Source organism: Pseudophryne corroboree, chromosome 11 (assembly GCF_028390025.1).
Source record: "Pseudophryne corroboree isolate aPseCor3 chromosome 11, aPseCor3.hap2, whole genome shotgun sequence".
NCBI classification, from domain to species: domain Eukaryota; kingdom Metazoa; phylum Chordata; class Amphibia; order Anura; family Myobatrachidae; genus Pseudophryne; species Pseudophryne corroboree.
Window position 1 is genome coordinate 264,187,754 of NC_086454.1, and position 72,089 is coordinate 264,259,842.

At 46.5% G+C, this 72,089-nt stretch overlaps 1 protein-coding gene across 1 annotated transcript; it reads left to right on the top strand.

Moving 5' to 3' along the window:
- Positions 1-5,272: 5,272 nt before the first annotated feature.
- On the top strand, positions 5,273-55,618 carry LOC134970152 (speedy protein A-like). The gene is made up of 6 exons (XM_063946191.1): positions 5,273-5,479; positions 41,350-41,442; positions 51,953-52,011; positions 52,817-52,902; positions 53,257-53,383; positions 55,356-55,618. The coding sequence occupies exons 3-6, from the start codon at positions 51,994-51,996 to the stop codon at positions 55,467-55,469; spliced, it is 345 nt and encodes a 114-aa protein (XP_063802261.1). The 5' UTR covers positions 5,273-5,479; positions 41,350-41,442; positions 51,953-51,993; the 3' UTR covers positions 55,470-55,618.
- Positions 55,619-72,089: the final 16,471 nt, after the last annotated feature.

The window sequence follows — 72,089 nt, forward strand, 5'->3', positions numbered from 1 at the left end:
TATGATTGACTTTCTGCAGAAGTCACAAGTAGAATGAGTTATTATTTTATATGTTTGAAAAAGTATTCTCTTCTGTATTAAAGAAAGGCCCTATTCTATATACATGGGTAATAGGTATATTAATATACAACAGGTGCTACTGTGGCATTTTTAACAAATATTTGGATGATTAATGTCACCACTTGCTTTTGCAGAGATGCAGCTTTTACCACATCCAAAAATTATGATCAGGGCTCTTACACAGACATTGAAAAACAACACTAGTTAAACGTGATGAATAACTGTTGAATTAAGATCCCATCCTTAAGACAGGAGGGGGACCATTTTCAGCCTTGATGTGCACCCCTGCACCTCTCCCCCTTGCCGTGCAGTTGCAGAATACAGTCTACTGCACATGCAAGGGTCTCTAGGAACATGTGGGGTCATTCCGAGTTGATCGCTCGCTGCCGATTTTTGCAGCGCAGCGATCAGGTAAAAAAAACGGCAAAACTGTGCATGCGTAAGCACCGCAATGCGCATGCGTGTCGTATGGGTACAAAGAGCATCGTTCCTGTGCAATGCTTCTAGCGACGAATCTATTCACACAGCCGATCGCAAGGAGATTGACAGGATAAGGGCGTTTATGGGTGTCAACTGACCGTTTTCTGGGAGTGGTTGGGCAAACGCAGGCGTGTCCAGGCGTTTGCAGGGCGGGTATCTGAAGTCAATTCCGGGACCTCTGTCGCTAGAATCATCGCACAGGATAAGTAACTACAGGGCTGGTCTTGTTTTGCACAAAATGTGTTTGTGTCGCTCGGCTGCACATGCGATCGCACACTTGCAAAGCGAAAATACACTCCCCCATGGGCAGCGACAATGCGTTTGCACGGCTGCTAAAAGTAGCTAGCGAGCGATCAACTCGGAAAGAGGGCTCTGGTGATTTCTCTACTGTTCAATCACAAATCTTCAGACTGTGCACAGACATAAGGCCAGATTCAGACCTGATCGCTGCTCTGGGTTTCGCATAGACTGCGCAATGCATATGCACCACAGTGGGCACGCACATCGCCAAACAACAACAGGCATCGCTGGACAGTGACAGGCTGGTGCAAAAATTACAATCGCACTGCCATTCGCATGCTGAGTGACAGGAAGAGGCTGTTTGTGGGTAGTAACCGTCTGTTTTCTGGGAGTGTCAGGGAAAACTCAGGCGTTCCCAAGCGTTTTCAGGGAGGGTGTGTGACATTAGCTCTGGACCCAATCAACCTGTTCTCATCGCGCTGTAGGAGTAAGTCCTGGGCTGCGCACAGACTGCACACACTGGTAAAAAATATTCCATGGTGAATGAGGTGCGAACGGATTTGCAGCTGTCCACTGACTGAGGAATATTTTTAGCGTGGCATACACATGTGATCGCACACTTGCACGGACGAATTTAGGCTCCCCTTGGGCGGCGACTATCTGAATGCAGGATAGCAAAATTAGCAGCCCAGCGATCAGGTCTGAATCACCCCCCATAGCTTGTGACTCAGCAGCCCTTCTGAGCATGTGTCATGTGATGAACATTGCACAGGGGACACTGGGAGGGATCCCTCTCAGTGCAAAATGTGAAGAGAAGCCCATAGGCTTATATGAATTATTACCTCATACTTTTATTTTGCTAGATATATACAGATTTGCAATGTTAAGGACAACTGTTGTTTTGTTAGCAATCTTTATTTCTATATGCACATTTTAAAGTGCAATTCTGTTTGCGTGATGCTAGTCCCATATGTGATATATCAGTAGTGTGGGTGAAGTGTATTAGTACCTGGAGCTCGGTCGTGCCCGTTGACAGCTGAATCCACTTCTCAACAATGTCGAAGTCGATAATGGTTCTTCACGTCACCTGTATACCCCAAACCACTGTATATTTAAGGATCACGACACATAAGAACGGTGACAACCATTTATTGAACGGGAAAATACTAGTCACCGCTGTAAATCAATTCTTGTTAGAATCAATTGCATATAATACTCAGCAGTACTCCAGTTCAATTAATATCTAAAACAGCAATCACAGGTTGCTAACTTGTAAGGCACAGAAATGGTTAAGTCAGTCAATCACATGAATCACGTGCAACATCAAACAGTAAGGTATAATTACCAAATTCAAGTAGTTTAAGGCTAGAAATGTTCCAGCACTAAATTTGCACAATGTCTAGACTGTCCATGGGGTGGCGCTATGTGCCAAGAAATAACATTCAGTTCCTGCGCTGTGGTTTCCGTTTAGTATCAGTGTCTCAGATTAGTAAAGCCTGCACGGCAATGGTGAACTCCTGAGGTAATGTCACAGGCACCAGGTAAGTATTTGTAAGAAGGCGTGCAGGGTGGGTAACTTTAAATATAACACAGCAACAATGAATAACGGTGTTAAAGGTATTTGTATCCATGGGAAAAAAGTAAGTCAGAGGAAATAAAGCTACTCCGGGTACGGTGATGTATGGATAATTGTCACTGCATGGAGCAATGGTAAGGCACTTTTAGGTATAGGGAAGATTTGGACTGAAGTATTTCTGGGCAGAGGCATCCCCTTTTTTACCCAGGGTACACCATTACTGACAGACACCACTATGTGTAACCCGCTGAAGTGGAGGGTTGACCGGGTACCTGTTGCAGGAGTGGGTGCTCCTGCAGATTGCCTCCTTGTCTGTGGCTGCTGTGGCTTCTTGTGGCTGCAATGCTTCAGGGGTGCCGACTGCCAGGATCCCTCCTCTCCTGTCCCCTTGATATACTTGCAGTGCAGCAGCGTCTCTCTCTCTTACTGAGCCCACACGGCGGTGCTTTCTTCCTGCACATGCTGCGGCTCCCCCGTGTGCTGCAATAGCCGGCAGTGCTCGACTCGGCTAGCCGCGTCCTCACCCGCTCCCCTAGTGCAGCCTCTGGCTGCCCTGCACTCTGGCTAGCCACGGCTCTAAGTGTACATCCAGCCGTGTCTCTTCCCTGCTCCTCTCTGTCAACGCGGCACTCCTCCTCCTCCTCTTTTGGCGCTTTCTCCCCTCCAGTCGCCATGGTTCCAGGGCTTCCCGATCTCTGGAAGACCACTCAACTCCCCTGGGTCTTAGTGCCCTCCGGATCCCCCTCTCTGGCTGTTGGTGTTGCCTAGCAACCAGGGAGGGAGCCTTAGCCCTGACAGTGCCAGTTATAACAAAGTCTTTCTGGCAGCATTGGCTGCCATTAGGGCTGCAATAGTATGCAGCAGGGGTACCCCAAACGTGGGTATCAAACATAGAGGAAAGTGCTTAGCATGAAAATGGGCTCCCTGAAGCAAGGTAATAAGAGGCAATAGCTGGGAAACCTGCTTTTGTTACTTATTACTCTTGTTACTAAGAGTAGATTTAAATACAGTAGCTAACAAATATCAGCTGACAAGTTCTGTATAATGTACAGATTGTTGTTGGAGGGCAGTTTGCATTTCCAGATCAGGATAGTGTTATACCCCTTTCACAACGAGTCAATGAACTTCATCCTGGATTATGTGACCACAGACCCGTGTCACATTTCTTGAGAAGAATCATTCATACCAACACACCAACACATGACCAGACCTGGGTTTTTCCTGGGTCCCTGCCTTGTTTGTGAAAGGCATTGATGCAACATTGATTGATCCTGTGTTCATTGAGGAGGCCATAGCATCAAGTCCGCAACCCGCCCGCCCCATCCCCCTATAACAGGAAGCTATGCGCACATAGGCCAGGGAGAGAAAGCATACGGCTGCTTTGCATCACTGCAAATACTATTTTGAATATATTTTTTGTAAGGAGGCATAGCCACGCTTTTGCCATGCCCCACCCCAGCAAAGTACCAGGTCCCGGACAGGATCTCTATGCCCCTGTGCCTTTTACCCAGAATTTGTGTGTGAAAGGGGTGATAGTGAGACAGGTTGCACAAAGATTCTGTACTACTCAGGGTGAAAGTGACACCATCAAATCGGCATGATTTCCTGTATTTTCATTATATTTATATTAAATCCATTTCAGATACTTACTGTTTCACTGCATGTCTATATGAATTTCAGTATTCACATCACCCTGTCTTACTGCCTTCAAGAATACAAGTTCAGTGTAGGGAATGTACTGTGGGTGCTTGTCTGTGGTGAAATACTTCTCATTCTTTCCTTTCCCTGGTGTTTAATTGTGTATCAGCACCAAGCTTTTATTCCAAAAGCAGGAGACCCTAGAATTGAGGCCCTCATTCCGAGTTGTTCGCTCGCAAGCTGTTTTTAGCAGATTTACTCACGCTAAGCCGCCGCCTACTGGGAGTGAATCTTAGCATCATAAAATTGCGAACGACGTATTCGCAATATTGCGATTACACCTCTCTTAGCAGTTTCTGAGTAGCTCCAGACTTACTCGGCATCTGCGATCAGTTCAGTGCTTGTCGTTCCTGGTTTGACGTCACAAACACACCCAGCGTTCGCCCAGACACTCCTCCGTTTCTCCAGCCACTCCCGCGTTTTTCCCAGAAACGGTAGCGTTTTTTCACACACACCCATAAAACGGCCAGTTTCCGCCCAGAAACACCCACTTCCTGTCAATCACATTACGATCGCCTGAACGATGAAAAAGCCGTGAGTAAAATTCCTAACTTCATAGCAAATTTACTTGGCGCAGTCGCAGTGCGAACATTGCGCATGCGCACTAAGCGGAAAATCGCTGCGATGCGAAGAAATTTACAGAGCGAACAACTCGGAATGACCCCCGTGTTCAGTGATACATTTCTAGCACTTGGGAGAGAAACAGCTCTTCAGTACTTGGACATAAAGTGTGTGAAATCCCAGCATATGTTGGTAATAGAATCTGGGAGTTCACTGCTCCAGGCTTTTCATTTTTGAAGGAAACTTTAAGCTTGGGTTGGAAAACATGTGATTAGCTGCAACATAAAAATGGGGTTTGTATGTAACAGAGGAAGTGGAAAATATGAGAAGACATTAACACGGATGCTCAGTTTAGATTTATGACGGAACATAATTTTACTGTTGTGCAGTAGCAGTTTACACTATTTGCAATATAACTGTACATCTATAATACATAGGGGTCTATTTACTAAGGCCATACTTGCCTACCCTCCCGCATCCCGCGGGAGACTCCTGGTTATATGCAGAGTCTCACGCTGCCCCGGGAAGTTACAGAAACCTCACGGATTCCCCACTGCCCCGGAACTAATGTGGAGTCAACAGGTCACAAGGGGCGTTATGGGTAGCAGTGGCTATGGCCGGAACAGCCATACTAAGCACTGATTACACTAGCTTCTCGTCCTCCTCCCAGCAGCTATGCTGCAGCAACAGCGAGAGGAGGAGATCAGCTGGGTCAGCAGCAGCTGCTCATCGGGGTGATGGTGCTGCTGGGGGTGACAGTGGAAGTGGTGCACGGGGAATCTGGCACAGCAGCAATAGTGCCCAGCTGTGAAAGGGAGAGTTAGCATATCGGGGAAGCATAGAAACCGGGTCAGGAAGGAGAAGGTAAGAGGTGTGTGTGTGTGTGTGTGTGTGTGTGTGTGTGTGTGTGTGTGTGGTGTAGTGCTCCTGGGTGGTCTGGGTGTGTGATTAGGAAAGTGACCTCGTTATTTATGGGGACACATGGGAGTCCAGGGACCTTGTCTGGGGACTCTGCAGAGCTGCGGACTTCCCTCCTCCTCTCCTACCTCACGCTGCTGTTGTTGCTGTCAGCCATCCTGTCTCTGTCTGAGACAGAGTTTCACAGTTTCAAGTTCAACTCCTCCCTGCACTGTGCTCCGAGTCCATGGTGATCTCACTGACTGGGCCCGCCCAATTGAAGCCCCTCCTCCCCTCACTGCACAGTCGACAGAGTGAGGCTCTAGCTTTCACTAACAATAGGCAGAGCAGGCTTAGGGAGGGGAGCTCATGGGCATGTGCCACGGAACCATAGGTGTGCGCAGGGGGGCGCACAGGCACCCCCTAATGTCTGGCACCCCAATCTCACATGCCTGATGCAGGGATCGCCGAGCAGGCTGATTACTGTCTCCTCTGCGCTGCACCCTGCAGGACTGCATTACTGACCGGATGCCTGGGTTAATCAAAGGTGCCACTGCCACCGGCTTTCAAACTCCCGGGTCCACCTCCATGTACAAAAACAGCATGATGTGATGTGATTACGTCATGCTGCTCACACACCCACCCATCACACCCGCCACATGCCCACCTCTCTCCTTCTATGCTATGCCAACGCCAGCCACTGATGAGGATCAGCATGCAGCCAGCGTTCCTCTTAGGAAGACAAATTCAATACTGGCAGGTGGTCGGCAGCAGCATTGACACGTCACTCATTTTTCCAGCAGCAGCAGTACTAGTCTGCAACTGTCAGTGTCAGTGAGTGACTGACTTGTAAGTAAACTGCTGCAGCTTGCAGGGGAAAGAGAGGGGGAGCCAGACCAGGCTGAGGAGGAGCAATGTAATTGCAGTGAGTGCCATCTGGGGTGTTTGTTTGGTGCACACCACAACATCTGACAATGTATCTGCTTTATTAGGATTGGTACAAGTATGGATATTTTATATGCGTTGACCATCAGTAGGTGCTAGACATGCCCAAAAGGCGGTGCTAGACACACCCCAGGCTCAGACGGTGCACCCCCTAATAAAATGTGCTGCGCACGCCAGTGCACGGAACCCCTCACTGAAGGACCTCCCACCTGTTGCTGCTATTTAACTAGCTGCTGGCAGCTTGTTTTAATTGTTATTAAGTTCTAGAAAATATTGACAGGAGCAGAATACATAGAAGTACACAGCACAGGCATACTGGAAACTCCCTGGTTATTGGTGTGTGCAGGATCATTGACAGCCTTCCAGTGGTGCGGGCATCTTAGTGCATAGCATACAGCAGCTGTTTCCATTCCTCCCTGCCCCTCTCTGTGAGTCTGTGTCTTTGGTCCCTGCACCCTGGCAGCTACATACACTCTTTCCTCCTCCCGTCTCCCCCACACTCCATCTCAATCTCTCTCTCCTCCCTCCTCTTAATTGAAAAACTGGAAACTCGATAGATATGTTTGTGTCCTTTTGGTTATATGGGTTCAAATAGAATGGTTGGGCAGCACGTTTGGTTATCATTACTGCCAGACAGTCCTCAATATGTGTGGAGTTTGCATGTTATCCCCATATTTGCCTGGGTTTCCTCCAGGTGTTTCAGATTCCTCCCACACGCCAAAAACATACTGGGACATGTCCCCTCAATGTAGAGTATGAAGTGTTAAGGTGGGTACACACTAGGTGATACGCTGCATGAGCGATATCGCATCCTGTTTCCCCTCCCCTCCCGGGTCGCCGACCTAGCGCATACACACTATGCGATATCGCACAGTGTGCCATGGTACAGCGTCACAGCAGACAGCGGGGATCGTTAACGACCCACGGGAGAGCACATCGGGCATCGTAGCATACACATTGGGTGATATTGTAAACGTTATCACTCTGGAGGGTAAAAATTGGCAATATTGTTTACAATATCGCCTAGTGTGTATGCACCTTTCAAGTCATTCCTCATTAGACAGAAACTACTCCATTTCTATTCATGTACACAGATATTGCACACTGCCTGTCATTCTCTAGTCAAATGCCTGTCATTCTCTAGTCAAATGATATAGGGCCTAATTCAGACCTGATCATAGCAGCAAATTTGTTAGCAGTTGGGCAAAGCCATGTGCACTGCAGGGGGGACAGATATAACATGTGCAGAGAGAGTTAGATTTGGGTGGGCTGTATTCAAACTGAAATCTAAATTGCAGTGTAAAAATAAAGCAGACGGTATTTACCCTGCACAGAAACAATACAACCCACCCAAATCCAACTCTCTCTGCAGATTTTAAATCTGTCCCCCCCCCCCCCTGCAGTGCACATGGTTTTGCCCATCTGTAAACAAATTTGCGGCTACGATCAGGTCTGAATTAGGCCCATAGTTAAAACCACAATGGTGTCTGAGAATTCAAACTGGCCAACTATGGTATCACTACAGCATTGCATATATATGTGTTACCATTATGATGGTCACAGCAAGCTGCCTGTGGTATCAGACACATCCGCTTCCACTGGGTCCATGTTAACACGGAGATACTGCACCTGACAAAAATGGACGCTATGGTGCGCTGCTGGTGGACTGTCTAGAACCACTGGATGGGGTGACAGCATGCAGGGGTGCAGAAATTGGCCATTTCAGAGCTTGCACATTGAGGCGGACACTAGTACACAAGGGGAAAGCTGAAACTAACATTTACATATTATCATTCCAGCAACAAGTACTAGAGTGAATGTAGCAACGTCCACCTCTGTTTCAAGCTCAGAGTGCTATTGGGCTCTGCCAGAGATATTTCCGGATAAAGCACAGGTTGTCTGATCGATGTGGATGAGATGTGGAATCTCATGTCTGGAGAGACACCCCTACACAAACGCCCTTTGGCAGCATGCGGCACTTACAGTAGTACTTAATTATCACTTGCCACTGCAGGACACACCCCTTAGTGACAATAGACATGCCCATAGGTGGAGTAAGACACACCCTTTGGGCGTAGCATGACACACCCTCTCAGCAGTGCGGCACATTCTACTACCAGCTAAAATCTCCCTGAAACTGGTTTTCAAAAGTAGGCAAGTATGACTAAGGCATACCTACCAACTGCATTAAGCCATGCCCCCGTTTCTCTGAAGCCATGTCCCCTTTTCCGACAGGAGTCCCTCTTCATTCATCATCAAAGTTGGGATGTATGACTAAGGTATGAGTTTTTTAGAAGTGGATATAGCACCCAAGTCCACTTAACATTTATCTAGCTGCTTCTAGAAAATAACAGCCAAATAGCAACTCTGATTCTAAAAGAATCAGATTCTGATTCTTCTAGACTCTTCTGATTCTTCTAGCAACTCTGCTTCTAGAAGATAATAGCCAAATAGCAAATATGATTGGTTGCTATGGGCAACATCTCCACTTCTAAAAAAAACTCACACCTTAATATATACCTTAAAAACTCACACCTTAATATACCTTAAAAATATACCCCCTAAAGTGGACCAGGATTTATTTTCTGCAGACTTGTTTTGTTTTTTAAATGAACAATTCAGGATGTTACTATATACTAGAGGTGTGCGCAGGCTCCCATGTTTTGGTCTTGGTTTAAAATCATCATTGTGTTTTGGTTTTTGTCTTAGATCTGGGTTTCTTTAAAAATCAATAAAAATTTATTAAAACAGCTAAAATCATGTAACTTGGACCTGTTTATGTTCCCATTAAATTCCAATCAATTTTACCCACCTCACCGAGTCACCATACTTTTCCTTGTAAAATCAGAAGGGAGGGACTTACATGCAATGCAAATACATTTTTAAAACTGAGTTCCGAACTCAAGGGAAGACCAGACTGAGGACTCTATCCACTCGGATCCCCAAAATTGATCTGAGCCGGGACTTGGTTCTACTCGGATCCACAAAGTCCGGGTGTGTTTTAAACCAAACTGCACATCTCTACTAAATACAGTATGTATACACCTGAAAGCTGTCTTTCTCTTTTGGGTCCAGATCCACCTGGTCAATTTTACCTAATTAATGCATATACAACCATGCAATACAGTAAGTTATCACTTGGCTGTCAAATATGTATGTCCCCTATAACTTGTATAATATGTAGCAATGACGGCACAGAGGTCCGTAACCAATTGTCCCTAAAAAGGGGCTGAGGCATTGCCTAGCAAGAAGTTTCTCACAGATATCACTACGGGGTGTGGCCTGGTGGGAAGTTCCCAAGTTCCCTGCTTACATCACTCTAGGGTTGGGCCCAGAATCTATAGATATATATATATATATATATATATATATATATATATAGAATGTTTGACACTCCCATTCAAATCTGCAGCTTACCCCGGTGCCTTTCACATGTGTACTGTAGAAGAAAAATTGCTGACGACAATTAGGGTCTCTCTATGCATAAAAAATATAGATGCAGTCTAATGTATAGTCCATGTCCAGAGATATAGGGAGAAATACAATAGGGTATGAGAATCAGAAAATGAGAGATTTGGGTAAAATTCTCCTGTTTATTAAAAGTGGCAATCATTTACATGGCAAAACCATATTGATTTTCCCATGTAAATGATTGGCACTTTAAAAAAAAAACAGGAGCGTTTTACCCAAATCTCTCACTTTCTGATTCTCACACCCTGTTACATTTCCCCCCTAATCTTCATAGAAAGGATTATATCTCTGGAACGTTGACTACAGATATAGATAGATAGATAGATAGATAGATAGATAGATAGATAGATAGATAGATAGATAGATAGATAGATAGAGATAGAGATATACTGTAGATATATATATATATATATATATATATATATATACATACCGTATATACTCGAGTATAAGTCGACCCGAATATAAGCTGAGGCACCTACTTTCCCCACAAAAAAACTGGGAAAACTTATTGACTCGAGTATAAGCCTAGGGTGGGAAATGCAGCTCTAGCCGTACACAGCTCTCATACTGCCAGATATGCCCCCACAGTGCCAGATATGCACCCACAGTGCTAGATATGCCCCCATGGTGCCAGATATTTGCCCTCATAGTGCCAGATATGCCCCCACATTGCCAGATACACATATTCCCCCACGGTGCCAGATATGCTCCCACAGTGCCAGATATGCCCTCATAGTGCCAGATATGCCCCCACAGTGCTACATATGCCCCCACAGTGCCAGATATGCCCTCATAGTGCCAGATATGCCCCCACAGTGCCACATATGCCCTCATACTGCCAGATAATCCCCCACAGTGCCACATATGCCCTCATAGTGCCAGATATGCCCCCACAGTGCTACATATGCCTCCACAGTGCCAGATATGCCCTCATAGTGCCAGATATGCCCCCACAGTGCTACATATGCCCCCACAGTGCCAGATACCGTATGCCCTCATAGTGCCAGATATGCCCTCATAGTGCCAGATATGCCCCCACAGTGCTACATATGCCCCCCACAGTGCCAGATACCGTATGCCCTCATAGTGCCAGATATGCCCAGACCCAACTACCCCCCCCCTCCGACACACCCGCGCCCCCCCCCCCCGCAGCCTGTCTCTACTCACCATCAATGACGGGGAACGGGAGTGCGGCCAGAAGCAAGCGGTGCGGGGACCAGTGGCCGGCCTTGGAACAGAACTCCCAGCGGCTGAGGAGGCGGGCGGTGCTTCAGCGAGCATGGAGAGGGATGGCTGCAGCAGCGTCACTGGTTAATGTACCAATTTCAGTGCGCTGCCTCCTCCTTCCCTCATGGCTGCTCCCTGCGCTCTGCTCCTGCACAGGACTCCGGGAGCATCACTCGAGTATAAGCCGAGGGGGGGCTTTTTCAGCAAAAAAAATGTGCTGAAAAACTCGGCTTATACTCGAGTATATACGGTATATATATATGTGTATATATATATATATATATATATATATATATAGCAAACACATATGCCCCGGCACTTCAATTACCTATCTAGGTCATGCTGTGCTCCGGTGCCCTCCTTAAGGGGATTGCATCCCTAAATATACATTGTATATGTATATATATATATATATATATATATATTTAAAATTAAGTAAGAAAGCAGGGGGCGCACAACAGTGATATATGTCTTTATAATGACAAACTTTAATAATGACAAAATGCTCTCACATATGGTGCTGTGATATAAAAATATATCACAAAGAATGCTCACACATAAATGAACCCTCTGCTTCTATCGCATAAGCAGGCACCACTAGTGTCCTTCTGTGTTGCAAGCCTCAATTTCTGTAACTGTGACATCACCGCGTCAGTGTCTCAGCCAGTCCCACCCAAACGTGTTTCATCAGATGGACTTCGTCAGTGGGTGTCAAAAGAATGTCTTCTGGACAGCTACTGTCTGCATAATGATCCTTGTGCAAAATGGGACTTTACTGACTGTGGTACATATGCTGACTGGGGTATATACATATATATACTGTACATACCCTCCAGCTGTACTTTTTTAGCAGGTACAGTACCTTTTTTTATGGTCTGTACTGATTTTTGGCTCCAAACTTCCATTGAAAGTATAGGAAAAGCCCTTTACCCATGGCTACGCCCTCTTTTCTAATTTGTACTGATTTTTATGTGTAAAATGTTGGAGGGTATGTATATACTGTTGGTCTACAGTGGTAAAACACCACTGGATGCATACATACAGTATTCCCTGTTTGCACTGAAGTGATTCCCTGCCATGTACAACCTATGCTATGTACATGATCCTGCATCAATAGAAAATAAATCTCAGAATGTTACAGCAGAGGCAGAACTCTGGGAGGCAACGGAGTCAGTTGCCGCCGGGCTCCTGCTTTGAAGGGGGGCACCTCTCCTCCTGTTCCGTATGTTCAGTGACATTAATCAATTAAGTTAATTGACAGCAGCCGGTATCTCTTCCGTAGCCGACTTCCCCACTAGTCACTGCACCTTACAAATCACACCCTCTTTATTATAGATACACTGGAAGCAGACACCTTACTGATGAAGCTATTTGCTCCCATAAAGGAAGCATGAGAATTCTAACTATATGAAGTTATTTCTCTGACAATTACACATAACTTCATATAGTTAGAAATAATTCTCATACTTCCTATGCAAGAGCAGATATCTCCATCAGTAAGGTGCATGCTTCCAGTGTAATAGGTTGTGGGTTCTAATCCTGGATATGACAGTTGCAAATGAATTTCAGAGAAATAATCAGCATTGTGAGTGACTGAGCAGATCTATGTAGTGTGTGGCCGGACACCTGCATAGATCTGCCTAGTTGCAACGGTTTTGTAGTAGCTTCATATAGTTAGAATTAGAGATGAGTGGGTTCGGTGTCACTCGGATCTCAAAACGGCATCTTATTGGCTTACGGATGATATATGGGGGGGGGGGGGCGACCAATATTTTTCTTGCCTCCGGGCAACTGGGATAAACTTACGCCACTGTGTTACAGCATATGTAACTGTGATCTTATCCACAGAGCTTTATTGAAATGCTGTGGACGTATTGCAGTGTACTAGTTTTTACAAGGAAAACAACCACAAACAGTAGCAAACCATCTCTTACAGTATATTAACCACTTGCCTGGCATGGTCACATCAGATGCGACGATGCCTGCAAGTGCTCTATCTGACCTGGTCGCACAGGATGCAGCCAGTCAGATAGAGAGTGTTAGCAGCGGCTGGGAAAATAAACTTCCCTTCGCTGCTGTTATCAGAGGGACCGGAAGGTCCCTCTGCCTCCCCGCACTCTCCCCCTGTGTGATCGGCCGCACTCTCCCCCGGGTGGTCTTCAGGTTGCCGACTGTCGGGATCCTGGCGCCCAGTATACCGGCGCAGGAATCCCGAGAGACGGCATACCGACACTTTTTCTCTCTTGTGGGGGTCCATGACCCCCCTGGAGGGAAAATAATTAGCGTGCAACCGAGCCCGCAAGGGTCTCATTTGCGCTCGCCACACTGTCGGTATGCCGGCGCCTGTATGCTGGTCGCCAGGAGCCCGGCCGCCGGCATACAATATCACACCCCTCTCCCCCTGTGTGATCAGCAGCACTCTCCCCCTGTGTGATCGCCAGCACGGCAGGATCCCTCCCTCCAGCGGCTGCAGACAATGGTAGCCGCTGGGGAGTGTAAATGAACCCTCCCAAGCCACCCCCAGACCCCCCCTGTATACCTGCAGGCTGTCCCAACTTTCATAATGAAAGCCGCAATGTTCCCGATGGTCGCGATGTCCCCAATCGATGTTTCGATGTTTTTTTTTTTTTTTTTTTTTCGTTTTTTCACTAAAAAAATCTTTTGAGATAGGGTTAAATTCATGTTCTTCACCTAATTCACTCAGAACCCCCCCCCCCCGAAAATTTCGGAGCGGTTTTCGGCGAAATAAATAATCAGTTAAATGGTTAAGGGACCTAGGTGGCTCTGGGGGGGGGGGGGGGGCACCTTCTATTTGTTATATGTTTGGGGGGCAGGATTAGTTAAAAAGCTTATCAGTTCCAAAACAAAATTTTAGCAGTGTCGAAAACGATACTATTTGAAGTTATGGGCTTGTGTAGTTGTTCTCCTTGCTTTTCATAAAAGGTTTGTCAGGATTCGGACAGTAAGGAGTGCTCCATTCCCTCCCATATGTCATCACATCCTAGCTTCCCTGGCTAAAGTTCTTCAAATCCCTGCCCGCGAGCATTAAAGTTTCTGCCAGGTACCTGGAGTTAGACGCTCGTTGAAATCCTTTGCACGCTTTCCTTTAATAAATTTCCATTACGCTTCACTTCAGCAGTTTGTGGCAAGTTTGTTTTTTTCATTTCATTTCTCTTTTGTAGTTTTACACTGATCCTCCTGGTAAATAGGTGCATCACAGTAAGTACCGCACAGTGCGACATTGCACAGTCATTATGTGACACATCATATAGATTGATAAATAGAATCTGTAAACTCACAATAACTTTCTTTCTCAACAAAAGAATAAAAATACTGATGTACGACTTTCCAAGGGACGTCTAAATGAGGACTGGCGCTTTGTTCTCTGTTTACATTACTCTGGTGCCGCCTACTAATTGAACTGATGAATTACCTTAAAGAACATGTCTATGGGCTAACCTTTCAGTTGCTCTTTCCATGCTGTGGGGGGAAGTATTTCGTTACACCAGATAATAAGCAGAGTTTAGTATTTTTGGGATTCTTCCCAAAAACAGTAAGTTCTGTACAACCCTTGTTCACAAACCTTTCCATACTTTTAGTAGGGAGCTTGGGAACTCCTCTCATATAAAATATAAATCTATTGCCAACTTGTATTAAATGATAGAGCAAGAAAAAAAAAAAAGAAGCCCTCTGAAGAATCAGTGCTTAATTACAACTTAATTAGCATAATTATGCATGCTAATAGCATCTCAAATGAATAGCAGTTGTCAGGAGGTTGGGACCATCTGTAAGAGTGTCGGATTAATACATCATTTTTTATATCTAACAACGCTGTAACTCTTTCCCTGAAAGTGATTTTCATTAATCAAGTTCATTTTTATTATATAGAAAATTTGGCATTTTTCATTATGGGCTATTATCCCTTTCCCCATGCAGTCCTAATACAATACTAATGAGACCCCATGTGGCTGCTCCGCATTGACAATGGCAGTACAGGTGTATTATTATAATTGTTACAAACAGTACATTGTATCTCTGGAATAGTAGAGTTCTAACCTGCAAAGATCACAGTCCCCCAGGGTCCCCATGCAATTTCCACAGCTTTATGAGAAAACATACATGTTTGCGGCTGGCTGACAAATGCTGTAACTCTTTGCTCCCACAATGCTTTGGAGGGCGTTATAGGACTACAGCTTGGAGATGCGCGTTTTAGAAAAACGACCCCTCCCGACTGCTCTTGGAAGACATCATCCACACTTTAGTGTCCAGTGCACGGTATATCTTATTGCTCCACTGACATATTGTCATCAATATTAATTAAATGCATCACAAGAGTAAAGTAAGCTGCATTTTGTGTGACAGTTAAAGTGCGCCCATTACATACACGTAGCAGAGACAGTTTGAAGTTTATAAATTCAAGTAGTTTTTGTGCAAAACATTTATAATATTGATTTATGCGTTTTCCCAGAAAAATCTAAGCCTGCTTACCACTGTAAGGCAGACATTTTGTTTGTTAAACTAATTTTAATGAGAACACACTATATCCAATCAGTAGGACGCATGCTATTAGCTTGATGTATCAAGCAGTGAAAAGAGCAAAGTGGCCAATCGGCTACTACCTATCACATTATAGAATGCATGTAATACATGCTAGATGGGCAAAGTGGTTCTTATCTGCCGTCAAGTTCTTTATTTATATGTTTCTATGTTTTACATCATTTTAGCTGTTTTATCGATTTTTATCCATTTTAAAGGAATCCAAAACCGTAAACTGAATCTAAACCAAAACACTTGAGGGTGGTTTTGCCAAAACCAAGGCACGAAGATGAATCAGAAACATAAACAAACATGGGGGTCTGCGCACATCTCTATTGCATACTAAGAGGACCAAAGGCAGCATCACTCCTCCTTGGTGGTGGCCACTCAACTCTCAGTTCCCAAAAGAGAGCCAGGTAGTTTGTAAATCCTCCCCCCACCACTCCTGTTGCCCTTACCACTCACTGCTGTTGCCCCTTCCTCTCACTGCTATAGATTAGGATGACATATTAGAGTAGAGATGTTCCTCTAACACAGTGTTTTTCAACCACTGTGCCGTGGCACACTAGTGTGCCCTGAGCAACCTCCAGGTGTGCCGCCATAGAAGCAGAGCCAGGCCCGTCAGTGTTTTGCCGCTACTGAGGCCCTAGAACAATCAATACTGGTGGGTTTAGTGGTTGCAGAGCTAGTTCTAATTTTGGCCCGGGCAGTGTTGGGCTCTTCTGGCTTTCGCAGATGTGGCTCAGGCGTTACCTATGGAGAAGCTGTGACATGACATCCTAGGACCCGCAACTGCACCATGCATCACCATTATATTTGAGTGTGCCTTGGCAATATTTATATCTTGTTCAGTGTGCCGCGAGTTTAAAAGGTTGAAAATCTCTTCTCTAACACATCAGATAGATAGTGACTGGCGCTACCTTTAGACAATTTATGGTGGTCGTGCACTCGAAATTTATTTATGACAGTGTGCCTCTCTACCCATCACATTGCAGAACTATCTTTCACTATTCATTTAGCAGTTAATTTGTCCTACATAAATATAACAAAGTGCTTGGAACTTTGATGTACTGTAAATTTTAACTTTTATCTTTCTGCAGTTCTTTTTCAGAATTATTATTATTATTTTTATGACAAATCTTTAAAAGCCTAATAGCACAAAGTGATCACCTGATTCTGTCATGCCTACATAGAGGGGTGATTTTTACAGTTGAATGAGTATTGTATACAGGAGCCAGAACTATCTGGCCTGATACAGTACTATTTTGCCATAGATGCAATAAGGAAGGTAGCAAATCCTCTGTACTATACGTCTTTAGTAAACTATCATTGAATGTAAGATAGACATGTATATCAGATTCAACAAATACAAGCAACTTTCATAACTTTCAGTAAGCATTTTACTATTTTATCCTATATTTGGGGGAGATTTATCAAAGCTTGGAGAGAGATAACGTACCAACCAAACAACTTCCAACTGTCACTTTATAGGCTGTGTTGAAAAATGACTGGTAGGAATATATTGACTGGTACTTTATATCTCTCAAATCTTTGAAAAATCTCTTCCATGAGGGGAAAGAGGAGGGGGAGCTTTATGAATGCTATGGGGTGATGAGTAGTTAAAATGATCTTTCCCCTATTATATTTCTGAATTTACTGATGGGTATATAGTTTTATTGTACATCTATTGTGTCTAATTTTTGCATGAACTTTTCCCACTTTCCCATAAAACAAGTTTCGAAGAAATGCCAGTAGTGAACATGCTCTCTGACATAGCCTGTCTCTGGTGCAATAGTTCATGCAAAGGAATGTTGCAGTCAGATTGAACATGTAATTGGACCACTGTGGCAAAGACTGTCATAAAACTATACAAGGTGTAGTCTATATCAGGCCACCAAACAAACACCAAGCCTTCAAATTATCGCCCATAAAGGCTGCAATGGAAAATTATTGCTGCAAACACACTTAACAAGGCCAAGGGTGTGACCTGAAGAGAAACTAGAATTTGATGAAGGTGTTGTTTTTATGATACCTGTTTATAAATTCAGATTATCCACCTGGGGTGGCTGAAAGTATAATGGTGCAATTAGTAAAACATTGTACATTTCTCCTATTTACAGTAGAGATGAGCGGGTTCGGTTCCTCTGAATCCGAACCCGCCCGAACTTAATGTTTTTTTTCACGGGTCCGAGCGACTCGGATCTTCCCGCCTTGCTCGGTTAACCCGAGCGCGCCCGAACGTCATCATCCCGCTGTCGGATTCTCGCGAGGCTCGGATTCTATCGCGAGACTCGGATTCTATATAAGGAGCCGCGCGTCGCCGTCATTTTTTCACACGTGCATTGAGAGTCATAGGGAGAGGACGTGGCTGGCGTCCTCTCCATTTAGAGAAGAGAGAGACACAGTAGAGACGAGAGAGACACAGTAGTAGTAATTTTGGGGAGCATTATTAGGAGGAGTACTACTATACTACTATACTACTTGCTGAAGTGATATAGATTAGATAGTGTGACTGTAAGTGTATTGTATTATATGACTTGTGCGGGAGACACTGACAGTGGGGAGCAGTTAGAGTCTGAGAGCAGGACTCAGGAGTACATATAACGTACAGTGCACACTTTTGCTGCCAGAGTCAGTGCCACACTGCCATTGTTGTGACCACACTGACCACCAGTATAATAATATATTTTGTGATTGTCTGCTTAGGACTCGGAGTACTAGTTGCAAGTTGCAACGTGAGTGACCTGACCACCAGTTTAATAATCAATCACCACCAGTTTAATATATATATATATATATATATATAATTGTATATAATATATATATATATATATATAATATTGTATACCACCTACCCGTGTTTTTTTTTTTTTTCATTCTTCTTTATACATACTACTATAGTAGCTTACTGTAGCAGTCTGCGGTGCTGCTGACCTGACAGTGTCCAGCAGGTCCGTCATCAGTCATTACATAATAAATATATATAGTACCTGTCCGGCTGCAGTACTAATGATATTATATTGATTTCATCTCATTATCAATAATTTATCATCCAGTCTAGACTCTATATTAGCAGCAGACACAGTACGTTAGTCCACGGCTGTAGCTACCTCTGTGTCGGCACTCGGCAGTCCATCCATAATTGTATACCACCTACCCGTGGTTTTTTTTTTCTTTCTTCTTTGTACATACTACTATAGTATAGTAGCTTACTGTAGCAGTCTGCGGTGCTGCTGAGCTGACAGTGTCCAGCAGGTCCGTCATCAGTCATCATTACCTAATAAATATATTATCTACCTGTCCGGCTGCAGTACTAGTGATATTATATATACATACATATATATATTGATTTCATATCATTATCATCCAGTCTATATTAGCAGCAGACACAGTACGTTAGTCCACGGCTGTAGCTACCTCTGTGTCGGCACTCGGCAGTCCATCCATAATTGTATACCACCTACCCGTGGTTTTTTTTTTTCTTTCTTCTTTGTACATACTACTATAGTATAGTAGCTTACTGTAGCAGTCTGCGGTGCTGCTGAGCTGACAGTGTCCAGCAGGTCCGTCATCAGTCATCATTACCTAATAAATATATTATCTACCCTTCCGGCTGCAGTACTAGTGATATTATATATACATACATATATATATTGATTTCATATCATTATCATCCAGTCTATATTAGCAGCAGACACAGTACGTTAGTCCACGGCTGTAGCTACCTCTGTGTCGGCACTCGGCAGTCCATCCATAATTGTATACCACCTACCCGTGGTTTTTTTCTTTTTCTGTCTTCTTTGTACATACTACTATAGTATAGTAGCTTACTGTAGCAGTCTGCGGTGCTGCTGAGCTGACAGTGTCCAGCAGGTCCGTCATCAGTCATCATTACCTAATAAATATATTATCTACCTGTCCGGCTGCAGTACTAGTGATATTATATATACATACATATATATATTGATTTCATATCATTATCATCCAGTCTATATTAGCAGCAGACACAGTACGTTAGTCCACGGCTGTAGCTACCTCTGTGTCGGCACTCGGCAGTCCATCCATAAGTATACTAGTATCCATCCATCTCCATTGTTTACCTGAGGTGCCTTTTAGTTGTGCCTATTAAAATACGGAGAACAAAAATGTTGAGGTTCCAAAATTAGGGAAAGATCAAGATCCACTTCCACCTCGTGCTGAAGCTGCTGCCACTAGTCATGGCCGAGACGATGAAATGCCAGCAACGTCGTCTGCCAAGGCCGATGCCCAATGTCATAGTACAGAGCATGTCAAATCCAAAACACCAAATATCAGTAAAAAAAGGACTACAAAACCTAAAATAAAATTGTCGGAGGAGAAGCGTAAATTTGCCAATATGCCATTTACCACACGGAGTGGCAAGGAACGGCTGAGGCCCTGGCCTATGTTCATGGCTAGTGGTTCAGCTTCACATGAGGATGGAAGCACTCAGCCTCTCGCTAGAAAAATGAAAAGACTCAAGCTGGCAAAAGCAGTAGCACCGCAAAGAACTGTGCGTTCTTCGAAATCCCAAATCCACAAGGAGAGTCCGACTCCAATTGTGTCGGTTGCGATGCCTGACCTTCCCAACACTGGACGTGAAGAGCATGCGCCTTCCACCATTTGCACGCCCCCTGCAAGTGCTGGAAGGAGCACCCGCAGTCCAGTTCCTGATAGTCAGATTGAAGATGTCAGTGTTGAAGTACACCAGGATGAGGAGGATATGGGTGTTGCTGGCGCTGGGGAGGAAATTGACCAGGAGGATTCTGATGGTGAGGTGGTTTGTTTAAGTCAGGCACCCGGGGAGACACCTGTTGTCCGTGGGAGGAATATGGCCACTGACATGCCTGGTGAAAATACCAAAAAAATCAGCTCTTCGGTGTGGAAGTATTTCAACAGAAATGCGGACAACAGGTGTCAAGCCGTGTGTTGCCTTTGTCAAGCTGTAATAAGTAGGGGTAAGGACGTTAACCACCTCGGAACATCCTCCCTTATACGTCACCTGCAGCGCATTCATAATAAGTCAGTGACAAGTTCAAAAACTTTGGGTGACAGCGGAAGCAGTCCACTGACCAGTAAATACCTTCCTCTTGTAACCAAGCTCACGCAAACCACCCCACCAACTCCCTCAGTGTCAATTTCCTCCTTCCCCAGGAATGCCAATAGTCCTGCAGGCCATGTCACTGGCAATTCTGACGATTCCTCTCCTGCCTGGGATTCCTCCGATGCATCCTTGCGTGTAACGCCTACTGCTGCTGGCGCTGCTGTTGTTGCTGCTGGGAGTCGATGGTCATCCCAGAGGGGAAGTCGTAAGACCACTTTTACTACTTCCACCAAGCAATTGACTGTCCAACAGTCCTTTGCGAGGAAGATGAAATATCACAGCAGTCATCCTACTGCAAAGCAGATAACTGAGGCCTTGGCATCCTGGGTGGTGAGAAACGTGGTTCCGGTATCCATCATTACTGCAGAGCCAACTAGAGACTTGTTGGAGGTACTGTGTCCCCGGTACCAAATACCATCTAGGTTCCATTTCTCTAGGCAGGCGATACCAAAAATGTACACAGACCTCAGAAAAAGAGTCACCAGTGTCCTAAAAAATGCAGCTGTACCCAATGTCCACTTAACCACGGACATGTGGACAAGTGGAGCAGGGCAGGGTCAGGACTATATGACTGTGACAGCCCACTGGGTAGATGTATGGACTCCCGCCGCAAGAACAGCAGCGGCGGCACCAGTAGCAGCATCTCGCAAACGCCAACTCTTTCCTAGGCAGGCTACGCTTTGTATCACCGGTTTCCAGAATACGCACACAGCTGAAAACCTCTTACGGCAACTGAGGAAGATCATCGCGGAATGGCTTACCCCAATTGGACTTTCCTGTGGATTTGTGGCATCGGACAACGCCAGCAATATTGTGTGTGCATTAAATATGGGCAAATTCCAGCACGTCCCATGTTTTGCACATACCTTGAATTTGGTGGTGCAGAATTATTTAAAAAACGACAGGGGCGTGCAAGAGATGCTGTCGGTGGCCAGAAGAATTGCGGGACACTTTCGGCGTACAGGCACCACGTACAGAAGACTGGAGCACCACCAAAAACTACTGAACCTGCCCTGCCATCATCTGAAGCAAGAAGTGGTAACGAGGTGGAATTCAACCCTCTATATGCTTCAGAGGTTGGAGGAGCAGCAAAAGGCCATTCAAGCCTATACAATTGAGCACGATATAGGAGGTGGAATGCACCTGTCTCAAGCGCAGTGGAGAATGATTTCAACGTTGTGCAAGGTTCTGATGCCCTTTGAACTTGCCACACGTGAAGTCAGTTCAGACACTGCCAGCCTGAGTCAGGTCATTCCCCTCATCAGGCTTTTGCAGAAGAAGCTGGAGACATTGAAGGAGGAGCTAACACGGAGCGATTCCGCTAGGCATGTGGGACTTGTGGATGGAGCCCTTAATTCGCTTAACAAGGATTCACGGGTGGTCAATCTGTTGAAATCAGAGCACTACATTTTGGCCACCGTGCTCGATCCTAGATTTATAGCCTACCTTGGATCTCTCTTTCCGGCAGACACAAGTCTGCTGGGGTTGAAAGACCTGCTGGTGAGAAAATTGTCAAGTCAAGCGGAACGCGACCTGTCAACATCTCCTCCTTCACATTCTCCCGCAACTGGGGGTGCGAGGAAAAGGCTCAGAATTCCGAGCCCACCCGCTGGCGGTGATGCAGGGCAGTCTGGAGCGACTGCTGATGCTGACATCTGGTCCGGACTGAAGGACCTGACAACGATTACGGACATGTCGTCTACTGTCACTGCATATGATTCTCTCAACATTGAAAGAATGGTGGAGGATTATATGAGTGACCGCATCCAAGTAGGCACGTCACACAGTCCGTACTTATACTGACAGGAAAAAGAGGCAATTTGGAGGCCCTTGCACAAACTGGCTTTATTCTACCTAAGTTGCCCTCCCACAAGTGTGTACTCCGAAAGAGTGTTTAGTGCCGCCGCTCACCTTGTCAGCAATCGGCGTACGAGGTTACATCCAGAAAATGTGGAGAAGATGATGTTCATTAAATGAATTATAATCAATTCCTCCGTGGAGACATTGACCAGCAGCAATTGCCTCCACAAAGTACACAGGGAGCTGAGATGGTGGATTCCAGTGGGGACGAATTGATAATCTGTGAGGAGGGGGATGTACACGGTGATATATCGGAGGATGATGATGAGGTGGACATCTTGCCTCTGTAGAGCCAGTTTGTGCAAGGAGAGATTAATTGCTTCTTTTTTAGTGGGGGTCCAAACCAACCCGTCATTTCAGTCACAGTCGTGTGGCAGACCCTGTCACTGAAATGATGGGTTGGTTAAAGTGTGCATGTCCTGTTTATACAACATAAGGGTGGGTGGGAGGGCCCAAGGACAATTCCATCTTGCACCTCTTTTTTCTTTAATTTTTCTTTGCGTCATGTGCTGTTTGTGGAATGTTTTTTGGAAGGGCCATCCTGCGTGACACTGCAGTGCCACTCCTAGATGGGCCCGGTGTTTGTGTCGGCCACTAGGGTCGCTTATCTTACTCACACAGCTACCTCATTGCGCCTCTTTTTTTCTTTGCGTCATGTGCTGTTTGGGGAGGGTTTTTTGGAAGGGCCATCCTGCGTGACACTGCAGTGCCACTCCTAGATGGGCCCGGTGTTTGTGTCGGCCACTAGGGTCGCTTATCTTACTCACACAGCTACCTCATTGCGCCTCTTTTTTTCTTTGCGTCATGTGCTGTTTGGGGAGGGTTTTTTGGAAGGGACATCCTGCGTGACACTGCAGTGCCACTCCTAGATGGGCCCGGTGTTTGTGTCGGCCACTAGGGTCGCTTATCTTACTCACACAGCTACCTCATTGCGCCTCTTTTTTTCTTTGCGTCATGTGCTGTTTGGGGAGGGTTTTTTGGAAGGGACATCCTGCGTGACACTGCAGTGCCACTCCTAGATGGGCCCGGTGTTTGTGTCGGCCACTAGGGTCGCTTATCTTACTCACACAGCTACCTCATTGCGCCTCTTTTTTTCTTTGCGTCATGTGCTGTTTGGGGAGGGTTTTTTGGAAGGGCCATCCTGCGTGACACTGCAGTGCCACTCCTAGATGGGCCCGGTGTTTGTGTCGGCCACTAGGGTCGCTTATCTTACTCACACAGCTACCTCATTGCGCCTCTTTTTTTCTTTGCGTCATGTGCTGTTTGGGGAGGGTTTTTTGGAAGGGACATCCTGCGTGACACTGCAGTGCCACTCCTAGATGGGCCCGGTGTTTGTGTCGGCCACTAGGGTCGCTTATCTTACTCACACAGCTACCTCATTGCGCCTCTTTTTTTCTTTGCGTCATGTGCTGTTTGGGGAGGGTTTTTTGGAAGGGACATCCTGCGTGACACTGCAGTGCCACTCCTTGATGGGCCCGGTGTTTGTGTCGGCCACTAGGGTCGCTTATCTTACTCACACAGCTACCTCATTGCGCCTCTTTTTTTCTTTGCGTCATGTGCTGTTTGGGGAGGGTTTTTTGGAAGGGACATCCTGCGTGACACTGCAGTGCCACTCCTAGATGGGCCCGGTGTTTGTGTCGGCCACTAGGGTCGCTTAGCTTAGTCATCCAGCGACCTAGGTGCAAATTTTAGGACTAAAAATAATATTGTGAGGTGTGAGGTATTCAGAATAGACTGAAAATGAGTGTAAATTATGGTTTTTGAGGTTAATAATACTTTGGGATCAAAATGACCCCCAAATTCTATGATTTAAGCTGTTTTTTAGTGTTTTTTAAAAAAAACACCCGAATCCAAAACACACCCGAATCCGACAAAAAAAATTCGGTGAGGTTTTGCCAAAACGCGGTCGAACCCAAAACACGGCCGCGGAACCGAACACAAAACCAAAACACAAAACCCGAAAAATTTCCGGCGCTCATCTCAAATTTACAGCCCAGGCAGCCATTTTATAATCTAGGCTGAATCAATGTTCTTGAAAATGGAGGCAGTTTTTAGTGAGCCACCCTGCACAGAAGGGTCTATGGACCTAATTCAGAGTTGATCGCAGCAGCAAATTTGTTAGCAAGTTGGGCAAAACCATGGGGGTCATTCCGAGTTGTTCGCTCGTTGACGATTTTCGCTATACTGCGATTAGTCGCTAACTGCGCATGCGCATGGCACGCAGAGCGCATGCGCTTAGTTATTTTACCTAAAACTTAGCTGTTTTGCTGTAGCGTCTGCGGCGCACTGGTGTTCGGTGAATGATTAACAGCCAGAAAGGGGCGTTTCTGGGCGGCATCTCAGCTTTTTCCCGGCATTGGCTAAAAAACGCAGGCGTGCCAGGGAAAAACGCGGGAGTGTCTGGAGAAACGGGGGAGTGGCTGGCCGAACGCAGGGCGTGTTTGTGACGTCAAACCAGGAACGAAACGGGCTGAGTTGATCGCAGTGTAGGAGTAAGTCTCGAGCTACTCAGAAACTGCTAAGAATTTTCTATTCACAATTCTGCTAATCTTTAGTTCGCAATTCTGCTATGCTAAGATACACTCCCAGAGGGCGGCAGCCTAGTGTGTGCAATGCTGCTAAACGCAGCTAGCGAGCGAACAACTCGGAATGACCCCCCCATGTGCACTGCAGGGGAGACAGATATAACATGTGCAGAGCGAGTTAGATTTGGGTGGGGTGTGTTCAAACTGAAATCTAAATTGCAGTGTAAAAATAAAGCAGCCAGTATTTACCCTGCACAGAAACAAAATAACCCACCCAAATCTAACTCTGCAAATGTTATATCTGCCTCCCCTGCAGTGCACATGGGCCCTCATTCCGAGTTGATCGGTCGCAAGGCGAATTTAGCAGAGTTACACACGCTAAGCCGCTGCCTACTGGGAGTGAATCTTAGCTTCTTAAAATTGCGACCGATGTATTCGCAATATTGCGATTACTAACTACTTAGCAGTTTCAGAGTAGCTTCAGACTTACTCTGCCTGTGCGATCAGTTCAGTGCTTGTCGTTCCTGTTTGACGTCACAAACACACCCAGCGTTCGCCCAGGCACTCCCACCGTTTCTCCGGCCACTCCTGCGTTTTTTCCGGAAACGGTAGCGTTTTCAGCCACACGCCCCTGAAACGCCGTGTTTCCGCCCAGTAACACCCATTTCCTGTCAATCACATTACGATCGCCGGAGCGATGAAAAAGCCGTGAGTAAAATTACTTTCTACATAGCAAAGTTACTTGGCGCAGTCGCAGTGCGAACATTGCGCATGCGTACTAAGCGGATTTTCATTGCGATGCGATGAAAAATACCGAGCGAACAACTCGGAATGAGGGCCATGGTTTTGCCCAACTGCTAACAAATTTGCTGCTGCAATCAACTCTGAATTACCCCCTATGTACAGTACTAAGCCTTGGAGAGAGATAAAGTGGACGGCGATAAAGTACCAGCCAGTCAGCTCCTAACTGTCATGATACAGGCTGTGTTTGAAAAATGACAGGAGCTGGTTGGTTGGTACTACAACAACAACAACAACAACAACAACAACAACAAATAAAAAACAACCATATTAAAGAGTTAAGATAATACTCATAACCTACTAGCCCTATGTTGCCTAATAGATCATTCCAGCTCTGACATGGTGATGCTTCTAGTTCCGTGAGAAGATGTATAAAACCTATGAGAGAGATAAAGTTGATGAGTAGCATCCAATGAGCTTCCAACTGTAACTTTATAGACTGGGCTAGATAAGTAATAGCTAGCAACTGATTGGTTGATATGGGCAACTTTAACAATTTATCTTGATGCTTTGATACATCTCTCTCTCTGGTGAGTTATCAGTCTAAGGGCAGGATGTATCAAGTCTTGAAGAGAGAGATACAGTGGAGTAGTTGGGCATTGCAACCAATCAGATTCGAACTGTCATTACAAAGACTGTTCTACATAAATAACAGGATCTGATTGGATGCTTTGGGCAACTTCTCCATTTTGACTCTCTCCAAGGCTTTATCCTTTATCCTCCTCCTATATATTGTCTAAACCTGCGCAATGGCTGCCTAAATTCCGAACAGACAGCTTCAAATGTATGCTTTGAGTTTAGCTTTAATTAATATTATGTTTGGTGACAATGTGCTGAGCTCCACTATACACCTGAACAGGGCCGTAGGGAGGGGTGTGCAAGTGGTGCCATTTCCCAGTGTGCAAGGCCTTGGGGGGAACTGTCACTTCTCCATGGGAACGACACACTGCTGCTAATAGTGCTATTGCAGAGCTGACAGGAGCATCCAAGGGACACTCTGGGCAGGCATCATGCAGCTTGTGGACCTGCCTAGAGCATCCTCAGGACGCTTCCGGCAAAGCTCTAGTTCCTAGAGCCAGCCCACCCTCTAGGCGATACATCACAATGTCACGGGTTTAGAGAGCAACACAGGACGCACTGCCACCCTGTTACAGTGATGTCCTTGAACATATGAAAATGCCACTGACATTTACAACTTTTTTTTTCTGTGGGGATATTGCAATAGTGCATAAAACTGTGAGAAAAACATTGCCCAGGGAATTATGGGTAAGCTGACTATAGTCATTTTCCATCAAGGATAAGCTATGGAAATTGCCACAATGAACACATAACAGGTAAATACACTTAATGCCCAATGCTAGGAGATGGTATTTAATGTATGATCTGTCTTCCCTTTTGATAATTATAATAATAGTTTGTGTTCCTTTAGGATGAGGTTTGGGGAATCTCCAGTATCTCCAGGCATTATGGCATATGTGGAACCCAAATGAAGCAATATATGTATTTTGCAGGCTTGGGGCTTATAAATGACCCAGCCATACTTTTGTGCTGATGTTTTTTGATAAGAGAAAATAATAGGAGAAAAATTATTTAATGTGTGGTATATGTACATGGCATAGTCTTAGTAATAGGTGTAAACTATCTCTGGTTCCAGTCACCTCGATTAAATGAAAGAAGAAGCAGATTTATCTGCAATTCACTGGGCTCCTGGGAGACCCACTGACACGGCGACATTTGCATTAGTTCCTGTGCATCAATATTATTGCCTCAAATGAACATATTTGCTGATACAGAAAACTCTCATCAGCAGTGGTTAGAAAGACCAAGCTGCTCCCATTCTTTATACAAAAGATACCGCAAGTATTTGCCAAATCACCTCTTACTGGGATTGACTCCATGGATGATATCCCTGGGGCAGACTGCTGTGTTGTATATATTTGGTTATGTTCTAGACATGACAGAACTTTCACTCCTACAGATGGATCAGTGGGATCTGTCTCTGTTCAGCACAGCTCAGTAAATCCCCCTTTTCCAATCTATTTCAGATAGATTCCAGATATATATTTTTTTTCTTGACTAAAGTCTAAACACTTTGCTGGGAAAGATCATGCTTGTTCATACTTTGGTGAATATATAAAGGATTGCCCTAACCCAGAATTGAAAGTTTAAGATCTGAACCCTGAAGATAAAACAGATTATTATCATTTACCTTACATGTGCAGCTCTGTTATGAAGTATAAAGTTAACGCCTGTCAGGCACCTGCAGGTCACATGGCATAATTAGGACGGATGCCTGATAGGGTTAAAGAGCTAAAACTGCTTTGTCCTAACTGGTCCTATTACTATGGATGATAAATCTGTTTAGCAGACATGCGAGAAATACTCCAGTCTGTTCGGTGAATAGTTAATTCTGGAGTTGACTACAATGGGCTACCACCATCTTCAGATGGAGGTAGCTGCAGGGGCCAATATCAAGAATGGGGGATGTGGCTGCCAGTAGGAATGGAGGGATCGCAGCAGGTATCGGAGATACCTGCTGTAGTCCCTCCTTCATGCATTCAGGTGTTACCTAATATGTGTAGCTAACCACCAAAATTGGGTGTTTTTGAGGAAATATCCGCAAATATGCCTCTGATAAATGGGCCCCCAAGTGCCTATGTTCCGTGTACAGTGCAACTTAATGCATCAGGTCACTAACAAAGCAAAAGCGGCCCTGTGCAGGAACCCTTATTGTTTTTCTTTGGCAACTTGAAATGTTGTGAAGTATGAATTTATTGTTATAAAGCCTCATATTATGCTGTTTAAGGGGATCAGTACTAAATCCCGCTGGACGGGATCCCAGCGGTCGAAATACCGACGCCGGAATCCCGACCACACAATCCCGACAGGGGTGGCGAGCGGAACGCAGCCCCTTGTGGTCTCGGTGCCTCTCTACGCTCGGCACACTAATTTACTCTCCCTCTATGGGTGTCGTGGACACCCACGGAGGGAGAATATGTCGGGATTGTGCCGGTCGGGATTCCGGCGTCGGTATTTCGACCGCCGGGATTCAGTCCGGCGGGATCTTGACCGCATTCCTGTTTAAGTATAAGTTCTAGAGTGGAAATAAATGAAACCTTGATTTTTATGATGGCTTAAATTAAATTAACACTACTGAAATATTGACATAACTCATAACTCAACGACTGTCAGTTAAATGTTATTCAATTATAAAATAATGAAAATGATTACTAAATGAAAGGTAGCTAAGAAAGTATTGTTTAACTATCACACCGCAAAACAGGAAGATGACAACAGAGGGCACATCTCTGCCCCCAATATACACAGGACTGCGAGAATAGCCACCTCCCCTACTGGGCCAGAAGAATGTTCCTTATGGACATGCCAAAGTCCCCTCAGAAAAGCAGGACCCATTGCCTTACTACAAAGGGGATCCAGCAATTATAGAAGGCCAGGGCAAGGTGTGAGGGAGATGGGTGAGCACTTGGGCAATGGAAGAGTAGAGGAAGTACAGAGCAGTAGGCGGTGGGTGGAGCTGAGGAGAACAACAGAAAGAGAAGGCAAGAGGGCAGGCAACATTCCAAAGAAGACAAAGCTGGCTGGTGCCAAGGCAGAATGTTGCCTCAGGTGAGAGGAGGAGAAGGTTTCATAGGCATGAGTACACACATATCTGTGTCAGGGAACAAAGCCCAGGACTAGCGGTGGTGAGGTGAAGGGGCAGAGGAGGTGGAGAACAGAGAGTCTGGATGAAGGGGGAGGAGGAAGCAGGGGTGACTGGGGTGAAGGCCGAATATTAAGTCCATGATACTCCAGGAATGGGACTGGGGAGAAGGCAGTGGGAAAGGAACAAGGGGGCTGGGAGGAACAGTAATGACAGGAATGTGGCTGGAGGGAACCGAGGAGGAAGTGCAGGTGAAGGTAAGAAAAAATAGTCAAAATTATGGGGAGGAAAGGAGACAAGGGATCAGAGTGGTAAAGAACAAGATGGAACATACAAAGAACAAATATAAAGTGCAAACAAAGTGGTCACTGATCTGAGTCAGGAGGTCCTCAGCAGCTGGACTCCAGAACAAAGAGACAGAAGTCATCCTCTTTCCTAACTATACTAATCCTACTAAACTCTCTCCCCACTACCTTCATAGGCTGCTTTGCATAACCAATTGTCTATCAAGAAGTATCCTACATCTAACCCCTTAGCTAGCAAATTATGCATTACCCACAAGCCCATGCGCTTATGTGTTCTTCTATATATACCAGACACAAGGATGCCAGTAGTTCCTAATTGATTGCTTGATTGTCTATTTGTAGTAACCTCAACATGGCTGCCTCTCCTGTGTGTAGATGACAGGATAACATACATCCTGGGAAAACGCACAGCATGAAGCATGACTGTATCACCGTTCCTCAATATTATTAGCATTAAAGAAAATCGTATTTGTCCTTAATTTACTTGAAAGGACTCTAAGACTTTTAATTGGCCTATAACAATTTAGCTAAAGTAAGTTAGATTTTAATCAACACACTCATGAAATGGCAGTATTTTTAGCAATAAATTGCTAGTTAATAAACTTACTTGGGCTTTCTTTGTAAATGCCAACTAAAGACTTAAGCATTACTTGCAAATTTAATTACTCATTTATTGCTCATGTAATTTTGAATTAATTACATGCTGAATAGATTTATATTCTATGTACTTAATAAAAACTCTTTAAGTGCTCGTTTAGCAATCAATTGGTATTTAGGATGTTCTGCATTTACTGAAGAAAAAGGCTTTTTGGGGGGGTTCCTGATTTCCGTGCCATCTGTAAGATCTGGTTGAGCAGTCTGTTTTCTGTCACATCAATGCCCTATCGTGGTGAACTTCACATCTCTCGCACCTAAGGTGCAGAAGTCCTCAACCAACAGCCTTGATTTCACATTGTCTCTAATGGGATGATCTTTGTGACTTGTTCTAAGGACATATTGAGTCATTTATATTAGCTAGACACAACACAGTGCATCTACCATTTGCCTATGTGAATTTGAGTAGCAGAGTATCTATCAAATATGGCAACAGCAGTGAGAAACCAGATAATATACTAAATTGCTCACCTGTTAGATGGCTTCAAGTCAGTCATCTAAGTAGTGCACACAGAGAAACCAGGAAGCGTAGGAACCAGGTAATGGGAGACAGGGTTACTCCACAGGTTACGAAACAGATTTTAGTAAGGTGTATTCAGGGCACAGACAAAAGACAGGTCAGGTACAGTCCTAAAGTCAGTACCAGGTATCCAGCAATAGATTGAAGGCAAAAAGGCTGGTCAGAGACAATCCAAATGGTCGGAATCTAATGGGTGTATTCATGAAGCAGTGATAAGAGTGGAGAAGTGAGCCAGTGGAGAAGTTGCCAATGGCAACCAATCAGCTGCTCTGTATTATTTTATAGTATGCAAATTACAAATGTTACTTCAATGCTGATTGGTCACCATGGGCAACTTCACTGGCTCACTTCTCCACTCTTTTCACTGCTCCATGAATAGACCCCTAAGTATCCAAAAGTTTTAAGTGCACAAGCAATAGACAGGTCACTTGAAATTTGAAAATCAGAACTAGGTATCCAGCAGCGTTTAAGGGCACAGGAAACAGCAGATTAGCAACAGCCCAAATCCAGAATCCAGGCATCTGCAAGTTTAGGAGCACAGGTAAAAGGCACAAGCGTTAGGGATGGGCATTTGTAAGGGTGTCAAAACGCCTGATGTTAGGTGAAACGTTCTTAAATATGACAATTTCACGGCTTCATATATACTTTTTAGCATCTCTCTCTGTTACAAAGACTTCACACTTTGGTTACATCACTACAATAGTCCCTAATGAATTTATAGGTTGAATAGCCAATTACTGAACCTCTGTACAGGACCATCAAGAGTTGGGACGGGGCCGTATACGGGGGAGGGGGAGGCATGGCCGCATTGGAGGAGGTGCAGCCACGTTTACACAAAAAATTGTGAAAAAACTATGTAGCACCATACGATGCATGTGGGGGGTGGGTGTTGGATGGGGGGGTCATGCTGCATGATGGGGGCAACAGGTGTCTCTCGGTGTTGGTCCCTACCCCATGTGCTGATACTGCAGAGGTGGGGGTGCAGAGCTGGGCCCAGGCAAAGAGTACTCTCTCTGCACCCTTGCCTCTGTATAACTCTATGGTGTGTAGGTGACATGTATACTTTAAACAACTGCAATACAGCCCATAATTGTGAGCCAGGCTTGGTGGGATTGACACCCATAGTGATACATGCATCATGCATGTATATAATATACAAAAAAAAATTACTGAATTATTAAAATGGTGCCTGGATACAGGAACATATTTCCCCTGATAACTTCCAGTGCAGCACTACGGAAGATGCCCTGTAGTTAAACATACATTTTCAGTGAATAAAAAGCCACATACCGCCAATCCTGTTTGTAGATAATTCTTTGCTTAACTTTTAATATACATGTTTTACCAAGCAATATTTCACAGAGATGACTGTCAAATTTCACTACAACTTATCCCCTGGTATAATATCTTTCTGAAAGAGGAACAGCCCTTCAAAGCAGATCAAGAAATATCATGCCCTTTTTTATGCAGAGATAAATGCGGGCATGGCTGGGGAATAAAAGACACAGGTCAAAGTGAAGGGAAGAGGTCGGCGGTGAAATGAAAAAGCTGTTCCGCTGGGTCTGCTGTGAAGTTCTACATAAAACAGAATTGTAGAATCTCCAGCACTGGAGAAGCTCTGTCTGATTTCCCTTGCTGTAAGGGGTCAGGGAGGCATTTTACAAGCCGCAGATTACTGAGTTTGTAGCATTGCTAAAGATGTAACACCTGTATTCTGATGAATGATGTAGGAAATGATACATTGTGACACTAATTCGTTCTAACTAACCACTTAATCAGACTATATCGTATTATTAACTTTTATGACGATATATCGGTAGTTATTACAGCGTACCTGTTCTACAATGCTGAAAATAAATAAAAGTTAGTATCAATGATCTCATGTCGAAACACAACAATTATATTTTATATGATGTTTTCAATACATTTAGGTACAACCAGGGGTAGATTGGCCATAGGGCTCACCAGGAAGATTCCTGGTAGGCCGACGTGTCTGATAGGCCTGTTTTGTGTGTTATGATGTGGCCCCCATCCCCCACATGACAGGCAGCCCACCGCACTCAGTACACTGCATTGTCCCCATTCATTCCTTTATTCCTTCTCTGCAGTACAGTAACCCTGCCATCCAGTGATGCTGCCATGGCTACACGGTATGATATGTCCCTTGTGCTGCCCACTTCTACAAAATTTTACAGGTCCACTTTTAGTTCCCAAACCGCCCCTGATCTCAGACACAAATGCAACAAAATACGCAAGGAAGGGCGCAATTGCGTGCTATCAGGTTCTATGAGTAGGGATCCCGCCCCCCTCAACAGACCCCCCACCCCTCCTCATCAGACCCCACCTCCAGTCCATTAGGTCTGCTTCCATAAATTTCCTGGGCTGTTTTTCCATCCAATCCTCCCCTGGGTACAACATGTATTATGTATTATGTGGTACATTATATTTTCATATTACTAATATCACAAAATTCTCTTCAGTAGAAGAGCTACTAAAAATGTCGAGACCACTGAATGAGACTATTGACGAAAGAAATAGAAAAAATAAAAATCAACTGCTTTTCTTTTACTGTATAAGAAATCTTATCATATGAGACAGCTGCCTCAATGTGCCTCATAAAATGACCACCTTCATAGGCAAACTCACGTGGGGAGTTCTGGTTGCCCAGAAACCTCCCACCTCTTGGCAAGTGGCTCAAATTAAGACAATAGCAATGGTATATAATAAGAATTTACTTACCGATAATTCTATTTCTCATAGTCCGTAGTGGATGCTGGGGACTCCGTAAGGACCATGGGGAATAGCTGCTCCGCAGGAGACTGGGCACATCTAAAGAAAGCTTTAGGACTAACTGGTGTGCACTGGCTCCTCCCCCTATGACCCTCCTCCAACCCTCAGTTAGGATACTGTGCCCGGACGAGCGTACACAATAAGGAAGGATTTTGAATCCCGGGTAAGACTCATACCAGCCACACCAATCACACCGTATAACTTGTGATCTGAACCCAGTTAACAGCATGATAACAGAGGAGCCTCTGAAAGATGGCTCACAACAATAATAACCCGATTTTTGTAACAATAACTATGTACAAGTATTGCAGACAATCCGCACTTGGGATGGGCGCCCAGCATCCACTACGGACTATGAGAAATAGAATTATCGGTAAGTAAATTCTTATTTTCTCTAACGTCCTAAGTGGATGCTGGGGACTCCGTAAGGACCATGGGGATTATACCAAAGCTCCCAAATGGGCGGGAGAGTGCGGATGACTCTGCAGCACCAAATGAGAGAACTCCAGGTCCTCCTCAGCCAGGATATCAATTTTGTAGAATTTTACAAACGTATTTGCTCCTGACCAAGTAGCTGCTCGGCAAAGTTGTAAAGCCGAGACCCCTCGGGCAGCCGCCCAAGATGAGCCCACCTTCCTTGTGGAGTGGGCATTTACAGATTTTTGGCTGTGGCAGGCCTGCCACAGAATGTGCAAGCTGAATTGTACTACAAATCCAACGAGCAATAGTCTGCTTAGAAGCAGGAGCACCCAGCTTGTTGGGTGCACACAGGATAAACAACGAGTCAGATTTCCTGACTCCAGCCGTCCTGGAAACATATATTTTCAGGGCACTGACAACGTCTAGCAACTTGGAGGCCTCCAAGTCCCTAGTAGCCGCAGGCACCACCAATAGGCTGGTTCAGGTGAGACGCTGAAACCACCTTGGGGAGAAACTGAGGACGAGTCCTCAATTCCGCCCTGTCCGAATGGAAAATCAGATAAGGGCTTTTTCAGGATAAAGCCGCCAATTCTGACACGCGCCTGGCCCAGGCCAGGGCCAACAGCATGACCACTTTCCATGTGAGATATTTTAACTCCACAGATTTAAGTGGTTCAAACCAATGTGACTTTTGGAACCCAAAACTACATTGAGATCCCAAAGTGCCACTGGAGGCACAAAAGGAGGCTGTATATGCAGTACCCCTTTTACAAACGTCTGAACTTCAGGGACTGAAGCTAGTTCTTTTTGGAAGAAAATTGACAGGGCCGAAAATTTTAACCTTAATGGACCCCAATTTCAGGCCCATAGACACTCCTGTTTGCAGGAAATGTAGGAATCGACCCAGTTGAATTTCCTCCGTCGGGCCTTACTGGCCTCGCACCACGCAACATATTTTCGCCAATTGCGGTGATAATGTTTTTGCGGTTACATCCTTCCTGGCTTTGATCAGGATAGGGATGACTTCATCCGGAATGCCTTTTTTCCTTCAGGATCCGGCGTTCAACCGCCATGCCGTCAAACGCAGCCGCGGTAAGTCTTGGAACAGACAGGGTCCTTGCTGGAGCAGGTCCCTTCTTAGAGTTAGAGGCCACGGATCCTCCGTGAGCATCTCTTGAAATTCCGGTTACCAAGTCCTTCTTGGCCAATCCGGAGCCACGAATATAGTGCTTTCTCCTCTCCATCTTATCAATCTCAGTACCTTGGGTATGAGAGGCAGAGGAGGGAACACATACACTGACTGGTACACCCACGGTGTTACCAGAGCGTCTACAACTATTGCCTGAGGGTCTCTTTACCTGGCGCAATACCTGTCGAGTTTTTTAATCATGTGGACGACTTCTGGGTGAAGTCCCCACTCTCCCGGGTGGAGGTCGCGCTGAGGAAGTCTGCTTCCCAGTTGTCCACTCCCGGAATGAATACTGTTGACAGTGCTATCACATGATTTTCCGCCCAGCGAAGAATCCCTGCAGCTTCTGCCATTACCCTCCTGCTTCTTGTGCCACCCTGTCTGTTTACGTGGGTGACTGCCATGATGTTGTCCGACTGGATCAACACCGGCTGACCTTGAAGCAGAGGTCTTGCTAAGCTTAGAGCATTGTAAATGGCCCTTAGCTTCAGGATATTTATGTGAAGTGATGTATCCAGGCTTGACCCTAAGCCCTGGATATTCCTTCCCTGTGTGACTGCTCCCCAGCCTCGCAGGCTGGCATCCGTGGTCACCAGGACCCAGTCCTGAATGCCGAATCTGCAGCCCTCTAGAAGATGAGCACTCTGCAACCACCACATGATGGATACCCTTGTCCTTGGTGACAGGGTTATCCGCTGATGCATCTGAAAATGCGACCCGGACCATTTGTCCAGTAGGTTCCACTGGAAAGTTCTTGCGTGGAATCTAACGAATGGGATTGCTTCGTAGGAAGCCACCATTTTTACCCAGAACCCTTGTGCATTGATGCACTGAGACTTGGTTCGGTTTTAGGAGGTTCCTGACTAGCTCGGATAACTCCCTGGCTTTCTCTTCCGGGAGAAACACCTTTTTTTTTTTTTTTTGGACTGTGTCCAGGAACATCCCTAGGAAACAGAAGACAAGTCGTCGGAACCAGCTGCGATTTTGGAATATTGAGAATCCAATCATGCTGCCGCAACACTACCTGAGATAGTGCTACACCGACTTCCAACTGTTCCCTGGATCTTACCCTTATCAGGGAATCGTCCAAGTAAGGGATAACTAAAATTCCCTTCCTTCGAAGGGATATCATTTCGGCCATTACCTTGGTAAAGACCCGGGGTGCCGTGGACCATCCCTACGGCAGCGTCTGAACTGATAGTGACAGTTCTGTACCATAACCTGAGGTACCCTTGCTGAGAAGGGTAAATTTTGACATGAAGGTAAGCATCCTTGATGTCCCGAGACATCATGTAGTCCCCTTCTTCCTGGTACGCAATCACTGCTCTGAGTGACTCAATCTTGAATTTGAACCTCTGTATGTAAGTGTTCAAAGATTTTAGATTTTAGATTTAGAATCGGTCCCACCGGGCCGTCTGGCTTCGGTACCACAATAGTGTGGAATAATACCCCGTTCCCTGTTGCAGGAGGGGTACCTTGATTATCACCTGCTGGGAATACAGCTTGTGAATGGCTTCCAAAACTGCCTCCCTGTCAGAGGGAGACGTCGGTAAAGCCGACTTTTGGAAACGGCGAGGGGGAGACGTCTCGAATTTCAATATGTACCCTTGAGATATTACCTGAAGGATCCAGGGGTCGACTTGCGAGTGAGCCCACTGCGCACTGAAATTCATTGAGAACGGGCCCCCACCGTGCCTGAGCTTGTAAGGCCCTAGCGTCATACTGAGGGCTTTTGCAGAGGCGGGAAAGGATTTCTGTTCCTGGGAACTGGGTAATCTCTTCAGCCTTTTTCCTCTCCCTCTGTCACGAGCAGAAAAGAGGAACCTTTTGTCCGCTTGCCAACAAAGGACTGCGCCTGATAATACGGCGTCTTATTTTGAGAGGCGACCTGGGGTACAAACGTGGATTTCCCAGTTGTTGCCGTGGCCACCAGGTCTAAAAGACCGACCCCAAATGCCGTTTGGAATCCGCATCACCTGACCATTTTACTGGTAGAATTGGACAACGCACTTATACTTGATGCCAGTCGGCAAATATTCCGCTGTGCATCATGCATATATAGAAATGCATCTTTTAAATGCTCTATAGGCAATAATATACTATCCTTATCTAGGATATCAATATTTCCAGTCAGGGAATCCGACCATGCCAACCCAGCACTGCACCTCCAGGCTGAGGCGATTGCTGGTCGCAGTATAACACCAGTAGGTGTGTGAATACATTTTTGGATACCCTCCTGCTTTCTATCAGCAGGATCCTTAAGGGCGGCCATCTCATGAGAGGGTAGAGCCCTTGTTCTTACAAGCGTGTGAGCGCCTTATCCCCCCAAGGGGGTGTTTCCCAACGCACCCTAACCTCTGGCGGGAAAGGGTATACAGCCAATACTTTTTAAGAAATTATCAATTGTTATCGGGGGGAAACCCACGCATCATCACACACCTCATTTTATTTCTCAGATTCAGGAAAACTACAGGTAGTTTTTCCCTCACCGAACATAATACCCCTTTTTGGTGGTACTCGTATTATCAGAAATGTGTAAAACATTTTTCATTGCCTCAATCGTGTGGCCCTACTGGAAATCACGGTTGTCTCTTCACCGTCGACACAGGAGTCAGTATCCGTGTCGGCGTCTGTATCTGCCATCTGAGGTAACGGGCGCTTTAGAGCCCCTGACGGCCTATGAGACGTCTGGACAGGCACAAGCTGAGTAGCCAGCTGTCTCATGTCAACCACTGTTTTTTTATACAGAGCTGACACTGTCACGTAATTTTCAACAGTACATCCACTCAGGTGTCGACCCCCTAGGTGGTGACATCACTGTTACAGACACTCTGCTCCGTCTCCACATCATTTTTCTCCTCATACATGTCGACACAAACGTACCGACACACAGCACACACACAGGGAATGCTCTGATAGAGGACAGGACCCCACTAGCCCTTTGGGGAGACAGAGGGAGAGTATGCCAGCACACACCAGAGCGCTATATATATATACAGGGATAACCTTATATAAGTGTTTTTCCCCTTATAGCTGCTGTATGTTTTAATACTGCGCCTAATTAGTGCCCCCCTCTCTTTTTTTAACCCTTTCTGTAGTGTAGTGACTGCAGGGAAGAGCCAGGGAGCTTCCCTCCAACTGAGCTGTGAGGGAAAATGGCGCCAGTGTGCTGAGGAGATAGGCTCCGCCCCCTTTTCGGCGGCCTTATCTCCCGTTTTTCTGTATATTCTGGCAGGGGTTAAATGCATCCATATAGCCCAGGAGCTATATGTGATGTATTTTTTGCCATGTAAGGTATTTTTATCATGTTTTATTGCGTCTTAGGGCGCCCCCCCCAGCGCCCTGCACCCTCAGTGACCGGAGTATGAAGTGTGCTGAGAGCAATGGCGCACAGCTGCAGTGCTGTGCGCTACCTTATTGAAGACAGGAACGTCTTCTGCCGCCGATTTTTCCGGACCTCTTCGCTCTTCTGGCTCTGTAAGGGGGCCGGCGGCGCGGCTCCGGGACCCATCCAGGCTGGGCCTGTGATCGTCCCTCTGGAGCTAATGTCCAGTAGCCAAGAAGCCCAATCCACTCTGCACTCAGGTGAGTTCGCTTCTTCTCCCCTTAGTCCCTCGATGCAGTGAGCCTGTTGCCAGCAGGTCTCACTGAAAATAACAAACCTAAACTAAAACTTTCACTAAGAAGCTCAGGAGAGCCCCTAGTGTGCACCCTTCTCGTCGGGCACAGAAATCTAACTGAGGCTTGGAGGAGGGTCATAGGGGGAGGAGCCAGTGCACACCAGTTAGTCCTAAAGCTTTCTTTAGATGTGCCCAGTCTCCTGCGGAGCCGCTATTCCCCATGGTCCTTACGGAGTCCCCAGCATCCACTTAGGACGTTAGAGAAAATACGATTATCATGCAGTTTAAGGGACAGAGCAGAGCTGCTGCACATGCCCAGTGCTAGCAGCTTCTACCAGGTTTGCTGTGTGTGATTGAGTCCTCAATCAGTGTACTGGACCAGAGAGTAGCTGCCAGGAAGAAGAAACAGGAGCCTTATCATGAGATAGGAGAAAGTGTGCTTAGAAAGTGCAGTACTGGTTCTATTGTATTTGTGTATTTATTATGCTGTGGTCAACCTTTTCCTGACCATATATTTATATTATTTAAATGTTTGATACAACATATAGACCATCTATAGTGTAAAATATTAATACTGTATCCAGTGTATAACCCCCCCCCCCAATGTTAACATTAATGTCCAGAGTCGTAACTAGGTTCCTCGCTCACTCAGACACCCACACTTGCCCCAATGTTCCGCAGAGTGGGAGATTGTGGACTGCATTTGGAAATTCCCCTCTAGAAAGCCTGCTAGAGGAGGCCATGGCACTATTGGGGTAGAGGTTATTTAATTACTTACAGTATTAATCCTATATTATAAAAAACAAATACTTCTCTTTACCTATATGGGGTGAATCCAAGTGTTTTGTACGTCAGAGGCCACTAGATGGCGCACAATGGAGCAGTTCAATTGTTGCTCAGTTCAGGCGCACACAGCAGCCAGTGCTGTCATTACTGTTATGTTGTTCCATCATTTTGATTTTGGCTGGTAACTAGTAAAACATAATGCAAAAAATACAAGTAGCATTTCATTAGCAAGGTGGGCAGACAAGATTTCAGATAATAGAGGCAGTTATCAAAGAATAATGGAATGTAGAGGGGCACCACACCCCAACAATGAGAAAGACAGTCAGCATGGGTGGCACAGCTAAAGCTTGCCATACACTTTAAGGGGCGACTCAATTAGCACGGCTAATTGCCATGCCAGAGCAATCCAGTTAGCAGGGATTACCCTGCGCATGAATGCCCAATGTGAAATGAGTTGCTAGGTAAAATCCATGTAAAATGACAAAATTAGGGGTTCGCGTGTGGGCAAAACAGTTGATTCCGCAGTTTACGCAGAATCAGTGGGTTTACACACATGCCATCCCGCAGAATCAGTGGGTTTACACACATGCCATCCTGATTTTTAGGTGCAGGAAAAAGGATATTTAATTGAATTGAATTTAATTGAATTACAATGCGTTTTGTCTATGCAGACTTCATCAAGGTGATGATATCTGCATAGATGAAACGCGTTAGAATTCCAAATTGACCTCCTGCATTACAGATAAGCTACCTCCAGATTCCTATTTATGTTGTTGCTGCTTCTTATAACTTTTTATAAATTTTATCATTTTTTACAATTTCTACATTTTACGTTTTTATGTACATATTTACAGTATATACATCTTTTTAAATATCTACATGTAAAATCTTTGTCCTCCCAATTTTATGTATCCAGCTGTTGTATAAATAAAATATGTTATAATTTTATTTGGGCTATCTGATCTACTTTTTAACCACTTTTCTATGACCTCAATATTTTCTTGCTATAAACCTGGCACAACCAGTCACTGATACCTCTATTCACCTGTTTTATGTTCCATTGGCACAGTAACTTACCATTGCTGTACATTTAGAGGTTAGCTGATGCCCTTAAATTTAGGGAGTTTCTATCCAATAGACTAATTTTGATATACTGTTGCTAGAAAACACCTCATAAGTGGCGCTGTACCATATATATATATATATATATATATATAATGGCAAGAAAGAGGAGCGACCCATTGCAGGGCACTTCAAAGAATATCTGCATTCATTGGCAACACTTACATACAAAGTAATAGACCATGTTCCGGCATCAAAAAAAAGTGGTGATAGGGAAAATAACATTTGCAACTGGAGGCATATTGGATCCATTGAATGAACTCTGTTGTTCTTTTCATAGCTCGGGTGATCCTGCCAGACTCAGATTCCATGTTGAGGCCGAAACATCATCTTCCTGGCATCGGATTCTCGCAGGACTTGGATTCTGTATAAGGTGCCGCAGCCGGGAGCCGTCGCTATTTCACTCAATACACGCTGACAAATGCTGTGCTATACTCTGCTGTTTAGGCTGTGCTGTGTCCATACAGAGACTCCAGACTAATTGAGGCTGTGCAGTATATTGACTGTGTATATAGGGGCACACTGCATGCTGCTGTGTGTTGCGCTGTACTCTGCTGTATTGGCTGTGCTTTACTCAAGTGCGCTTTGTTCATGTGCATCTATAAGCCATGTAAGCCGCTTTTCAAGGCGAACTGCAATTTTAAAAATAGAAAAGAAAAAATATAATATATATCTATTGTTTTTATAATGGTTGGTTGGTGCACTTTACTCAAGTGCGCTTTGTTCACGTGCATCTATAAGCACTGTGATCTGTGCAGTTTGAACCGAGCTGCAAGTATAAAAATAGAAAAATAAAAAATATATATCTATTGTTTTTGTACTGGGCGGTTGGTGCACTTTACTCAAGTGCGCTTTGTTCACATGCATCTATAAACACTGTCATCCGCCCTTTTTGAACCGATCTTCAAGTTTAAAAATAGAAAAATAAATATATATCTATTGTTTTTGCACTGGTTGGTCAGTGTGCCATACTCAAGTGTGCTTTGTTCACGTGCATCTATAAGTCGTGTGATCCACACAGTTCAAACCGAGCTGCAAGTTTAAAAAAAAAAATATATATATATCTCCTATATAATAGCCCAGATTTGTGACTTTGTGATTCATTTGCTAACGCTGGGCGGAGTCACAACAGTGGGCGGAGTTAGTCAAATGAGTCACAGATCTGGCCAAATCTACAGGAGACTAGGAGCAGAAGCAGATAGTATGGGCATGGCACAGGCAGGGGTGCATACCTCCCAGCTTTCTGCAGGAGCTTTCTTCAGACAGAAGGAGGGACACACACTCGGCAAAAAGGGGGCGTGGCTTCACGGAAGGGCCCCGTTTTCGTCAATGAGGGGGCATGCCCAGTGCTCTGTGAGCTGCTGGCATGCCCCCAGGGGCTGATTATGAGTCCGAGGGGGCCAGGGCACTTGAGACAGGGGAGCCCTATCTCATTGCTGTGCCTGCTGTTGGTTGGGGGCGTGGTCTAATCGAGGGACGCGAGGCCACGCCCCTTTACGCAAATTCCGTTTTTTTGTTTTTTTTAATGGAATTTTGGCCCCTCAGCTAGCAGCTAGGGCTACATCCAGATGAGGTGGTCGCTCCCCCCCTACACACCCGCACAGGCAGAAGAAAGCAGGGAGACTGCTGCCTCCCTGCAACACCACAGACCTGCCAACACGCAGCAGCGTGTGCTGACAGTAGCACAATGCTGCCGTTGTTGCTGGCAGGACGGGGGGGGGGGCTTCTGAGCTGGGACAGAGCTACTCGAGCCGGGGGGCCCCCTAAAACTGTGGGGCCAACGGTACGTACCCCCTGCCCCCCCCCTTAATCCGGCTCTGCTGCTGGAACCCCCCCTTAATCCATACCCCCTGATGCCCCCTCTCCCTCTGTCTCCACTATTCACCGCTGCTCTGCTAAGCAGAACAGCGAGTACAGGAGCTTTCCAACTGACCCCCCCCCCCGTTACCGCGGGACACTGCGACCCGCGGGTGGGACAGCGGGACAGACCCAAAAAAATGGGACTGTCCCGCGAAAATCGGGACATTTGGGAGGTATGGGGGTGTGTGAGGGGGTATGCCGTACAGACAGACGGGCACCGGCTCACTGTGTGCTTGACCCCCCCGCTCTCTGGCGCGGAGGAGCGTCACATTCTGGCACACTCCACGCTTCTTAGCTGCAGTTTTGTGGGGCACCTGCCGCTGTGCAGGTTCCGTACTGCCTCTGTTATCTCCAGCCCCGGCAACCCCACCGCTAGCTGCAGCGCTGCCACCCACAGTGAGGTGCGCCCAGCTCCTTCACACACTTTAGCCGGCGGGTAACGCTGCAGAAGTCCGAGCTGCTTGCAGGCTCCGACCCCCTCCTCCCTCCAGCCGCAGCATCTCCTGGGGGCTAACCAGTTACTCCCAGTCTCCCCTTACCACAGTGCCCGGCAGCTGCGCGAGGTCTGCGGTGTGTGACTGAGGAGGAGGGGAGGGATGTGGACGGGCAGAGGAAGCAGGACTCCAGCCTAAGAGAGTCAGCCATGCCAAGTCTCCACCAGCAGCAGATCCCAACAGGTTGGAGTGGAACAGCAGTAGCCAGCAGCAGTGACTCCGGTAAGTCACCACTGTTTTGTCCCTAATACCAATCTCTCCCGTGCCCTGTGTTCTGTCATGTCCCTGTCACCCCTGGCCTTGCCCTGCCACCCTTATCCTGGCCCTTTCACCCTTATCCTGGCCCTGTCACCCTTATCCTGGCCCTGTCACCCTTATCCTGGCCCTTTCACCCTTATCCTGGCCCTTTCACCCTTATGCCGGCCCTGTCACCCTTATGCTGGCCCTGTTACCCTTATGCTGGCCCTGTTACCCCTATCCTGGCCCTGTTACCCCTGTGCTTGCCCTGTCAACCCTATACTGGCCCTGTCACCCCTGTCCTGTTCCTGCCACCCCTATCCTGTCCCTGTCATTTCTGTCCTGGCCCCGTCGCCCCTGTCCTGGCCCCGTCACCCCTTTTCTGACCCTGTCACCCCTGTCCTGGCCCCGTCAACCCTGTTCTGACCCTATCACCCCTGTCCTGGCCCTGTTACTGCATACCCTCCAACTACCTTTTTGGCAGGTACAATACCCGCAGCGCCTCCAGACCTCTCCCCAATGCACCACACCTCCGCACCTTCCCCTCCACCCCTCCCCCACACGCTGTGCCTCCAGACCCCCTACACCACCCGCGGCTCCCACTCCTCCGCCCCTTCACCACCCACAGCACCTCCAGGCCCCCTCCACCATCCACCCCCTTTATATGTTTCCCCCCACACCTGCCCCCCTCCACCCGCAGCATCTGCAGACACCCTCCTCCATCCGTGGTCCCCCCCTCACTAACCCCTCCCCCACCAATGGCACCACCGCACCTGCCCCTCCACCACCAGCAGCACCTCCGGACCTCCTTTCCTATGCGCCGCACCACCCGTACCTGCCCCTCCCCTACCCATGGCGCCTGCGGACCCCTACCCCACCCCCGGCACTCCCGACCCTTCCCATCCCACAGCACCTCCGGAACCCTTTACCCATCCACAACATCCCCACACCTGCCCCTCTCCCACCCATGGCACCCCTGCCCCTCCCCCACCTGCAGTGCCTCCGGACCCCTCCCCAATCTGCATCCCCCACTCCCCTGCCCCTCCCCCACCCGCAGCACCTCCCGACTCTTCCCCATCCGGGCCCCACCCCCACTTCTGCCCCCCCTCCACCTGCAGCATCTACAGACACCATCCGCAGTCCCCCCCGCAACCGCTACATTCTGTACATCGTGCCCTGCAGGTGCTGTTCACGCCGTCGCAAGGGGCTGCGCCTCCTTCACCATCGCACGCCCTTTCATTGTGCAATATTTAACCACTAACAAAGGAATGCAGGTAATACTTTATATAATACAAATGTTGAACCCCAGAAAGGCATGCAAGGGTTAAGGGGGCGTAGCCCCTTGCGACGGTGTGAAGAGCGCCCGTAGGGCGCGATGAAGCACCTAGTATATATATATACACACAGTATATCTATTGTTTTTGGACTGGTTGGTTGGTGCGCTTTACACAAGTGTGCTTTGTGCACGTGCATCTATAAGTCATATGATCCGCGCAGTTCGAACTGAGCTGCAAGTTTAAAAGTAGAAAAATAAAAATATATATCTATTGTTTTTGTACTGGTTGGTTGGTGCGCTTTACTCAAGTGCGGTTTGTTCACGTACATCTATAAGCCCTCTGATCCACAAAGTGATCTGCAACTAGTCCAGCAACATCATCTAATAAAACCGATGCTCAAGGGCATAGCGGATCTAAGTCAGGGCGTCGTCTAAAATCAAAAACCCAATATACAGTTTTAAAGAAAAGACACCTCTTATAAAGGGAAGGTTTGGTGTAAAAAAACATAAAATTGCCAACATGCCATTTACCACACGCAATGTGTGACAATGCAAGACCTTTTCACTCAGAGTCTAGAAGAGGTGTAAAAAAACCTGAAAACCTCTAAGGCAGTAGAACAAACTGCATATAGAAACAGAAATGTCATAAATTCCTGAGGAGAGTATAAGTGTGTCTAAAAGTGTTATGTGTGAGCCTGATTATTCTGATTCTGTACTCTCAGAGAAGCCGCCTTCCACTATTTATGCTCCCTCTGCAAATGTGGGGATGAGCAGCAGAAGTATAGCCGATGACATAAAAATTGAGGATGCCACTATGGAATTGCAAAAGGATGAGGAAAATATTTATTAGGCTTATGCTGGGGCTAATGAGGATGTTGTGGATGTTCTTTGTGTAAGTCAGGCACCAGTGGAGCAACTTTTGGCCATGATAAGAAGAGGGCTATTGTCATGCCTGGGCATTGGACTAACAAATCCACCTTGGAATTATTTTTACCCAAATCCTGACAACATTTGTCAAGCCATCTGTTGCCTTTGTGGAACCACAGTAAGTAGCATCTAGGAACCTTCATCCTGTTACATCATTTACAGCAAGCTCATGACAAGTTATTAATAACCTCAAAAGCTGGTGCTAAAAATAAACAAGCACTCAAGCATCAGCTTACTCTCTTCTCTCAACTAGATCCCAGCACCTGCAATCTCCACTGCCAACACCTTCATCCTCAATATCCTCAGTAATCATCAGAGGTAGTCCTGCATCCAATTTAAGGCTAAGTGACTCCTCCCCATTCCACGATTCCTCTGAAGAATCCTTGAGCGCTAGGCCTGCTGCTGCTTAGGGTGGTTCTTCATCCCAGTAGAGGACTAAGAAGACTAGTAGAATTGTAAAAAATCAATTGACTGTGCGACAATCCTTTGCAAGGGGAAGCAAGTATAACAGCTCTCACCCAGTTGCACAGCATATTACTGACGTCATCACGACTATACTAGTATTAGATCTGCATCCAATATCCGCCATTAATGCAGTGAGATTTACACAGTTAATTGAGGTCCTGTGTCCCCGGTACCAAATTCCATCTCGGTTCTATTTTAGCCAAAAAGCCATTCTTTGGCTGTAACAGAACATTAAAAAACCGTCATTATTGGCCTACCACTGACAACCTCTTAGAAAAATTAAGAGATGTCATAAAAACATGGTTTACCCCACTTGGACTCTCCTCATGATTTGTGGTTTCTGATAATGCCACAAATATTATGAAACCACTACAGCTGGGTGAATTCCAACACGTCCCCTGTTTTGCTCACACGATCAACTTAGTAGTACAGGGCTTTTTAAAAAATGACAGGGTCGTGCAGAAGATGCTATCTGAATAATTTTGGGACATTTTCAGCATACAGCAGCGGCATGCAGGAGATTGTAGCACCTGCAAGAACAGTTTAATCTGCATTGCCATCATCTGAAGCAAGAGGTGGTAACAAGGTGGTACTCCACCCTTTATATGCTTCAGCGGATGGAGCAAAAAGCCATCTATAGCTTTACAACAAGCCATGACATTGGGAGAGAAGGGTGAATGTACCTTATCCCAGCATAGTGGAGGGTACTTTCTGCTAGCTTGAGTAAGGTGATTCCCCTAATTAGGCTTTTGGAAATCAGCTGGAGAAATTGAAGGAGGAGATTAAACAAAGCGAATCCGCAAAGTATTACGGACTTGTATAATAAGTCAAAACACAGAATTGGGCGCTAATGTTTAAATCGAATGTTAGCCGCACGTTCCTGGGGCTTGGTTCCTCTGCCACCACTTAAATACAGCAAGAAAAAAACAGAAACTGGAACTGCGCTTAGCATTCAATTAAAGGTTTTATTCATTCCCACAGTAAAAATATATAAAATGTATATAATTATACAATCACCGGCCGGATTTCATATATTGCACGGATCATAAATATAAACGTTTAGTGCCTCTATATAACACCTAACTATTATGCAAAGAGAAAATTACTCCTAAAAACATACATTAAGAAATTAGTGCACATATAGTCGTTCCACTAACTATAATAACTGCCCTTAGGTGACTCCTATAACATTGCAGGCGTCCCTGCAATGTGAGGTATTCCGTCTAATGTCCGTTTGTTTCTATGGCAGCAAAGAAATTATGGAAAGTTGCTTCAGTCATTGGTTATGAACTGTCCCATAGATCGTAAGTCAGCAAAGCAGTATTGTTAGTGCAATTATGACAAGCTTGTAATATGTCCTTCCCTTTAGCACTAGGGTGTCAAAGCTGTCTCTGAATAAGATGTAATAATACTCAGGTGCGAGAGCGTGCTCCCTATTCCCCCTTAGCACTGGGGCCCGGATGTCCGGGTACTGAGTAGATTAGTAAGTTAGTGAGACAGCATGCAAAGTATATCTGGCAGTCACTTGATGAAAGATTTAGCCGGCCGGCTTTAAACTCACTTATCCACATACGCGTTTCTCCGCCTTGGTATATCTTCGGCGGCTTCCTCAGTGTGTATAATAAGTCCTATATTTGCTTCTCCAGGATTCACGGGTTGCCAATATCTTGAATTCTGATAACTACATTTTAGCAACCTTGCTTGATTCTAAGTTTAAGTTGTAACCTGTGTCTTTCATTCCAACTGATCCAGATTTTAAGAGATGCAAAGAGCTCCTGGTGAGCAAGTTGGCACTACAACGTCTCCTCATTCAGTTTTTTCAGTAGCAGCCAGAAAAAAACCAAACTTTCCCAAAAGATCCATTGGCGATGCAGATAAATCAACCCAACAGTTTGACCTCTGGTCGGGTCTAAAAGAATTGCCTAAAATTAGTGACACCTCTACCGTAACTCCATCTGATATGGCCACCATCTAACGAATGGTGGAGAATTGTTTTCATGACACTGTAGAAATAGACATTTCACAGAGTCCCTTCAAGTACTGGAAGGAAAAAAGGCAATTTGGAGGCCCGTGTTCAAACTGGCTTTACATAATAGAAACATAGAATTTGACGGCAGATAAGAACCGATTGGCCCATCTAGTCTGCTCCTTTTTTTTACCAAAACATTACTTAAGCTGCCCACCCTCCATTGTGTACTCGGAGAGTTTTCAGCACAGATGGGAACTTTGTCAGCGATTGGTGTAGGAGGCTACTTCCTCAAAATATGGAAAAGATTATCAAAATGAACTGGAAATTCTACGAGGAAGGCATTTTCCGGTAATTAAGTCAAAGTACATAGACTTTTTTAATGGTGGATTCCAGCGGGGATGAAATAATATTGTGTGAGGATGATGTACACACTGATGAGGATGAGGATGGCAATGAACAAGGATATCTTTTTTTGTCAATTTAAAAAAAAATCCAAAACCAGTCACGGCAGTTCAGCAAATCAAAATCCAAAGCCGGATGACGAATCAGAGCCAAATCCAGCAAAAATGGTCCAGCACACATCACTATTTGTAAGCAGAACAGAGGAATTGCCTTTTAGAAAAGGGACAGCTTGCTGGATAAGGGGGAACAGCAGCTTCAAAGATAGGATGTTGCCAATTGCTTTTCCTCAATGTCAGCAGATTGCACATAATGTGGGAGCACCACATGGAAAATCAAAATACTATGTGTGACATTGTGGGGATATCCTATTAGATCCGATAAGCGTTTTTCTCCCGCATATGTGATGTCACATGGTACATTTTTTTGAGTGGTATTTTTTCGACGTATACTTTTAGCCACTTTCCACAGTATAATTACCTGTTAAGTTTTCGCCAGTATTGCCGTCTCCCGAAAAAGTTTCCCAATAGTAAAGAATAGAGGCCCTCATTCCGAGTTGTTTGCTCGTTCTTTTTCATCGCATCGCAGTGAAAATCCGCTTAGTACGCATGCGCAAAGTTCGCACTGCGACTGCGCCAAGTAACTTTACTATGAAGAAAGTATTTTTACTCACGGCTTTTTCTTCGCTCCGGCGATCGTAATGTGATTGACAGGAAATGGGTGTTACTGGGCGGAAACACGGCGTTTCAGGGGCGTGTGGCTGAAAACGCTACCGTTTCCGGAAAAAACGCAGGAGTGGCCGGAGAAACGGTGGGAGTGCCTGGGCGAACGCTGGGTGTGTTTGTGACGTCAACCAGGAATGACAAGCACTGAACTGATCGCACAGGCAGAGTAAGTCTGGAGCTACTCAGAAACTGCTAAGTAGTTAGTAATCGCAATATTGCGAATACATCGGTCGCAATTTTAAGAAGCTAAGATTCACTCCCAGTAGGCGGCGGCTTAGCGTGTGTAACTCTGCTAAATTCGCCTTGCGACCGATCAACTCGGAATGAGGGCCAGAGTTATCACGAAAATAATGTCCAATTATATGAGAGTGATAACTTTTCAGTCGATCTAGTCCGTTTTCCCACGTTATCATTTCACCTACTCTGACATGGTGAAATGTGGTGTGAATGTTTATTTTTTCAGTTGTCATTAGAAAGGTTGTTTTTTATGACAGTACCCGTTCTTTATTTTTAAATTCACTAAATTCTGTCATTTTTATCATATTTTTTTCTTATTTCTCCCTCCAAACCCCATGATGCATTACTTTGATCCTGACAGGATGAGTTTCCTGACAGGATATTGTCCCAACTTCATGGAACTGGGAGAAAGCACACAGCATTGTACAGTCTGCTGTTTATTTAGTTTTTTTGTGATAATATGCGTTTTTTTGTGGTACCAGCTTTTTAAGCTGTCTGATGTTCATGATCCAGGCTGGTGTGGCAACACAGCAGGTCATGGCGAGGAAGAAAGTGCTCAGGTAAATGTTCCATGTGGTGAGTCAGTTCGTGTTTACTGTACATTCCACGTCCACGCCTGTATTGTACTAGGCATATACTGGGGGGTCTCCATGAGACGGAGGTGATACAAATGTATCACTTATTCCGTGGTGCAATCTATTCACTGTATGAGCTGTTGGATGTGATGACCAAATTTCTGTTTGCACTACATTTTTTGGCGTCAGGCACTTTTCAGCCAACATTGTCCCAATCAGTTGGTGTTGTGCAATCGTCCCTTTCACGTATTTTAACACAGGTCCTTAAGGCATTCCGCAAATTGACGACCCAGTTTATCAAATTCCCAGTTACGGACAGCGAAAGATCTGAGACAAAATTGGCCTTTTTCCAAAAAAATTGGTTTCTCAATATGCGGGGCGCAATAAACTGTACCCATAAGGCACTCACACCACCAAGGGATTTGGAGGAATATTTTCAAAATCAAAAGCACTTCCATTCGATTAACATTCAGATGGTTTGTGATGCCAATATGATGATTACCAATCTACTTGTGGGCTTTCCTGGGTCAGCCCATGACTCCTTTATTCTAAGTTAGTCATCGTTGGCTTGTGATTTTGAATTCAGCAAGATCCCAGATGTTTGGCTGTTGGGTAAGTTCTAAATTAACAATTTTTTTTTTTTTTTTTTTAAATATTGATTTTGTGTTTACTTTCACTCTTGTGGTTGGCCCCATTTAACCTCGCGGTCTACGGCAGACCGCAAAGTTCCCTCCATTGGATATAATGTAGCACCGCTGTGCTACATTGTATCCACAGTGCGCCGCCTGACTGACAGTGCAGGAGCGCACAGCCAATCAGGAGAGTGCCATAACGTGGCGCTCCCTGACTGGCTGAAGGGACCCTCTTTGACAGTCACGGGGTGGTCCCGCCAGTCGGTGAAAGGGGTTCCATGTGAAAAACAATATTCTTTTTTTACACAAATGGCTATCAGCCTCCCATCCACCACCAATGGGTGGGGGGACAGCCTCGGGCTTCACCCCTGGCCCTTGGGTGGCTGGAGGGGGGGACCCCTTGATTTAAGGGGTCCCCACTCCTCCAGGGTACCCTGGCCAGGGGTGACTAGTTGGTGATTTAATGCCAGGGCCTCAGGGACCAATATAAAGATGTCCCCCGGCTGTGGCATTATCTCTCTGACTAGTGGAGCCCGGTGCTGGTGTTAAAAATACGGGGGACCCCTAAGTTTTTTGTCCCCCGTATTTTTTGCACAAGGACCAGGCGCAGAGCCCAGTGCTGGTTGTTTAAATATGGGGGATCCCCAGTCAGTCCCCCCCCCCCCCCGTATTTTTACAACCAGGACCGGCTCAAAGAGCCCGAGGCTGGTTATGCTTAGGAGGGGGGACCCCACGCAATTTTTTTTAATTTTTTTAACACTTTACACACTTACTATAGTATACACAATGAAGCCCTGCACGGATCTCACAGATCCGGCCGGGATTCATTGTGTTAAGTGCGGCAGTGTTTTACTAATCACTCCCGTAAAACACTGGCCGAAATTACGAATGACATCTGCATCGGAAAAAATGAAAATGCAGAATACAACAGCTTAGTAAATGAGTCGTAAAAAAAACAAAAAGTTGCAAATTCACACTACCGATGTCATCCGTGTTTAATCTCCCTCCAAATCCCGACAATTACGAATCTTAGTAAATATACCCCTAAGTCTTTTAACTTGTGAACATTTTCTGCTTCTCATTGCAGAGGAAAGTTCCATCAGGAGGTTCCTGAAAAAGGACACAGAGATGCTAATGTCAGGCAAGGTATTTCATTTACTGTTACTTCACTATCACTGTTTTATTATTTGTATCCTAAATAGTGTGTAATATATAGCATACACATCTACAGATGGAGCTAAGCTAGTCGTGGCTCTGTCTGTGACTAGGAGCGCCCGCCCAGGCACGCCTAGCTCCGAGAGCGTCTCTGTCCGGCCGGGCATGCGCCCCTGCGTCAAAGACGTACCCTATTCACTTGAACAGACAGAGACTGTCAGAATGGAAGTGTCTCTGCTCACTGCCGGCGTGACTAGGTGGACAGATCGCCTAGTAAACGTCGGGAGTATACGCCTGTGATGGAGCCGTCTCAGATGAGTCCGGCTCCATCTGTATATAGCACACCCCAGTGATGAAGATCTCAGCAGGATAGTCCCAATGTCAGGGCTCTGTGCCGCCACATCACGATTGGGACTGTGTTGTCCTGATCTATTCTGCAGTTGGCGATGTATCTCAGATGATCCGATGCCGCTTACAGAGGAGGCTGCCTAGAAATTTCCTTTATTTCTCATTAGCCAGGCAGCCCAGTCTCTTCCAGCATGAGTTTGTGTTGGGTGTAAGCTTATCTGCAATGTGATTATACGCTTTCTTACCTACAGGCCTGGATTTGGAAATCAGGATATATTAAGCCACGTCCCTAATCTGCCCAGGCAGGAGTCACATCCCCCAAACTATGTCCCCAAATCCCATAGTAATGACCACTCTGCTACAGGGAATGGGCCTGAACATTGGGAAATAGAATGGCTGGGTATGTACACATGCATTTCTCACTATGTAACTGATATTTCTATTCTAGTACCTACTGGCGATGACCTTCATATATTTCAAGAGAGCCAAGCTCAGGGTAACTGAATATACGAGCAGAAATTTTTACTGCGCACTGTAAGTATATTTATTCATTGATTAGTCAGATACAACAAAATGATATATCCCAAAAGACTAGGGACTAGGAGTGTGACCACAGCATAACAATGTACAGGATATTTTTAGGAGAAATATTTCCCCCTCTCTTTACCTAGTTTGCTGTAGAATAAAAGTACATCGTTCTCAGAACACCAGTCAGCACACTAGGGTACTAAGTATATATTTACCAGTTAAAGATATTTAATTAGTGTTTACATTGGCAATACAAATGTACTTTTCACAGTGATTACACATGAACTTATCACCATAAATGACCTCATTTGCAAAATTGATGGTAACATAGCACAAACCAGTGATTTCCTGTTTCTGCAGGTTTCTGGCAAATCAGATGAAGGAGGATGATTTCGATATGCCAATCACCAACTTCCAGGAGAAGACAGACGCCTTATGGAAGAGACTGGAGTACCGGACGCTTGTGTCCATGGTAGAATTGGTAGAGGTGAGTGAGGCAGCAGAATTTGGAGAATGTCATGGAGCACACTGTGGGACAGCGGAGTAACACCTCTTGTACACACTGTACTGTGTAATTTGTCGCAGAACACCCCAGCTGTACAGTATCATTCAGGCATAGATTCTGTTCTCTGTGTCCAGGTTTAAGTAAAACTTTTAGAAAAAGAAGGAAGGACAACTCTCTATGTTGGGGCACTCGTTTATACTATAGTATAAACGAGTGCCCCAACATAGAGAGTTGTCCTTCCGTCTCCTTTTTCTATAAGTTTATTTCACAACTCCTGGGAGCACCGCCGGCTCAAATTAATTCATTATCTATACTCAATTGTTCATTCTAGAACTAATCTGTTTTTCAAGATTAAATACAAGATACCGGTTTCTAAAATTAAGTAATCCAGTGCGCTGTTTCCCCATCAAGCTCTGTTTTTTGTTTAAGTAAAACTTTTCCCAGGAGCTGTTTCACAAATGTATTTGTTAGAAATGGTTTAAAACGGAATACAGTTATATGACACAATACTGACCCCTGGATCCCGCCCGCTCACAATCCCGCCGGTCGGCATGCCCTGACACATAGAGTAGGAATAGAACCTGTGGCAAGAACAGCCAGCCACCGTGCCCGCAAGGGGCTTGTTGCGCTCCCCACACCAGCATTCCACCATCTGTATGGCTACCGGCGGTCTCCTGACAGTCGGTCACGCATACCTAACCCGTTTAAAACATGGCTGCAAATATACATAAGTGTGTGCAGCATGTGCCTCGGTGTCTGCATATGGGTGGAAGTACACTGGTTTTACCTATGACTATCAGAATGGTAAGCTATGCGTTTTGCAGCCAACTCTGCATCAGCCCCAGATACTGGGCCATTCCTAAGGGGGTATCCAATTACTTGAGATCCATTTTAAGATAACAAAAAATGGCATGATATAGCGATTTATGACTGATGGTCATTATCGTGGTCTCCAATTAAAGCCAGTTGTTACCATTCGAAAACGTACCTGCGATCGTGAGCTAACACATGGGAACTAGGATAAGTTCCCGATCCCAGTTGTTATCGTGACTCTGATGGACACTTATCGTGGACTATGCTTTGGCTGCTCTGCATCAGGGGAGGAGTGCGCCGCATCGGGGCTAATTGGATATCCCCCAGCGGACCTATTAGCAGCAATAATTGCCACCATCTAGCTCATGCGTCCTATCCGCTTCCATTAGTTTGGAAAGTATTTTAGCTACAGTACATAGCTATGAATTTGATAATATACAAATAGAGGGATGGACAGGCGGGGAAACGCCTCTTGCAGCTGATCAAAGGGGAGTATTTTAAGCGTCTGTTCATCCGAAATTTGGAAAACCAAGAGGAGACCTTGTTGGCTCCAAGTGTGTAATAAAGTTGAGCCAGACACACAGGGTCCTTGGCACCCTGTGTTATGAGGAAGAAAAATAGTATTGTGATTGGATATACCCATTCAGGAGCGGGATAAACGCCATGCAGCGCATGTAGTGGTGAGTAATAAACTGCTGGCATCTGAAGACGGGAAAGTCGTGGGTCTCATGTAAAAAGACTCGGGAGTGAAATATCAGGACAAAAGGACTGTTCCAATCCTCAATTAGCAAATTCATCAGAGATTCACAGCCAATGAGTAGCCAAAGCATAACTTCTGATACAAGCAAGATTAATACCTCCCGAGGCCGGAGATTGACTCAGTTTAAATAAAGCTTTATTTTAGTTTTATATCAGTGTCCTTTAAGAATAGCGGTAACATATGAATAGAGAATAATAACCCAAGAAACAAAATCATCCGCTGAGAATGTTTAACAAATGTGACAACTGCTTGCCCAAAAATGTTTAAAACCCACAATATATTGTATGAACCTGTATTGTACATCATGGAAGGCCAACTTGCAACCTGTGAGCTGAATGTGACCCTCATTAGTTGAATTACAGGTTTTGTTTTTCTCACCAGGTAATAAGAGCAGACAAGCATTGGGCCTGGGAGAGGCACCGAAAATTCTGTCAAGGCGGGGCTAAAAGGAGCTATCCGGGAGGTGGCCCAGCAAACAAACGGAGGAAAAAATGAAGACCATCAGGCTGTAACGCCGGAACATCCAGTGGCGCCTATCTACCATCAGTGTAACCTGCCTCAGCCCTTACCATTCCTCTGTGGCAGGCTGGGGAATAAAATCTACTGAAAACTATGTGTTAAAACTTAAAATCAGCATAGTGAAAACAGCAAAACTGTCCCTGCTCTTTTATTTAACAAACTTATTATTAACATACATTAGGAGAATCTGTATTGGTAAAATGTAGACAGACAGGGTATAAGGGTAACAAATCTGAGGTGCTCAGAGCTCATAGAAAGCGGGGATTGAGAACCACAGGGCATTCTTGGAAAAGGAAGATACCATTGGAAATACACACAAGGGTGGTTCAATAAGTAAGGTAACAAGACCTCTCGTGTGTAATGTTCTCTATTTCGTTCTAAGTTTCCACCAGGCCACAGCAGGCAGACCACTGCTTCCCTCATGGCCATTAGACTCTGCCTCATATCAATCATACTGTCCCAACATCAGTTTGATAACGGCAGGACTGACGTTAAAGATGAGCTGCGTGTGGCCTGGCCGTTGTGGAGAGTGGTCGTGCTTCACCACAGCTCCTGCAGGAATAGCCCTTTTATTATCTGTTCCCCTCATGCCCTTTGCCTGACCGCCCAAGCCAGCCCTCTGAGACCTCTCCTTAGTGGAGACTGCTGCCGTAGGGGACCCGCGGAGTCGGGGAGTGCTTTTAAGCACTCCTGCGGATTGCGGCCTCCCCCCTGCAAGAAGCCGGGACCTAGAGTTTGGAGCCAGCTCGGGCCGGATGTGAGGTGAGGCTCCGTCGCGACTTAACCCCTGGTGGACCCCATCAGCCTTCTGCCACCCCGCCTGGATCCCCTGCATCCTTCCAGGGAGACTGTGTGCTGATCGCGGACGTGAGGGTGAGTTTGCTCCAGGACCGGAGCTCCAGCAACGCGCCCGCTGCTTCCCGGGTCCTCCGGGCTGCCTGCCGTGACCCGCCCTTCCTACCTTCTCCTACCCGCCTGCCGTCTGAGTCCCGCGGTGCTGTGCGGCCGACCGCCCGGGCTCCACGGACCTCGGCGCTGGTGCCCGCGATTATCCTGCTCCCCTGTGCTACTGACCCCGGAGCTCTACTGGCGGGTCACGCGGCTGGGTCTTGAACCCCCCGGGGTGCGGGTGCTGATCCCTGCGACGCAGGACTGGGGAGGTGCACTAGATTTGAGTGCCCCTCCGGCGGCTGCACTGGCTTAAATCCTCTGGGACACAGATCCACATCTGAGGTCGCAGCTCCCACCCCTTCTTGCCGGCTGCCCTGCCCTCGGTGCTCCTCCTGCCGGATACCTCATTGGATCAGAGGACCCACTAAGCCCTCTGGATAACCCCTCAACGGCAACGCTGTCCCCACCCCTGCTACCTGGCTGGCCGCTCCGCTCCGCCTGACACCTGCTTTTGGGGGGCTGGTGGGGGCTCGGCTGCTCGTGCCTCTCAATACCGGGATGCTCTCGCGGGATATTACGCAGGGGCTACTGCCCCATTAAGCCACTCCCCCTCTGGTAGCGATACACTGTGTTGCTGGACTGTTCCTCATTTGCATGCTCCCGGGTTCCCGCCCCGTGATCACTGACGGGATGTGAGTGCGGCTTCTCTCCACCGGCTATGCTGTCTAACTAGTTGGGGAATGTACCCCCGCCATCCTTTTAAGAACAAGGTGACAACCTTTTGAAATGGTCCTTTCTCCCCCCTTCTTCTGATGGCCAGAGGCAAGAAAAATCAACAGGGAAAATCCGCTCGGTCTACACGTAGTACCCCGTCCCAATCAAATCTCCGATCCTACTTATCCATACCGTCGGTCGCTGACCCCCCTCCTACTACGCCTGATACGGATATTTCTCCGCCCACGATGGCTTCCTCTCCCGCGACTGGAGATCTACGAGCTCAAATGACACAACTGCGAGGTGAAATTGGGGAAATTTTGACCCACGTCCGCACCCTCCCTTCCAAACAAGACATGCAAGCTCTTGAATGCCGACTTCAGGACTCTATTCAAACCCAGATCTCGTCGGTACAATCTGATATTAAACATCTGGGAACCAGAGTTGTCTCGTTTGAGGAGGAAAGGGACACGGTGGAGGACCAACTACTCCAGCTACGGGATACAGTCGCTCAACAGGGGTCGGACATGGAACTGATGCAGAATAAATTAGACGACCTGGACAACAGAGGTCGTCAAAATAATATTAGAGTCCGGGGCCTCCCTGAAGAAGTCCCTACGTCCAGCCTTGTTGACGCCCTAACCAAAATATTCGGTGAAATTCTAGGCCTGGACCCTTCTGACTCGATTGAATTCGACCGGGCTCATAGAGCCCTCAGACCGAAAAGGCCAGCTTCTGACCGCCCGAGGGACGTCATCTGCAGACTCCATTATTTCTCACAGAAAGAGGAAATTCTTCGCAAGGTACGGGATTTGGATGGAGTTGATTTCAATGGTGCCCGAATCCAAATTTTTCAAGACCTCTCCTGGCGAACGCTCCAACAGAGGAGGTTGCTGAAGCCTGTGACGGAAACGCTACGCAAACACGACCTGAAGTACAGATGGGGTTTTCCGTTCTCCCTGCAAGTCTCCCATGCTGGCAGAGTCCTCTCTCTCCAGTCCCCGGCGGACTTACCTGGATTTTTTTTTTTTAAATCAAGTAATTTTTTATTTGTTTTTTTGACATTTATACATAACTCAAAACAAACATCAGCATTCTATTAACTGTAACAATTGCCATCAATAAAATTATATATGTTAAAATTCAACATGCAGTGTGTGCGTCAATTATATTCACTTAAAGTTTCTTATCAAACGATATCTGTGTAAAGAAGGACTAGGTGTCCAGTATCGGTCTGCCCAACCTTGTGCTGCACCAGCGGTCCCACTTCTCTGTAAATTGAGAGGAGGAACCCCTTATCTTATACATATATCTCTCGTGTCGTATTACTGAGTTTACCAACGCCCTCCACTGCTCCACCCTAGGCATGTCAGCTGAGAACCAAACCCTGGCAATGACAACCCTCGCCAGCGTAGTGAGACACAGGACATATTTGTACAGTACAACAGAGTGTGTTTCCTCAAGATCTAATCCAAACAGACATAGGCCGGGGTCTAATACGGGGAGGGATGGGGCAGTCATGGTTATATCACCCCATACCTTACGCCAGAAAAGGGAAATTGCAGGGCAGTCCCATAACAAATGCCAGAATCCGGCATCTGTCTCCCGGCATCTGGGGCAGCAAGAGTTATCTCTAAGACCAGCCCTCTGCATAGTGACAGGAGTTCGATACACCCTGTGCAGAATGTAAAAAAAAACTTGTTTATATCGTATACATGGCGTAGTATATTTGATGGCGCCCAGGATCTGGATCCACTGCTCCTGGGATAGAGGTCCCAAATCAGTCTCCCATTTGATACGAAGTGTATTCAAATGGTCGTGACCATATTTATTATTCAAAGCAGTATATATGACAGATATTTTTCCCCTTCGACTAAGAGAAGTGAGCAACGACTTAACGGGTGAATCTGCAATTGGAGGTGGGCCATGAGGAAACTGGGTCTGCACAGCATGCCTAAGTTGGAAGTACCGAAACAAGGCAGTGTTAGGTATATCAAATTCGAGTTTCAATTGCTGAAAAGACTTGAGCACTCCATCTTGGTAGAGTTGTTTTAGAAAGATTACACCCTTAGTTATCCAAATATTATCTGGAGATATCTTGTACAACTCTGAATACGTACTATTAAACCATAGCGGAGTACTGGCATCCTGCCCCTCCCAATCATATAGAGTATGTGCATAGCGCCAGATTAGCAAGGCTTGGCGTAACAAGGGAGGCAAACCAGAAGCCGCACGGCCAGAAAGAAGGAGTTGAAGAGGAGAAAAGGAGAAAGCAGAAGAGCACCTCGCCCGCTCAGCCAGAAGACCTCCCATTGTTGGATCCAAGGAATCTCCAGTCCACTCACCAAGATGGGACATTTGTGCTGCTACGTAGTATAGTCTCAGATTGGGAAGACTCGCACCCCCCGAGAGTTGTGACCTACTCAGCGTTTTAATAGAGACTCTTGCTGGTTTATTACCCCATATAAATGAGGACATAACGCCCTCAATTATAGTGAAGACTTTTTTCGGGAGGTAGACCGGAGAGTTATGTAGGGCATATAGGAACTTTGGTTGCATTATCATTTTGAATAAATTAACCCGACCCAGGATAGACAGTGGTAGTTTTTTCCAGCTATGAGCCCTTTCTTTAAATGACATCGTGATGGGGTCGATATTTTGGGCCACATAACTACGTGCCATAGGGGTAATCCAGATACCCAAGTATTTAAACCGCAGCGTCCACTGCAAGGGGTACACTCCCCGGGTATTTTCAGGGAGAGAACCAGACAAGGGAAAAATATGCGATTTATCCCAGTTGATTAATAAACCAGAAAAAACTCCAAATTCCTCCACTACCCGCAGCATAGTCTGCAAGGAGCCCTCAGAGTCCTGCAAGAAAAGGAGCATATCGTCTGCATACAGGGCCACAACATCCACATGACCCCCAACCTTAATACCCCTAATCTCGTCATGAGATCGTAGCAAGGCGGCCAACGGCTCCACGGCAATTGCGAACAGCGCAGGGGATAGGGGGCAACCCTGTCGAGTGCCCCTCTCCAACGCAAACATCTCCGACGTGAAACCATTGGCCGTCACACGGGCCACAGGCAAAAAATACAATAACTGGAGAAATTTAATAAAACGAGGGCCAAAAGCAAACTTCTCCAGTACCCCCCACAAATATGTCCACTCCACTGAGTCGAATGCTTTGGCTGCATCTAGGGACACCACCACCGCATCCAACTCCCCCAGATCACGCCTCTGTAGATGACAAAACAGTCTACGTAAATTTTGGGCAGTTGACTTACCTGGCATAAATCCCGTCTGGTCCGGGTGAATGATTGTTGTGATAACTAAGTTCAATCTAGATGCCAAGATCTTTGCCAGTATCTTGACATCCGTATTGAGGAGGGAAATAGGTCTGTAAGATTCGGGGCGTAGGGGGTCTTTTCCCGGTTTCAGCAAGACAATTATATTTGCCTCGGCCATAGAGCGAGGGAGAGTCCCGCCCTCCAACAACAGGTCAAATAATTGTAAAAGATAGGGGGCAAAAAAGCTGCTAAATTTCTTATAAACTTCACCCGGAAGTCCATCACTACCCGGTGCCTTAGACGTTGGAAGGGACAGGATCGCATCGTTCACCTCCTCCAGAGTAATTGGTGCATCTAGAGCCCCAGAGTCTTCCAGGGACAGACAGGGCAAATCCAACCGAGCCAAATAGTCCCTCAATTGATCATTGGAGTAAGTGGCTCGGGATGTATATAACGAGGAATAGTAACTACGAAATGTCTCAGACACCGCCGAGCCAGAGTAACACATTTGGTCGTCAGAGTTCCTCACACATTGAATCATTGTTCTAGTAGATTCCGACCGAGCCAAAAAAGCTAAATAACTGCCATTCATCTCCGCCTGAAAATAGTGTGCATGTCCCGCAAAAAGGAGTCTACGCCTGGACTTCTCATATAAGCAATCGGACCACTCTCCCTGCGCGTCTCGCCACAACAGTTCATCAGAACGTAAATGTGTAGCTATATATTGGGATTCCAATTGCTGACATAGGGCCTCCAGTCTTATTTCCTCCCTTTTACTAGATAATTTAACCTCAGATATTCGTTTTATAAAGGAGCCCCGCTGGAACGCTTTGAAAGCGTCATGTTTGACCGCCAGTTCGGTGCAAGACAGATTACAAACCTGGAACCCCTCCCAGGCATCAACCAAATCCGCACCCTCCCCTAATAAGGTTAACCAGAAGGGATTAAGTTTCCACATTTTTGCACCGCGCTCCCAACCAACACTAACTGTAAGTGATACAGGAGAGTGATCCGATATACCCCTAGGAAGATAGTCCACCGCCAACACATCAGGGGACAAGTCAGGAGAGATCAAGATCAAATCAATGCGAGAGAAGGCATGATAGGTAGCGGAGTGGCAGGAGAACTGATTAGCCGTGGGATTGCGACTCCTCCATACATCCACCAACCCCAATTCCCCCACCAGTCGTGCAAATGGAGTAGGGGATACAGAAGGGGAGGGAGAAGCAACCGACTCTCTCCATCTGTCCAGGGCATGATCCATCACATTGTTAAAATCCCCCAAGCATATCACTGGGGCAGCAGGGGATTGGGCTAGAAATCGGGCAGCATGCCGCAGAACCTCATTGTTATATGGCGGGGGGACATAGACAGCTAATATGTGGAATAATCTACGATTAATATGTGCGCGCAGAAAGACGTATCTGCCATATTGATCTGTTTCACAGGAGTCTAGGTGAAATTGTATAGATTTTCTAATTAGTACAGAGACACCCCTAGCGCTACCTGAGAAAGTGGAGTGGTAAACATGACTAATCCAGGGTTTCTTGAGTGCCAACACCCTACTTCCAACCAAATGGGTTTCAGAAAGACAAATTATGTCTGCCTGGTATTTTTTAACCTGAGTCAAGATCAACGATCTCTTAATTTTTTCGTTCAACCCCCTGACGTTCCAGCTGAGCAGACGAAGCTCCCTAGATACAGCAGACATAGAAAGTAGGCGAGAAAAGGGTGGCAGGATATAAAAGAGAGACAAATATCAGAGCCCGGCCGTTCCGGGTCGCAGAGCAGTGTAGGCTGTGAATAGGGACACCCAGTCCCCCCATGTCCCTGGAAACAGAGGAAATCAAAGCAATATCGTTCGTAAACATCGCAACACAACAGAGCACACACATAAACAAAAATTGATGGCATGAAAAAAAAAAAACTAACCCCCCCCACTCCCACCCTGTATCACCTTGGAAACTTAAGGTATACCTGGATCCCATAACTCCCTCCAAATTAACTAAACTAAGGGATAGGGGCCTAACCAAGAGCCCAGAGAAAAGCCCCTACACTATCTTCGGCATAGGCTCTCCATAGAATACCGATAGAAGTAGTGCCCTAACCCTGAAAAAACATATCTAGCAGCGTACCTCAACAATAATAATCAAAAAAAAAAAAAAAAAAAAAAGGGAAAACACAAGAACCCACATCGATATTAGGTTGCCCGACATTGCCCCATCAAAGCATTGCTTATACACTCACAGTGTGACTAGCATAATAAGAATATGAGACAATTAGGCTTAGCATTAGGAGAGCAATAAACCAACAATTGTGCAGTAACACGTCATCGAGGAGGGTGAGGCTGTCGTTCCAGCCATGCAGCAGCATCTTGAGGAGTTGAAAAAAAATGAGTGGTGTTATCAAACACCACACGCAGCCTGGCCGGAAACAGCATAGAGTACTGTATGTTACGGTCACGGAGTTGACGTTTGATATGCAGAAACTGTGATCTACTCTTTTGCACCTCCAGGGCAAAATCAGGGAAAACGGATATATTATGTCCATCCAGTTGGAGAGGGCCCTGCGTCCGGGCCAGGCGGAGTATAGCGTCACGGTCCTTAAAATGTAGGAAACGGGCAATAAATGTTCTAGACGGAGCCCCGGGTGGCGGCATTCTAGGCGGGAGTCTGTGTGCTCTTTCCACTGCAAATTGAGAGGTAAATGCTTCTCTGCCCAATAAACTAATAAGCCAGGTTTCCAGAAATAATTCCGGGGAGGTGCCCTCTGCTCTTTCAGGGAGTCCAACAAAACGAATGTTGTTGCGCCGCAGTCTCCCCTCTATATCGGAAATTTTAGCCTGCATAGACACCATTTGGGTAGACAAGTCGGCCACTTTCGTCTGTAGGGGTGACGTATTATCTTCCAGAGTCGATATCCGATGTTCAGTTTCACCCACTCTTTCCCGGATTTTCTGTAGATCTTGTCTAAGCAGAGAGACATCCGCCTGCACCTGCCCAATCTTGTCTGTGACCCTCTGTTCAGACGCAGAAATGGCCTGTAGTATTTGCTGTGTAGAGTGAACTTGCTCAGCGGGATCAGAGGCAGCAACCTCTGTCGCAGGCGAGGATGGGTCAGTGTCACCCTGCTTTGCCGAATGAGACGGCTGCTGCGACCTAGCATATTTCTCCAGTTTCGCAGCGGCGTTAGCCGCGTTATGACCTCCTTTCACCATTGCAGCACTGGGCGCGGAGTCAGGGCCCCAAGGATATTACAGCAAAAAAGTCTCCAATCAGTATGGGGTCAGCACAGGGGGCCACCTGGGTCAGGCAGATATGATAAACAATAATATAGCAGAGCAGAGTGGGCTTATGGGTACACTGCAGAGTATTCTGTGTACAAGGAGTATTTCTGCACGGTGGCTAGTTTATGGGCACATGTGTGGCTATTGCAGAGATGCAGGAATCGTTCAGAGAGTATTCTCCCTTTCTCCTTCTTCACCCCTCCCCTGCAGCTATATATATTTCTGAATATATGTGGGGAGGAACCACGTACAGGGAACCTCTCTGTACATGTCTATTAAGCCCAGGAGGGAGAGAGAGGGGCAGCCCCAGCCGCAGCTCACTCCGCCGTACGGCACCACAGGACAGAGAGGATATCAGGTGCAGGGAGAAATGTGCGAGCCTGCAAGATGGCGGTTTTCGCGGGCTTTCCTGCCCGCACTCACCCGTCCGCAGCACCTCCGCAGGGCTCCAGGCAAGTGCTGCCACGATATGCCCACCAGTCAGAGCCTCCCCCGTCTCGGTCCCCCGGCCGGAGGATCACAGCAAGTCCGCCTCTGTTGTGAGCGCCGTCACGCGTCTTCCCGGACAGAGAGGCAGGGAGCCGGGGCGGCACGTCGGAGGTGTCAGATGCAGGGAGCCGCGCCGCACACCGGACCAGTGCGGGTATGTACAGGTGCAGTACACCTCCTTGTGCCAGCTGGCAGGTCACAGTAGCCACGGGTTAGGGGAGAAACGGATGTTTAAGCAGGATTTCTATGGAGAGCTGAATCTTCCCACTGCTACTCCATGCCTGTCCAAGCCACGCCCCCCGGACTTACCTGGATTTTGCTCCACTTTGGGACTGGGGGATATTTCCCTGGCCTCTGCCAACCCATCCAGAAGAGAGAGATGGGACAAGGTCCAGAATCCGAAGAGGAAATCCAAAGGCGAGGACCCCCTCCAAATCAGTAGACGCCACCTGATAGGAATCCAGCTGATGGGCCTTGCTGGTCCTCGTGCTTTGATTCTGACAGTCTCTTGTGTCGGGTTGGTAGTTAGACACCCTGTGAGACTCATTTGTTTAGTTTCCCTGTTGATTCAGCCTCATGACCTTTGATTTATTGTGTCTTCCCCCCCCCCCTTTTTTTTTTTTTTTGTCTCCCCCCTCCTCCCCCCTTTACCCTAGACGACTTGACAACTCTTGCACCCTGTTTCTCATGATTTATATCACGTCATAGCTGTAGGATACTACCCTACGCCTAGACCCCGAATCTTATTTTTGTGTGTATACTTAACGCAGCTGTGGTCCTTATTAATGAACCCCTCCCCCCCCTCCCTTTTTTTTTTCTCTCTCTTTCTCCCTTCCCCTCCCCTCCCCTGAAAGGACCCTTCCCATTATTGCCGATGTTAATATTAGTACTGCTATTATTGCTGTTCTTCATGTAACTGTTTCTGCATTGCTCACCTAACACCGGTTATCTTCATTGCTTATGTTTACTTGAAATTATTGTTTTTAGGATGGCGGGGCTGCGGCCCCCTACTGTACCCCCTACCGCCATGGTTTTCCCGAGACAGGGGCACCCTTACGGTCCCTTTCCTGTCCGGCTGCGGTATCTCACTGTTCGACCTACTCTGGTATGTCGTTCTTTTTCTTTCTTGTTCTTGGACGCGCTTTCTTCTCTTTTCTTTCCTTCATCCTATCTTTCCTCGTCTTCCTCTTTTCACCTGGTCCACGGCCTGAGCTCTTTGAGGCCCTCTACCATCCGGACATATGGCTCCCATACTTAGGATACTCTCCATAAATGCCAGGGGTTTGAACGTCCCTGAGGAAGAGGGCTGGCGCTCTCCGTTCGTTTCACACGGAGAGGGGTGATATTGTCCTTGTCCAGGAGACCCATTTCCGACACTCCCCCTCTACACCTCATATTAGGAATAGGTTCTTCCCCACCTCGTATTATTGTAACTACTCCCACTCTAAGTCGAAGGGCGTGGCCATTCTTTTTGCTAAACATTTACCCGTTACCAATGTGGTAGCCCACAGGTTGGAGGAGGGGAGATGCCTCTTACTTATATGCTCTATTTTTAATACAACTTTTACAATAGTTAATATATATGCTCCCAACCAGGGTCAACTTGCCTTCCTCGAGGCTGTTCTGGACAGGGTCGACGCGTTGAAACAGGGGATCCTGATTGTGGGGGGAGACTTCAACTTGACCCTTGACCACACCCTAGATACCTCCTTCAAGCCCACATTACCTCATCGCCGCTCGTTCGGGGGGGTGAGGCGCCTCCTCCACCTCCATCAGCTATCCGACGTCTGGCGCATATTCCACCCGTCTGACCGGGATTACACATATTATTCAGTTCCTCATCGCTCGTACTCTAGACTGGATTATATTTTTCTTGACCATAGACACCTGCCCCTGGCATGCGATGCCTCCATAGGCCAGTCAACATGGTCCGACCATGCTCCGGTCAGACTAGACATTATCATCGGGCCCTCTCCTGCCCAGCGACGCTCGTGGTGCTTTAACGAATCTCTACTGCATGACCCGTATTGTAAAGCCCAACTTGAGGATGCCATCGATATGTACATCGAGTGCAATGCCACTCCTGATGTCTCTAGCTTAACGATTTGGGAGGCTCATAAATGTGTAATCCGGGGAAAGTGCATTCAATTGGGCTCCTACCTAAAGAAACAACGTTTGGGCCAAATTGAGGCACTTTTACGGCAAATCGAATCCCTAGAAACCACCCATAAGGCTACTCTCTCCCCTGACACTTATGTTGATCTGGTCACTGCCCGTTCGTCCCTGAATAAATTATTGTTGGACAAGGTGAAATTTTCCTTTCGGAAGTGTCGTAATCGGTATTACCGATGGGGCAACAAGCCGGGCAAAATGCTGGCCCGAGCTCTACGTACCCAGAGGGCGCTCTCGTTTATCCCCTCCATAAAAGATGCACAAGGGCGTTCTCTCCACGAGATGGATAAAATTGCGGAGACATTCTGTTCATACTACACCTCCCTGTACAATCTCTCCTCTTCTGCTTCGTCTGGCGACAGGTCACGCGACGTAGACGCCTACCTTACAAAGATCGGCTTCCCTAAACTCTCCGAGGATGCCGGGGAGGAATTAGAAAGGCCCTTCACTTCCCAGGAACTCGATGACGCTATCAAATCCGCTCCTTCTGGGAAGAGCCCGGGTCCGGACGGTTTCACCATCAATTACTATAAAGCCTTTCGGGATAAATTATTCCCTCTCCTCTTAGATGCGTGCAACAAAGTCTCCGATACCAATCCTTTTTCTAGGCAGTCTCTTGAGGCCCACATTGCTGTCATCCCTGAGGAAGGCAAGGACCCCTCCCTGTGCCCCAGCTATCGGCCTATATCCCTTCTCAATGTTGACGTTAAACTCTTTGCCAAACTCCTAGCCAATAGGCTCAAGTCCCTCCTACCCTCCCTTATACACAGTGACCAAGTGGGGTTTGTCCCTGGTCGAGAGGCGAAGGACAACACATCTAAGATCATTGCCCTTATACACTACGTCTCCCTACAAGATTCCCCGGCAATCCTACTATCCACCGACGCTGAAAAAGCGTTCGACAGAATTGACTGGGGTTTCATGGCTGGGGTTTTGAGGCACATGGGACTGGGTCCGACCTGCTTACAGCGCGTCCTGGCCCTTTACACCTCTCCTTCGGCTAGAATCGTGATTAACGGCTCCCTATCCGGATCGTTCGATATTAGTAACGGGACTAGGCAGGGCTGTCCTCTGTCCCCCATGATTTTTGTTCTCTGTATGGAGGCCCTAGCTAGGGCAATTAGGCTGAATCCAAATATTTCTGGGATCCGGCTTCAGGACACGGACTATAAGCTTGCCCTCTTCGCTGACGATTTACTGGCCACAGTCACGAACCCTATAGTTTCCTTACCCAATCTAATGGCCGAGTTCCGGCTATTTGGCGAGCTTACTAACTTCAAAATAAATTATTCGAAAGCAGTTGCCCTGAATCTTACTGCCCCGCCCACCATGATATCTGGACTTAAAGCGGCACTTCCCTTCACCTGGCACACCTCCCAATTGAAATATCTAGGGACTACCATTACCAGAGATCTTTCACGTCTTTTCGACTCCAACTTTACTCCTCTCCTCACTAAGCTCCGTGCAGACCTCCAGTCCTGGACTTCCAAGTCCTTCTCTTGGCTGGGTAGACTGGGTGTTCTCAAGATGAATTCTCTCCCTAAAATCTTATATCTATTGCAGACCCTGCCGATCAAAATCCCTCCCGCCTGGTTCAAAGGAGGTCCAACAGCTATTTAGAGAGTTCATCTGGGGAGGCAAGAGATCCCGCTTGAAATTTTCCACGATGGTTAGGCAGAGAGACAAGGGTGGCCTTCGCCTGCCAGACATACAAGGTGTCACAACTGAGGGCCTGAGCTGACGGGAGGCAGCCTCAGTTGTAGGGGCTGAGATGTACCGGAACCTGGGAGGTTGTATCAGACCCCTGGACATGTAAGTAACATGAATAATAACTGCCCGAAGGCGTGACCACGACAACTTGGATAAAAGTCAATGATGTTTATTATGACAACTCCGCAACACAGCAGCAGTAAAAGAAAACGTAAAAGTCAGCAAAGAATAAATACAGTTCCTGGGTACTACAGGATGGCAGGAGCCACAGGGCACTGTAAGTGTGAGATAGTTCTTATGATCTTCTAGATGGAAAGTCCTTACCAGGCCCGACTGTAGCAATGGAGATAACCCAGGATTGTGCCAGCTGGTGTTCCAGGAAAAGCTGGGTTGCTGAAGATAAAACAGCTGCTGTGGATACTGGCTGGAACCAGACTGTTGTTAGCACGGAGTGGATACTGGCTGGAACCAGTTAAATAATAAATGAACTTGGGAGCGATGAAATATGAACTGAAATGTAGAACTTGAGAGCGGAGAAATAATAATACCGGTGGAGAGTGGTAAAGTGTAGAAAGGACACCGGCCCTTTAAGGGAAGCTGTACTCTGCTGGAAGCTGAGCTGGAAGCAGGTAATGTTGTAGCTGGAAACAGATGAATCCACAATGGATTGGAGAGTCAGGCTACACCGCAGGTGGAATGCTGGTGCGGGTCTCTATGGTGGAAGTCTTGAGACAGGAGCTGGAACCTGGAAGACAATCACAGGAGAGAGACAAACAGGAACTAGGTTTGACAACCAAAGCACTGACGCCTTCCTTGCTCAGGCACAGTGTATTTATACCTGCAGCAAGGAAGGGATTGGCTAGGCAATTATGCAGATTATCAATACTGAGAACAGATTGGTGGAAATGATCAGCTGACAGAATCCAAGATGGCTGCGCCCATGCAGACACTTGGAGGGAAGTTTGGTTTGTAATCCATGTGGTAATGAAAACAGTAATGGCGGCGCCGGCCACCGGAGACAGGAGGCGCCAGGCTGACAGATGCACATCCAACCACGCGGACACAGCGGAGGCCGCGGCTGACGTAATCGCCACTCAGACACTCTGCATGCAGAAGTTCAGGGACGGCGGCGGAGGCCGCGGGAGACGCCATGCCAGGTGTAATATGGCGTTTACTGTGACAGCGTCCCAGAGTGACAGGAGAGGATACAGGAATGTACACATCAGGATAACAGATGGGATCCGGTCCTGGAGCGCTGAGCCAGCCTTAGGAGGCATCTGATGGGTAAGAAATGGCGTCCAGATACCCGGATCGTGACAGCACCCCCCCCTTTAGGAGTGGCCCCAGGACACTTCTTTGGCTTTTGAGGAAACTTGGAATGGAATCTCCGGACCAAGGCAGGAGCATGGACATCAGAAGCATTGGTCCATGAACGTTCCTCAGGACCATAACCCTTCCAGTCAATAAGATATTGTAGTTGACCGTAACGGTGACGTGAGTCCAGGATCTTGGCCACTTCATACTCAACGCCTCGTTGAGTTTGGACTTTCGGAGTTGGAGGAAGTGAGGAATGAAACCGATTCAAGATCAGCGGTTTCAACAGGGAAACATGGAATGTCCTGGGTATTTTTAAGAAGGGAGGCAACTGGAGTCTGTAAGCAACAGGATTGATGACTTGTTCAATCTTGAAAGGACCGATATAGCGAGGTGCAAACTTCATACTGGGAACTCTTAACCTCAAATTCTTCGTGGATAACCATACCCGATCACCCACCTTGAGAGCAGGAACTGCTCGACGCTTCTTATCCGCAAACTTCTTGTACCTGAACGATGCCTTGAGCAGAGCTGATCGTACGCTCTTCCAGATATTGGCAAACTGATGCAAGGTGATATCCACTGCGGGAACAGAAGTTGCTGGAAGCGGTTGGAACTCAGGGACTTTAGGGTGGAATCCAAAGTTAGTGAAGAATGGTGTTGAAGCAGATGAAGAATGATACTGGTTGTTATGACAGAACTCGGCCCAGGGAAGTAATTGAACCCAGTCATCTTGAGAGGAGGACACATAGATGCGGAGGAAGGCCTCCAAGTCCTGATTCACCCTCTCGGTTTGACCATTGGTCTGAGGATGGTAAGCCGTGGAAAACTTTAGCTTGACTTGGAGGACTTGACATAAACTTCGCCAGAATTTGGCTGTGAATTGAACTCCTCGATCTGAGATAATTTCTTCAGGAAGACCGTGGAGTCGGAAGATCTCTTGTATGAATACTTGAGCCAACTTGGAAGCTGACGGAAGACCGGTGAGAGGAATGAAGTGTGCCATCTTGGTGAACCGGTCAACTACCACCCAGATGGTATTGAACTTGTTGCACATGGGTAAGTCTGTAATGAAATCCATCAACAAGTGGGTCCATGGTCGACGGGGAACGGATAGTGGAACCAGTTGCCCCGCAGGCGACTGGCGGGATACTTTATGTTGGGCACACTTTGGGCAAGATGCAATAAACTCCAAGACGTCCTTTTTCAGAGTTGGCCACCAATAGGACCTAGAGATAAACTCCAGGGTTTTTTGGATACCTGTATGTCCGGCAAAACGGGAAGCATGGGCCCAATGCATGAGCTTCTTCCTTAGCATCGGCTTCACAAAACTTTTCCCTGATGGGGGCGTAGAGTCCATCCCTACCGTGGAGAATGCCAACGGATTTATAATAGGATGCTTGTCTGAAGACTCTGACTCATTTTCTTGCTCCCATGAGCGGGAAAGGGCATCGGCCTTGCGATTCTGAGAGCCCGGACAGAACTGGAGTTTAAAGTCGAACCTGGAAAAGAAAAGTGCCCATCTGGCCTGACGAGGGTTGAGACATTGTGCGCCCTTCAGGTATAAAAGGTTCTTGTGGTCTGTAAGTATGGTGATTGAATGAGAAGCTCCCTCCAACAGATACCTCCACTCTTCTAGAGCGAGCTTGATGGCTAGCAACTCCTGGTCGCCAATGGCATAGTTGCGCTCAGCTGGGGAGAACTTCCGGGAGAAGAAACTGCAAGGGTGTAAATGGCCATCTTTAGCCCTCTGAGATAACACCGCTCCTACTCCAACGGAGGAGGCATCCACCTCTAAGATGAAAGGAGAGTCGATGTCAGGCTGTTTCAGAACAGGCGCAGAGATGAACCTTTGTTTTAAAAGATGAAATGCTTGCATGGCTTCTTCAGACCACTTGGACGGGTTAGCACCCTTCTTAGTGAAAGCAGTAATAGGCGCCACAATGGTGGAAAAGTCTCGTATAAACTTTCGGTAATAGTTGGCGAACCCTAAGAACCTCTGGACCCCTTTGAGGGTTAAGGGTACCGGCCAATTTTGGATTGCTTGTAGTTTCTCAGGATCCATCTCTAGTCCGGAACCGGACACAATGTACCCTAGAAACGGAATGGACTTGACTTCAAAGACGCATTTTTCTAATTTGCAATAGAGATGATTGACACGGAGACGGGACAGAACCTCTTTAACCCAAAAACGATGTTCCTCTAAATCGTTGGCAAAAATGAGGATATCGTCTAGATAGACCACGACATGACGGTATAGAATGTCTCTGAAGATCTCATTGACAAAATGCTGGAAGACAGCTGGAGAATTGCTCAATCCGAAGGGCATGACGAGGTACTCATAATGTCCGTCACGGGTGTTAAAGGCGGTCTTCCACTCGTCACCCTCACGGATCCGGATGAGATTGTATGCACCTCGCAAGTCCAGCTTTGTAAAGATGGTAGCTCCGCTAACTCTGTCAAAGAGCTCAGTAATCAGGGGTAAAGGATAACGGTTCTTGATGGTAATGTCGTTCAAACCTCTGTAGTCGATGCACGGCCGCAGACCACCATCTTTCTTTTTTACAAAAAAGAAGCCTGCGCCGGCTGGAGAAGAAGAAGGTCGAATGAACCCCTTTGCTAGGTTCTCTTTAATATATTCCTCCATAGAATGCGACTCAGGCAGAGACAACGGATAAGTTCGGCCTCGAGGTGGAACCTTCCCTGGAACGAGATCAATCGGACAGT

Bases quoted from the DNA above. Each gene is read 5' to 3' on its own strand.
- LOC134970152 (XM_063946191.1), top strand. The intron at 52,903-53,256 runs GTAAGTATATTT...CTGTTTCTGCAG, and splicing joins AGAAATTTTTACTGCGCACT to GTTTCTGGCAAATCAGATGA. The intron at 53,384-55,355 runs GTGAGTGAGGCA...TTTTCTCACCAG, and splicing joins CCATGGTAGAATTGGTAGAG to GTAATAAGAGCAGACAAGCA.